The sequence below is a fragment of the Mytilus galloprovincialis genome, chromosome 10 (assembly GCF_965363235.1).
Source record: "Mytilus galloprovincialis chromosome 10, xbMytGall1.hap1.1, whole genome shotgun sequence".
NCBI classification, from domain to species: domain Eukaryota; kingdom Metazoa; phylum Mollusca; class Bivalvia; order Mytilida; family Mytilidae; genus Mytilus; species Mytilus galloprovincialis.
This window is the reverse complement of record NC_134847.1, coordinates 80,727,299-80,799,387: the sequence shown is the minus strand read 5'-3', so window position 1 is coordinate 80,799,387 and position 72,089 is coordinate 80,727,299. Positions and strand designations below refer to the sequence as shown.

The following is a 72,089-nucleotide window of genomic DNA, read 5'->3' as shown; positions in this document are numbered from 1 at the left end:
TAAACATTTAATAACTTAATTTCACACCGTATATTTAAAAAATCTAAGAGTAATTGCAAATTGCTTTCATTCTGTGCAATCAGTACAATGTCATCTGCATATAACAAAATGCCAATTTTTTCATGTTTTTCACCATCAATATAAATACCAAAATCTGATGCGTTAATATCTGTAACTAAGCTGTCAATAAAAATATTGAACAATTTCCTTCTCAAATAGACATTGTGACAATTCAAACCCGATTTCAACATTAAAAACAAAAACTTTAACATCCGCTTTTTTATTATTCATTTTATATTTCCTGTTCTGTTTGTTAAATTGGAACTGATCATAAAAGTCTACCGCAAATTAATCAAACTACACCAATAAAGAAACCAGAGCATGAGATAATTACAGACTTAAGAATAGGTAAATAATGAAGTAATCGCATATTTATTGCATTAGGAGTCCCATATCTGTCTCATGACAACCAATAATAAAACATGATACTTGACAAAATGTATGTAGGGGAAAACAAATCGATATTCAAGGAAATACTTTAAAGAATCTGACCGTAAAAAAATCGTGCCATGAAAAAATACAAACAACGGATAGCCGATGACAAAATAGACTCATTCTCTTTCTTAACGGTCAGCACTGTGATTTTATCGATATGATACTGTTTACCTCGGACAATGTTTTTCTTTTGACGGGAATAAGAATATAATTGCATATAAGCTTTTCTCCTACAATCTACAAACAAAATTAACTCAATATGTGTATAGTTTACAAGCACAGTACAACGTATCAAGCATATTCCCGTTCCCGTTGTGTGTGTCCTCTTCAAATTGCAGTACCCAAGAAGTGTCAATTACTTTTGCACAATCTCTTGATTAAACGTATTTAATAATTTTTGTTTCCATTAAATCACAATTTGCTTGAATTCCTACAGTGAAAGTACATTAAGATTTATATAAAGTGTACACTATTTCGTTTGTAGATTTATTTCTTACACTTTCTTTATGCAACTATATAAAAAAACACATATGGCCTCAAATTTCAGGTTCATCTGACGAAAGATTTTGGACACTTTTAAACACTTATGTGTCTATTGTTTTAATCAATTAGTTAATGTGAAAGTTTTTAACTGATTTAGTAAATAAAAATGCTCCTATTTAGGCTAAAATATGAAAAATCTATCAAATATGCCAAAATTGGCACTTTTCAGATGTTTTTAGTCAAAAATGAAAGTGGCCGCATCCGTGTTCATCCTCAATCTTCATATATGTTATGTATTATCATCAAATACATCTTACATTTCAATATTAAGAATGAACACAAATGCGGCCACTTTCATTTAAGACGGAAACCGTCTAAAAATTAACTAATAGGATAAAATTGTGAAGATTTCAGTAATTTAGCATGACCTAATGGATGCTAGTACCCGATATATGTGAATTGTATTGTCAAAAACAGCCCACATTTATGTAGTATAAGCATTCCACTTTTCAATAAATAACTAACAGTTTACATTTTAACAATTTTGTAAAACTGCTATTTTATGGGCTAAATATGGGTCTTCCTGAACCTACTCCTTTAGTTTTACAAGGCAAATACTTAACAGATGTACATGTATAGAAATTTTGCTTCATATTAATAGACTATAACAAATCATATGAGAGTGGACCATATGTTTTGATATTGATCCGTAATTTACCAAGCGAGGCATATATGAACTAATTTTATTGTATGAATCTATTGTGGATGAAAGTCGTTGAAAGAACATATATAATCCACATTTTATTTAGAGTTTATAAGATTTTACGAGATTATAAAATGAAATAAACATAAATATGAAATAACAAATGTTGTGATTCATTTTCATTTGACATACGTGAAAAAGTCGATAATAAAGTAAGCCAAACACATATTAAAACCTACACACATTTTTGTTTCAAACATACACTTTACAAAGTACAAGGTACGATAAGGCCCGTTTATGGCCCCCTTATTTTGTCATTTTTCCAATTTTGTTGTGAAAAGCTACTTATCACGCTAAAATATTCGCTAATATTTGAAATTTGTTTAAAGGAATTTTAAAATCCAGCAAACAGTTTTATGTATGTATTGTCGATACGTTTAATAACAGCCACACACAAAAAAGAAAGGTGGAAAAATTTAGTGGTTGTTGGTATTCTTTTTTTTTTCATTTAGTGTACATTATATAACAGATATTAGTGCTGATACATTGTAGACAGAGTTCATGGTTAATCAATAGGCTCATTCTATATCATAGTTATGATAGTCAAACGACCCTATATGTATCTATTGTTGAATTCAGCAATTACAACTCCCATATTTAGTATCATTGCTTATCATATTCTACCAATCACTGTCCCTGTACTATGAACATCTGTAAACTTCATTGAAACCTTAAAATAGAATTTCAGAAAAAAAAACATGGACGGAATACGATTATCCAAGATGACAAGAATCACATGTGCTGGCCTATTAAAAGAAAGTGATGATATATTTCAACAAGACAAACAAGTAAGTTATGTTCGTAGGTTCAGAATCACTAATCTGCAATACATAACATCATAACATTACGTCCAAAACATTTGATAATGGATTCTGTTCTATAATACAAAGTAAAGATGACACATGGCACCGTCTCAACAAGTCCATTTTAGTAGGCTTTCCTAAATTGTATAGAAATTTGTTTAAGGTAAGTATTAAGTATTTGAGGGTTCGGAGCAATGGCAATAAATTGTATCAAAATACACACTCTCGTCAATAACCGGAGAGGATCACTAAAGTTTACTTCAGTTTTGAAACGTGGTCTATTGGACTATAATTTGAGCGACAAATAGTTTCACACATATCATACCTTTTCATAAACAAACATTATGTGTTCATCCGCTACTCCTTTAGGACATTTAGTTTCACAGCTCTGTCCTGGAATCAATGAAAATCCGCTCGAATTAAATGACGTGGATACCCAACACTCTCCCCAGAATTCTATTCCGAAATATTTGTAGTTTGAGTTATGGGCAAGATTTGCACATGCATCAATAGTGAGACGTAAATTGTACCAATCTATAGTAGACCTAAGACTTAACAACAATGTTGGTAAAGGATTTTGATTTCCCACAGCACTGAAGCATCCAACAGGTTGGTAGTCAAATGTAGCCATTGTAACTAAGAAATAAATGCAAACGTATTAGAGTAACATTATAAAAAAATATCAGCACATGGATTGAGCACTCTATCTGTTTGTTTACATTTTTAAAATTTCATTTTGAAATCTCAAGTTTCTTTCATTGACGAATTTGCCTATAACCACTTCATTCGATTTGATTGGTTGTTTGATTGATGTTTAATGCCTCTTTCAACATACTTCATTTGAACTGTGGTGACTAATTGTTGCGTTGCCAATAACACCACATCTCCTAATTTTTATATTGTTAAAATACTGTTATCTAACGAAATATTCAAAGTTAACCTATATACATCAAACCAGAGTTCGAATTAAGAATTTGAGCAAGTATGACAAGTATCCAGTTTTTCTCCTCTTTTTACTGTATTCAACAAGTGAACTAGTCAGTCGGGCTATCCCCTTTGGCACATGCCCTATTTACATTTGTAAAATATTTTGTCTCGTTGATACAAATCAGATCATGTTAGTTTATTATATATACTTTTTAATACTTAAGAATTGAAAGCTTCTTTTTGTAACTTCATTGGGGTGTAAAAGCGTTGACCGAAGTACATTTTGTATAAAGCGCTTCCGGCGTACAAAAAGAAGCATTCAATTCTAATAATTACATTTTTAGCTAGGATCATGAAATACGAATTTTATCATTTTTGTTATTTGATTCACCTGTGCACTTTATTGTGGAACTTCGTGTTATCATGAATGATAAGTTGTATTGTGTAATGCAATTACTTAAGGAATAACACGTGATGTGCAGTTAGCCAATCATAAAAACGTATTATAATGAAATTTACATCAAATGTCATTATAAAAAAAATATTGACCTATTATAATATTGTAATTTTTAAAACAATATCGACTAACCCCTAATCAATGCTTCATCTTATGAATAGGAGTGAAGGTATTGTTATTTTGTAAGGTGTTATTACGACTGGCGAAGTAACACACTTTTAGAGTTATGTGGTGTTTACCTTTTATAAAATACCATGTATTTTTCTATTTATTTTTCTATAAACTATAGACCAATACTGATTGAAACGATGGTTTGAAATTTAAACTAGTGCATTTTATTATAATAACATAAACGGTACCTATTTTTCTGCATCAGATGCAAATTTTGACAATCAATGTATCTGCAATGTCTCATGTTGTATTGTATGTAATTTGTACTTCATCTGCAAATTTGACAGCAGACAGTTTTTTATATCATTAAGATGTGAATACATCTGTACAGATTGTCAACCCGATGAATATTTTGTTAATATGATTGGATTTAATTCATGTATTTCAACAAACAACTTACATTTTGACTGCATGCAGTTGGTACACCCATCAGTTGGTACACACACTACGGAAACTACACATTGGTACGGTGCACTAAGTCCGTACGGATTTGGTTCACACACTAGATCATCTGCACATGTATGTCCAGCACACCTACCCAATATTTTCTATAATACATACAATACCTGATGGAAAAGGCTGTTAAACTTTAAACAATAGCTAGTGGTTACACAACAAAATATAATGAAAGGAACAGTTATATAAAGTTGAAACTATCATGAACAAAGTTTAACTATGACAGCTTACAACCCCATGTTTCTGTGTAATTGGTTTTGTCAAGTGCATGTAGTGATTCAGTGTCATATTCCTTTTTTGTTCATAGTACTGTAGATGGAAGATACTTCATGTCAATTTTAAAGTTTGTTGTACCTCACAATAACTTAAAAACGTCAATTAAACAAATAATATGGTAAAACGAAAACAATTGCATTTTTCCTAATTCATATGTACTGCAATTCGGTCTGACACTATTCATCAAATGTGATTTTGCTGCCGCCAAATTGGTTCAATGTTGTTATAATACGCAAATAAACATATTCACTTGCAAACATTCAGCATTTTCAACATAACAAAATGCCTTTACAAAGACAGGAATATGAAAGTTGTTATCCACTCGTTTGATGTTTGACTTTGTGTGCTTTTGATTTTCCCGTTTTGGATTTTCCTCGGATTTCGGAATTTTTGTTATTTTTATTTTTTTTTTTGCAATTTAACAAATTGACCTCATTGAACCCGTTTTCATGTTACATCAATTTAACACATTATGTAAAGATTCGTTGCGTATGCTTTTGTCGTGTTCAGCCTTTAACAGGGAAAACATGTCAACATTAGAAGTGAAACAAAGGGCAACTATTTTATTTACTAATTCGATACACACACGAAATCATTCTTGTACAGGTTTAAACGACAGTTATTTTCTAACCAATAACAAACATAGAGTAATCCAATTGTACAAGGTCACATATCGATTTATATTTATGTTATTGCCTATATCGTGTAAAATGACCGTCGGCAGTCTTCGGAGGCCATATCGATAGTTAATTGGATGTCGTCTAGACTAAAATGCGATTGAAATACACACGAAATTATGATATATATAGTATCGAGTACTTCCATTGTTAACTATTTATTTCAGACTAACTATAATTTGGATACACGTTTAAGTATGTTAAAAATCCAATAAAAGTACTAGAATTTGAGTCAAATCGGTAAATATAACTTTTACAGTTTTGCCCCTTTATATCACATGTATCTTTACCACGCCTCTACAATTTAATGACAACGTAATAAATTATCTTTGTTTTCTTTTGTAAATTAACCAACAGCGTCAAGAACCACTATAAACCAACATATTTTCGCGGACACCTTATTTCGCGTTTAACCGTTTCTTTTCGATTTTGCGGCTATTTATATTCGCGATGTTCTCATGCTATTGATGGGATGGATTTATATAATAAAAGATAGAAGTTTCACATATTAGCGACGATTTATATTCGCGTTCTATTTCTACTCGCAGAAAGTCGCAAAAATAAAATGCTCGCGAAAATAAGTTGGTTTAACACTATGTTTACCCTACCTCGTCAATGCCATCAATACTATAATACTGTGTGGAATCTTTTGATGCTATCAGGGAATCTGGTTGTGTATTGTGGTCCTCACTATTTAGTTGACAATCAGACGTGTCTGTGTTGTAGTTTACAGATTTACATTTCCGTTGTTCGAGACATCTTATTAAACAAAAAGTTTTGTCAGGTTGAATATTGGTTTCATATACACAGTTTTGCAAAATTGTATCTCTTAATGACAGTTGCAGTAATGGTAAATATACGATTTCACAGTTTGCTGCAAATTCAGCAGTACTTATTGAATCTAGAAAGAGAAAACAATACAGAATTATATTCATGTTTGAATTGAACTGCTTATAATCCATTTTACGTTACTTTTAACAGTTTTGAATTCTGTAATGTTCGGTTTGGTACTATATATCTCACAGTAAGACGTATCATTCTCCGATGAGTGAGTGTTTAAACTTGTAAAAACTCCTAATACTATTCCTAAAAATAACTTGCATTGTACGTTACAAGCTCCTAACCAGTGATTGTCTAATAGTTATACTTATACGTTATTTTATCATCTATGGACTATTTTTAAATAGTTTTATTTTAATTGCAATATTTAGCTAATGCATTAAGGGAAGAGATAGATCAATTTTATCATTGTCAAAGTACAGCCTTTGGCATTAAATTTCCATTAGGAAATCAAACATTATGCTCTCAGCAAGATATTTTAATATTTGTATTATTGAATTGAATAGCAAGTAGACAAAAGTGTATTGTTTTTGAAGCACTAGATGCAGCATGCCAAGTTGATAAATCACAAAAAGAGTGATCTAGTATTCGACTTTTCAACTGTAACCAACTATTCAATAAGTTATGTATTGTCTATGAAAAATAATCGAAATAGTACAGTGAAATAATGTTTCCGACTAAGAGTTCAGAACATAATTACACGTTCATCAATTTATATTACACAGCCTCTTGGGACAACCCACATCAGACAATATAAGATTCAAAATATTATGAGACCACTTTATGATTAAAGCGTTTACATCATTCTAAATGTAAAATCACTCAAATCAAGTTAACCTACATAATTTATTAACCGATATATTGTGCTGCATTCAAGTCATTTAGCTGATGTTACCCTTGTGAACTTGAACTCCATTAGCAGTGGTCTTGACGCAATGTTAGTAATATATAATTAAAGCAAGATACATATATGTATCATTTGTAAAGCTCTAGTTCACTGTGAAGCTATATATAGTTAGACATGTTGTCCATGAATCCAACAAATATGAGGTAAAGGACATGTGTTAATTACATGTAAGTAAATGAGACAATAACACAATTAAAAATTAAGACAGAGACATATAGAGCACATCTGACAGTTTCATCAAAACACTAGTGTTCCTGCAGTCTGCATCAAATAAAAATATATTTATAGAAACATTCAAAGATTTGCCCTCGAAATGTGACGTTAGCGTCTTTCTTTTTGTTTTAATTTACACATTTCACATGTAATGCAGATCTAAAGCAAAATTTAGATATTAATGTTTGTAATAACAAATCTATGTATTGTGAAAATCCCTAACTCAACGTATTAATACCAGTATATCAAGTATGATTTGTTGGGTGTCATAATGGATGACCACAACTGTATGAATAGGTTTTAGTATATGCAACAATTATATATATTGAGCTGACAATTGTATGCCAACAATGTCGTATATATCTTCTTATTAAGTCATCGTAGAGCCGCAGAATATACAAATGGATAGAGAAGAAATACATTTAACCTTAAACGGGATTCTTCTTTTAGTGGATTCATTATTTTGCGTTTAGCACTTTCTAGCCCATTTCACGGCGATTTAATTTTGCGATTCTCAAATTTACTTGATGTAGTTTAGTTATGACAAATCCAAGTTTTACATATTCGCGAAGATTTCTATTCGGGTATTCTTTCTATTCGCGTAAGTTGCGGAAATAAATCGGTAGCGAATATAAGTTGGTTTACAGTAATGATCTGTACTCATTATGAAGCTCTAAACCAACTGAAAATAACATTATCAATCTTAAAGTAAATCAGATGCTGATTTGATAATCCGTGTGATAACAATGCAGTTGCGGTATTCTTTGTAGTCAATTCAGTACAGTTGCTTGAGTTTAGATATGTCATGCAGTTAGTTAAATACATTTTAGAATTTCTATACGGTCATTGCAATACTATATTTAGATATTCCGTGAGTCGATGAGGTATAGTTTGGAAGATATTCCTTCCACTTAATTCAACTAGGTTGAATAATTCTTATAATCAGTAATATTCCATTGCAACATTTCTTGCATTTTGCTGTCAAATCTTTATTGTTGAACCATTTGTTGCAGTCATTTCAGTACTGTTCAATAGTCCTTGCAGTTCATTTAGTACTGCTCTATAGTGATTTAATAAACTAGTTATCAAAGATAACAGGATTATAGTTTTATACGCAAGATGCGCATTTCAACTATATAAGACTCGTCAGTGACGCTAATATCAAAACAGTGAAAAAGCCAAAAACGGATCCTAATTTACTGCAGGTGAATGGTCTGCATAGTACTATTATAACCCACTGGAGATAGAATTGTTAAACAGTTTTTTTTTAAATTTAAAAATACATTTTGTTTAAATAAAATTCATTAAATCATTCATTCATAATTATTCTATTGTCTTAAGCATAAAAATATATGTATTTTAATTTAATAATTACATTAGATGTATGTTTCATTATAATACTTTATTCTGATTGGCTAACTGCACATCACGTGTTATTCCGTAAGCAGTTGCATTGCTCAATACAACTTTTCATTCATGATAACACGTGGTCCAACAATAAAGTGCACAGGTGAATTAAATAAAAAGTATATATAAAATTCGTGTTTTCATGATCATAGCTAAAAAATGTAATTATAAGTATTGAATGCTTCTTTTTGTAACTTTATAGGGTTGTAAAAGCGTTGACCGTGCGCACATTTTTAGAATGAAGCGCTACAGTGCTTCATACAAAATGTACTTCGATCAACGCTTTTACACCCCAATAAATTTACAAAAAGAAGCATTCAATTCTTAAATAGAAGAAAGCAATTACATTGATCTTTTTAGTTTATATATAATTTATTACTTCGTTACTTGTATACCGTTTGTCGTTTTTAGTTTTATTAGCTCTTGAACATCAATGTTTAGTTTTTTGACTTTCTGATGATTTGGCATTGAGCATCACCATTATCACTGAAGAGACATTGATTTTGGAAATATACACTTGGTATATTATAATTGATGTCTTTGATGTTAATACCGGATCAATAGTAGTACTACAGCTGTATCATAACACTTAATGACCGTCAATCAAATTTCACAGATTTTTTTTTCTTTAATTCCATTATCCTAAGCTTACGATAGTAAATTAAACAATTAAAATTTCCGGGCCCAGTATGCTGAACGTTAATAAACAACCAAAATTAAACTGCTTCCGGCAACCAAAATATAACTTTATGCGGTGTACCAATTCACGGTTACCGCAGTAGTAGGCCATCACAGATCGCTATTCAAAAACGTTTTAAGCTTTATTGTATGCTTTGTCTGAAGATCTTGTTAAATGTTTACATTCTAATCTTATACTTTGGCATTTGATGGTTGTCTCATTGGCAATCATAAAACATATCCTAATTTTAAGACCCCGTTCCATGTTTACTAATACAATAGTTTTTCAGTAGCATTATTCATTTGTATAAATCATAACACTTGCTGTTCTTTATATTAAAACACACACATAAAGATTTGTTGATTAAATATCTTACTGATGGGAAAAACATAGTGTCTACACAAATTGTCAATACAGTAAAATTGATAATGATAGTTAAACTCAATCTTTGAAAAATCGTAATAAAATTTTTAAACTGAAATGTATATAAACTTTTATTCGTCAAATATTTGACTTACTTTTTCAGGATTTAACATGGGGATGAAGAAAGGCAATCACAATTTAGAATAACAATTATTTGTATGTGATTTCCTCCTAACAATCTAGATTATTGTATACACTAGTTTTATGGGCTATTTACTGATTGACTGTTTCGTATGTTCATTACCTGAAATTGTTGTAATGTTTACAAAGACTTCCATACAAACTTTTAGACTTATTTTTTCAAAAATATGATACGACAGAAAACGATTTTTATTTCGTTTCTGAAAAGGTATCAATCAAACATCAAATGGATTCAAATATTAATATTTGCCAAATTGTGGTCAAATATGTCACATGTTTACCTCCCTTTGTGCAATATTTGATTTGGCCACAAATATCTTTTTAAATTAATCATTTTAACTCCTGGATTTCAAAAACTACGATACTAATTATATACATTTGTACATATATGACACAAACATTAAGATAAATTTGTATGACAGCAAGGACAAAGGGATGGTAAAATTCATGAGGTTGAACATTATTTTGTTCTCTCCTAACTGTTATACATTGCTAATATAACTCTTAATTTTGGTTATTGAAATATGGTGGACAATTATTTGTAATGTCTGTCTTAAGGTTGCTTTTTTATTCCCACAAACATTTGTATTTATAATGTTTTTAAAACAAACAGTTTTTAAAACCAATCGTAAACTGTTAGTCCAAAAAGGAGGTTTTGGAAAAGATAAATCGACAAACAGTTTAAAACCAACCAGATATAAAAATTGTACCACCACATTCCGGGGGTAAGCTTGTCAACATATAAAGTTAAATATAAAGCGCATTAAAGATATTAGAATGATAAAAAAATAGTGAGCAATTCTTATCTCAGACATATATTACCAGCCTTGTCCACTGGTATGTTTGTCAATCTGATGAGTTAAGCCTTTTTACACTGATTTTCATATTTCGTTCTTATGTTTTACTGTTATACCACTGTCCTAGGTTAGGGGAATGGTTGGGATCCCGCTAACAAGTTTCACTCCGCCCCATTATTTATGTAAGTGCCTGTCCCATGTCAGGAGCATGTAATTCAGTGGTTGTCGTTTGTTTATGTGTTACATATTTGTTTTTCGTTCATTTTTTTTTTATACAAATAAGGCCTTCAGTTTTCTCTTTTAAATTGTTTTACATTGTCATATCGGGGCCTTTTATAGCTGACTATGTGGTATGGGCTTTGCTCATTGTTGAAGGCCGTACGGTGACCTATAGTTGTTAATTTCTGTGTCATTTTGGTCTCTTGTGGACAGTTGTCTCATTGACAATCATACCACATCTTCTTTTTATATTAGCCATATTTGGCACAATTTTTGGAATTTTGGGTTATCAATGCTCGTCAACTTTGCACTTGACATTATAATCATTTTGATCTGAGCGTCTCTGATGAGTTTTATGTAGAGGAAACGCGCGTAAGGCGTATTGAATATAAGCATAGTACCTTTGATAACTAGTATAAACAATACTATAATACATGTTTCTATTATGTATTCTTTATTCTGCCGTCTTAGAACAATTGCACACTTTTGTAGCTGTGCATCTGTAAAGATACATAGCATTCCATCTCATACTTTGGAAAGTTTAATATTGAAATTAATGATAAACTCTTCTTTCTGACTTGCGAAACTAATCAAAAATAATGTAACTTTCATCATATATTGGAGGGAAAAGGAATGCAGAATAGAATTAGATTATTCCTTTTAAGTCTTAATCATTGATACAAACAGAATTCACTTTCAAGCTAGACCAATCCTGTCAATACTAAATACTTCCTGGAATTATTGATGGAAACAAGATGTTTAATCTGTAAAAAGCGCATCATTTTTTTGTTATGATTAAAGACGACTTGTTCCATAATTAAACCTAGTCTGGAAAAAGTAATCAATAATTAAATAAAATTAAACCTTTTGAACAAGCATAACTAGTAAAATATTTTAAAAAATAAGGAAGATTCAATGCAGCATAAGTTTATAATCTAATGGGGAAAAAACGTAATTATACTTTTGCATGTTTTCATTATGTCGCTTTTTTTTATTCATATTTATGAGAAGTAACCGAATATTCAAATTAAGGGTAAAACAATTGATACACATGGCACAATACTGACTAAAAAATAAATAGTCCGTCCGAGTAAGATATTTTCTTGTCTATATGTGAAGAAAATGCTAATAAAAATGATTCTATGTTTCATGTCAAAAAATTGGTGTGTATCCGTAATATATATCTTGGTTTTTACATCATTTTGAAAAAGAAGACTAATTTCAATTTTGTCATTTCGGGGACCAAATAATGAAATCGATATATCTTATTAACAATTATAAATTTTGATAGAAAGCAAAAACCAAAAAGGTATAAGTAAGCCCGACATAAACTACAATTAAGATTAAAACACAAATGAATTGATAGTCTTTTGTAGAAAAGTACTCAACAGTAATAGTCCACCATGTGTAAGGACAAACCTTTGATGTCGCAATTTGCAATCGCAATATGGAAAGTTTATTTGAGGCAGTTCTTGATATAATGATTAATTATAAACTCTTCTTACTGACTAACAAAACTAATTTAAAATAATGCTTATTTAAGAAACTAAATAACTTCCATATAGTGGAAACAAATAGAGCTTTATCTGAAGACAGAACCATCATTAAAAATAAATACGTCCTCAATGTATCCATAGAGGCATGCTTTTGAATCTTGGAAGACGTGTTGATTTTTTGGATTTGAGTTTTTGTTTTATCATTATTTATGCACAGTAGCCATACATTCTATTTTACGGTAGAAAACTATGTAAAAGTAAAGACTGTTTCAAACCCAGCAACGAAATCAATTGCTACACCAATAAAATTGAATTTGTTTTGAAACGTATACACATTAATTTCTTGATATTAATAAGATATCATGTTCATAACAATTGTCCTAACAAATAGATAATTTTACATAAACACGGAAAACAGAAATGTCCATAAAATCTCAGATCTTTAAACCAGTCATTTTCTTTCCTAATTGGAGTCGTACCAGCTCTTACGTTAGACTTCGAACTTCTCTGTTAACATGGCATAGTATAACACAAATAGTGTTTAATTGAAGTCTGGAGCTGGCATGTCCGTTAACTGCTAGTAGTCTGATGTTATTTATGTATTATTTTCATTTTGTTTATTTTCTTTTTGGTTACATCTTCTGACATCAGACTCGGACTTCTCTTGAACTGAATTTTAATGTGCGTGTTATTATGCGTTTACTTTTCTGCATTGGCTAGAGAAAGGGGAAGGGTTGAGATCTCATAAACATGTTTAACCCTACCGCATTTTTGCGACTGTCCCAAGTCAGGAGCCTCTGACTTTTGTTAGTCTTGTATTATTTTTAATTTTAGTTTATTGTGTACAATTTGGAGTTTAGTATGGCGGTCATTATCACTGAACTAGTATATATTTGTTTCGGAGCCAGCTGAAGGACGCCTCCGGGTACAAGAATTTCTCGCTGCATTGAAGACCTGTTGGTGACCTTGTCTTCTGTATGGTCGGGTTGTTTCTCTTTGACACATTCCCCATTTCCATTTTAAATTTTATTCTGTACAATAATTTGATTTGCCGTAACGTACTCTTGTTATGAAATAACAGATTTAACGCAATCTTTTCTGATATAAAGTAAAAGCGCTTACTATAAATATCTAAATATAAAAAGACTGATTTGGATCAAGATTTTACGCTAAAGTTCTTAACCTGACAGCTTAAAAATTAATTATATACCTATACAGAACAATGTTCATACAACGTCTTCAATAAGTCATCTAAGAAAAACATGACATATTTTTTTAAAACTTCACTGTGCCAAACATGCAAACTATTTGTTTAACTATATATCGCTACCAATCCGTATCGTCGTGCAATTCTTTAGGTACAGCTACTACCATTGTTTGATACCCCATTGGGAATAACAATCTACCAGAAGATATGTCGACTCCAATGCTGTAATAAAGCGCTAATAAACCAAAACTTTCAAATCAAAACGGACGAGAGCTGATAAAACCAAACAAAAGCCAACATCAGAGCAAATTTAGGACAAGAATTCATAGGATTATAACATGAAAATGTTAATAAAAAAACGTCCGTCTGTTCTTCTAGTACCAATGTACTGAAATTCATTGATTATGAATTTATTTCTTGGTAATGCTAAGACTGTTAAACAAAACTTGTAATTAAAAAATCCAAACAGTAAGGCGATTATATCTGAAATGACGTGCATAATGATGAAAATGTTTCAGGTTTGGTTATATTAAATCATTGCTTTAGTATGTCATACACAAGGCAATGAAATAGGATATAATCGCACCATTATTTGATTTAAATATAAACTCAATACAATAGGATGACATTCGTATCTAATAACATTTTTGCTCATGTTTTGCATTATGTATGCGTTATATTACAAAGTAACCTGACTAATTGAAGCTAAAACCTTTTTTTTTAATATTAAGGATTTTCTACATCAGGAATAGATTGCCTTAGCTGTATTTGGCAAAACTTTTTGGTCCTCGATGCTCTTCAACTTCATACCTAATTTGGCCTTTTTTTATTCGAGCGTCACTGATGAGTCTTTTGTAGACGAAACGCGCGTCTGGCGCAAATACAAAATTTCAACCCTGCTATCTATGATGAGTCTATTTACTACCACTGTGTCGATGCCACTGCTGGTGGAGTTTTATTCCTCGAGGATATCACCAGCCAAGTCGTCAGCACTTCTGTGTTGACATGAATTATCATTGATATGGTCATGATAAAAATTAACCGTTTAAAAAACTTTTTTTAAATACTAAGGCTTTTCTACCTCAGGAATAGATTACCTTAGCTGTATTTGGCAAAACTTTTTGGAATTATTGGTCCTCAATTCTCGTCAGCTTCTTACAGATGGGTGCAGTCCTAACCTGTACAGCTAGTTATCTCAATAAGCAGACTTAATGAATGGTTAAAGTTAACTAAGGGTAGGTTTTATGACTGCTGTGACCGTTCCTAGGACAGTATGTACGTTAATTTGAAAAGCAGACTTGGTCCTAGGACTGTTTATTGATTGCCCGACATGCTAACTTCAGGACAGGTCCATGGGCAGTATGGAAGTTAACTTTGGTCGAAATTAAATTTGTCGCAAGCAGTCCTACAAACAAAACCTTTAAACAGACTAAGGGCGATAGTTACGGTAGTGGTGTCAAGTCATTAAAGATGGCATATTATTGAAATGTTATTGATTCACTCGTAGGTATTTTTTGCATTGGTAATAAACATTTCCAAACCAGTTGTTGGCATGATGCTGGTTATATTATTCTCATATTTTATAATGGTATGTTACTTAATCCCTAAAAGAAGGTATAGTGCTTGATTTGCATATGGTGACAATGTATCTTTCAACAAGTTAAATTGAAATCTGGAGCTTGCATGTCAGTAACTGCCAGTAGTTCTTTGTAAATTTTAGTATCAGTTTCGTATGTTGCCTGTTCTGATATCGGACTCGGACTTCGTTTAAACTGTCTTTTATGTTGGTATTGCTGTTTGTGTGTTTGTTTTAAAGGTATAAGGGAGGATAGAGATCATGTTAGATATGTTAAACCTTGCTGCATTTGTACGCCCCTGTCCAGGTCAGGAGCCTCTGGTATTTGTTAGTCTTGTATTTTTTTTTTTAATTTTAATTCCTTTATATGGTCCGGAGTTTAATGTGACGTCCATTATCACTGCACTAGTATACATTTACGTTTGGGGTAAAGGTGGACCACGCCCCTGGGTGCGGAGTTTTCTGGCTGTGTTGAAGACCCATTTGTTGCCTTGGACTTTTTCTGCTCGTTGGTCGGGTGTTGTCCGTTTTACACATTCCCAATTTCAATTCTCAATTTTATGAAATATCTCGCACTTTACCCTAGGCAAACACTACCTAATCAATCAATAGTCTAGTATTTGATGAGCACAACATCAATCACCTGAATCACGACAATGTGCTTCTGTGCAAATGGATGACGTATCAGCTATACAGCATATTCTTTGATGTAAAATATAACTGAAGCAGGTAAAATTTTTATTACATATTATGCGTAATGGTGTACTGAAAGTTAATTGGGAATATTTTTTCTTTTTTTTATTTCTTATACATTGTGTTGGTGATTCGGTAGAAGGTCGATAAGAACTATTAACATTGCGTTTTAAATGTTTATTACTAGTCGGTATTGCTGATCAAGAGAGGCGAAAGTTATCAAAAAGGGATCAGGTTTTATGGGCTCAAATTTCTTTCAACAATTTGTTTTAATTGACAAAAACTTAATATATTTAGGTGTACACGTGCACAAAGTAATTTGTTGGCATACACGCACTGAATACAGATCATGAATTTAATAATACGACAGGACGTCCACAAAATACAACATCTGATAGAGAGACGCCCGTACAGGAAATCAATAAAATACCTTCATCTTCTCTACAAAACTTTGCATGCTATGTCGCTTCTACTTTTAAAACAAAGTCGGTGATCCTATTATTTTTATTACATCATCGGATTCCGTAGAAAATGAGAAATGAAATATTAATTTAAAAACTCTGTTAAAAGATTTATATACGGAAGAAGAAGATGTGATGGTACAAATTGTCTCTCTCTATATATTTAAACCGTCGGTATAGATTTTAATCTAGCTAATATCTCGTAACACAATGTCGGTGATATTTAGTATTTCAACATTTGACAACGAATATTTACAATATCAATTGTGCAAAACTTAAAGGAATGATAAGGACGGGGCAACTTATAGTCATCAAATATAAAATGGTACCATGGTATCTTTTTATGAATTGAGATGTCTTAAAAGAGGGAAGAAAGATACCAGAGGGACAGTCAAACTCTTAGATCGACAATAAACTGACAACGCCATGGCTAAAACTAAAAAGACAAACAGGCAAATAATCGTACAGGAGACACAACATAGAAAACAAAAGACTAAGCAAAACGAACCACATCAAAAACTGAGGGTGATCTCAAGTGGTCCAGGAGGGTAAGCAGATCCTGCTGCACATGTGGCACCAATCGTGTTTCCTATGCTATTACAAATCCGGTAAATAGACTTATTCGGTAAGTCACATTCATGAAAAGGAAAGAGTATCGTAGTTACGACATAAGGAACATATCCAAAACCATCTGTGAAACGATGATTCCGTAACGGTCAACCAACTCGTGATGGCGTCCGTCAAATGTACGAAGGGACGATTTCAACTTCATTATTTGGAATTCTTGGTTTAATAGCTTCCTTGTGAGCAGCAATCCTCTATCAAAGAAATCAAGATAGGAAATACAAGCCCTGGAATATCGTGTCAATTTTTACATATATACTCCGTATGCAGGCTTTGCTGTAAAGTTGCTACAGAGAAATGGAATGTTCACAATTGGGAAGCTGAAATCATCTCTTTTGTCGTAAAAGTTTGTTTTCAACCGACCCTCATTGTCACTTTCTAGATGTAAGTCAAGATATGATGCAGACTTTACAGCATCTGTAGTATCCTTTATCTCCAGTTCGATGGGATAGATTCGTTCAACATAGTCACCAAATTGTGTATTAATTAGTGAAAGAACTTCATGTATGTAGTGGAACGTAAAGATACAAAGTATTGCTAACTTCTTATCTTCTTTCCCACGAAGTTCCTGTATGAAATCAGCCTCATAATAATAAAGAAACAAGTCCGCAAGAAGAGAGGCACAATTGGTTCCCATTGGAAATCCGACAGTCTGTCGAAAGACACGTCCTCCAAACTTAACAAATATTTTGTCAATCAAGGAATCAAGCCTCTTGATAATGTCAGTTTCAGATAACTGTCTGTTTGAATCGGATACAAATCTTTACAAAGTAGATTTTATCCCTCCCCAAAACAAGATACTTGTATCTACATTCGCCATTCTTTTGAATGAAACAAAGTAATACCAACTATTTCAATTCATCTTTTAGTTTGGAATAGGGAATACTTGTGCATAGTGTAGAAAAGTCAAATGTTTTAATACTATGGCACAATGAGAGAGTCATAGATTTATGTACTCTAAAAGTTTTAGTATCTACATCTGATTCACGTCATTTCTAGAATAGGCAGTTTCACAATAACTTTGAAGCCCGACTATGATTGCTGATAAAATAGATGTTAATAATTTAGAAAGATGTTGGTTTAAATGTCATACTTTCAGCATATGTAAAACATAACCATAATATGTAACCCGAATTTGTCAGTCGTTGCAGTCCGTTGCAAAATTATTCAATAGCGAAGTGGAATGAACTATTTGTGAATTCTTATAAATTCTATATAACTTTTGGACTATTTTAAATCTCGGTCTATTTCTAAAATTAAGTCTTACATACTTTTTATTTTTTAACCCTGTATGCTAACATTGCCTATGTGAAATTTTAAAATTGTTCGTATATATATTAAACGACAAATATATGTGACGTATAAAATGTTCTGACGTCAGACACGCGAATCAATGAATGTGTTTGTAGATAGATGTTTTTGTGTTCTGTTAAATTGTTCCTTTTAAAAATTCTTACACGATGATGACTGATGTACCCATATTTTGACTATTTTATTTAGTATGTCTGTTTAGTTCACGCATCATTGTAAATATACGAAATTTTATGAGATTTTCATCAAAGTGAGAGGGTTAGCGCTATAAAACCAGGTTTAATCCGCCATTTTCTACATTCGAAAATGCTTGTACCAAGTCAGAGATATGACAGTTCTTGTCCATTCGTTTTTTATGTGTTTTGTTATTTGATTTTGCCATGTGATTATGGACTGTCCGATTAGATTTTCCTCTGAGTTCAGTATTTTTATGATTTTACTTTTTCATTCTATGCTTAGTCTGTAGATATATTCTTATTCAATATTTAGTTTTTCCAACTTAATTTTGAATCATTCCTGAATCACAGCAAAAGTCTCTTAAAATACCGACGATTCTGTAGAAAATTCAACCTATCTCAAAGTGTATTCGAATTTTTAACCGTCAAGGAGTTAAAATTCAAACCTCCAGAATGTTCGTGTTTATCTGACCTATTCAAACTATTGCTGCTGCTGTTATGTTGTAACCGATAGATTTGACATAAAAAGCAATGGATGTTTCACAAGATATAAGCCAAACGCCTTAACTGTAACATTCGCCATGTTGTTCGACGGAAAATCCATACCAGAAGACGTTCAGTTAGCAACAATGCAAGCACATTGTTGAAGCACACACTACGCAAACATAAACTACATACTTTATCTGAACGGATCATATTATTCGGTCTTGCAATAAGGTGCGCTTCGAAAAACTGAGATGCAGTTTTAGTAAACAGTAAAATCTGCCATGCAGCTAGGTAATAAAGATGAAAGACCAAAATCGACACTACAGACATACTACAATATCAATTGATTAATATGGCCTGCATAATAAAGAGTGTGTATGTATTAGAAGCCACGAGAGATCACAAGAGATATATTGTTGTCACTGATGTGAAGACACCAGAACTGGAATAATCGTCGGATTTGTAGATTTACAGAATTTGTTTGTCACCTATATTTACATTTTGGATCAGTCCGGCATACTTAATGTATGATAAGTAATGCGTGCAAAGCAATGAACATTTATTATGTCCATGAATTATATCACGCAGCATTTGAAATTAATGAAATACCCTCTTTTTGTTTCTTGTTGTTTGTGAATTGATATCATCATGATGTTTACTAAGGTTGTAATGCATACTTGCAATGAGATTCATCAAAATCATGCAGTTTACCTGCTCGTCGTCTAGATCTATAATTACACAAGACTATTTGTTCATGGTTGAAGTCTGATTTTTTTCTAGCGCATTTCAAAGTACGTGTAATTATGTAGTCTTGAGACAGTCTTACAAATAACTTATCATCTTTTTTATTATACAATCGGATATTGGTAGAAAGTAAAATCAAAAATTCAGAAAGGAAAGTCTCTAATCAAATCGCAAAATCAAAAGCTCAAACACGTCTAAGTAATGGACAACCACGTCATATTCCTGACTTGGTACAGGCATTTTCTTTTGTATAAAATGGTGGAAAAAACCTGGTTTTATATTAAGCTGAACCTCTCACTTGTATGACATGATGATGAACATGGTTTTATATTAAGTTCAACCTCTCACTTGTATGACAACCAAATTCCATTATATTGACAACGATGCGTGAACAACAGATGTCAACTCTTCTAAATGCTCATTAATATTACTGTAGTTTGTCTGTGTAGTGGATTTTATCCGGTCGCTGCCTTTTGTGTATTTCTCGTTAATGAGCATCTCATTGAAAAGAAAAATCAACGTTTTGGAAGAATATTACGAAGATAATTGGAATTATTGTACGGAGTTTTCAATTCATTCAAAGAACACTTCATTATTTTCAGTAAAAGCGGTGATATTTGGGTCAGGTTTGTAAGATTTACAAACAGTGTGTGTTCTTTGGATGATCTTATCGGTATAGATGAACTTATTATAAAATTATTTCGCTAAATGATGACAAATCTAATATATAATGTAAGCATCAGCATTCGCCAGATGAAATGCATCACATATTTGTATATAAGAATTTTAAGAGATGTCATTTCTTTGGACTTTCCGTCAAAGAAGAGTCTCCCTTTGTTTTCTGCAGCTTGAACTTTTGATTATATTTTATGTCTATATTCTAACAAATGACTACATAATTCTGATTCTAATGTAGGTACGGGTTCGTTTAGATTTCATTACACAAAATGATATTAGTCGCTATATTTAAAAGCACTTGTACAAAAAAATCAAAATGGAAGATTTTCATATGCTTACTAAATAATATTTTGAATGACCAAATGGCTAAAATAAAAGCAATATAATTGTCTATATTAGTAGTTGCATAAATGAAACAAGGTTTTTTTTCAGCAAGATCCAACGCAAATGACTGAAATCCTAATATAATCAAACTAATATTAAGTATATTTGCAAGCTACTATATCAAATGACAAAATCAAAAACTCAAATATATCGAACAAATTGAAAACAATTGTCTTACTCCTGACTAGGTGCAGACATTTCATTCTGTAGTAAATGGTGGATTAAGCCTGGTTTTATGGGTATATAAACCTCTCACTTGTATGACAGTCAAAAGATTGCAAAGGAACATTCAAACTTATCAGTCGAAAACAAACAGACAAATGCCATCGCGAAAATTGAAAAATTACCAGAAGAAAACCAAAAGTACACAAAAGCAGTATATAGAAAACTAAAGACAAAGCAACAAGAGCCCGACAAAATCAACGCGGTATGCAGTGCTCTAGCAGGATAGGCAGATGCTGTTCGATTTTCGGCAACAGTTGCAAATTGTTTTGCACATGTTGTTACAAACCAAGTGATTAATTTAACTCGGTATATCACATCCGGTAAAAAAGAAAAAGGGTTATGTTTACGATAATTGGAACATATCGGTATCTATTCCGTCTTCATCTGTTAGAGAAATATTCAATACGTCAACCAACTCATGATTGCAATGCTTCATAAAATCAATTGTAACTGATTTTAACTCAGTATGTAATAGTGTTATGCATACATTCCCTTTCATGAATGTGACCTACCGAATTAGACTATTTACCGGATGTGTTATAACATAAGCAACACGACGGGTGCCACATGTGGAGCAGGATCTGCTTACCCTTCCGGAGCACCTGAGATCACCCCTAGTTTTTTGGTGGGGTTCGTGTTGTTTATTTTTTAGTTTTCTATTTTGTGTCATGTGTGCTGTTGTTTGTTTGTCTTTTTCGTTTTTAGCCATGGTGTTGTCAGTTTGTTTATATTTATGAGTTTGACTGTCCCTTTGGTATCTTTCGTCCCTCTTTTATACATATGTTAACTGTTTTATACTTAATACCTTAAAGATTGCCGATGACAAATTTAAACTAAGACAGTTTGGTGTTATGGCCATAATTATGTTTACAAGAAATGTTTACAAGAAATGAATAATGAGTTGCATTATTAAACAAAAATATCAACAGTAGAAAAACAAAACAAAGAAATGTTTTAAATCCCCTAAACAGCCCCGCCGCCTTTTTGCGCCTGTCACAAGTCAGGAGCCTCTGGCCTTTGTTACTCTTGTATGATTTTTAATGTTAGTTTCTTGTGTATATTTCGGAGTTGAGTATGACGTCTATTATCACTGAACTAGTATACATTTTGTTTAGGGGCCAGCTGAAGTACGCCTCCTGGTTGGGGGACCCATCGGTTGTCTTCGGCTGTTGTCTGCTCTGTAGTAGGCTTGTTATCCCTTTTCAGTATCAATTCAATACAAAACTGACAATAAATAGGTTCCACTGGTATTTTTAATATTTGTATATCTAATTGTGTCATTAGTAGTTATGAAGTCATTGATTCACAGTGTGGTTAGTTCAATATCAATATTAGGAACAAGGACAACCCTCCCCTGGTATCACTAGGTGTAACGCATATGGACATCACAAAATAATACAGCACTTCATAAGCTTGGCTATTGAAACACTAAAGAGATTAATGATACACTAGATGAAGTCGAAAATCAAAAATCGTCGAGAATGCAGATACAACAGGTAGTAGCTGTGGTCACACCTTACCGGATAGTTCAAACGGACTCCGAACAGATGAGAGAAACGTTTTTTGTCGACAAAATAAAACGGATGCGTAAAGAATGTCTAACGGACACAGATAGGATATGCAACGATTGCGAAACGGATCTGGAAACGTACCGGACAGAACGGATGTCGAACGTACATCCACCGCAAACGTACCGGATAAAACGGATGAACAAGATAAGCGGAAAATTAAAGGCGGCAATAATAAAGCATCAGAGGCAGCAACGGCCTACTATATCTGCCAAGATTAACTTGTAGTCCAAATTCTACCAGGGCAAAGAAGTAATTCATTCTTTTAGAATAAAAGTGTACTATACTGTAAACCAACTTATCTTTGCGGATACTGTATTTCGAGCTACCCCTTTCTATCGCAATCCGCAGCGACTTAATTTCGCGATTTTAAATGTACTTTATGCAATAAGACAAGGGAAAATCAAAGTTTAAAATATTCGCCACGATTTATATTCGCGTTATTTTTCTTAGATCGCTCGTTTTATTTTAAATCTGTTAATGATATGTACTTCTGTGATGAAAACGGAAATGGTGTCTGCGGAACTGTCAATCTGCACTACAATATTCGCTATTTTGATCAAGAATTTAAATTTAAGTTTTAAAATGTGTGCATTTATTTTTTTAATTAAAACAAAGAAAAAAATGCCTCTCGAAAAGAAATAAAACGAAGAAAGTATTGACAAAACTACCGGTACTCATCTTTGAGAGACTGGGCTGCCAGGCCCAGACCATGTCTGTTATGCCTTCTACGAAATAAGATTAAATTCAGGGCCTAGCCTAGCTGAAGGCATCTCCGGGTGCTGGATTTTTCCTGCGCGGTGTAGACAACCCATTGGTCACCTTGTGCTGTTTCTGCTCTATGGTGTGGTTGTTGTCTTCTTGACGCATTCTCCGTTTCCATTCTCTTTTCTAAATGTTGAGTAACTAATACATAGCAGGAGATATTTATTGTGTCCACGCATTGTGTCTCGCTGTATTGAGGTTAAATTGCAATTATTGCAATTTCCTTTGCTTTTTTTTTATCTAAAAAAAAATCAATGGTTTTTACTGAGATGACAATATACTTGAAATAGAATTCATGCAGGTTTATATGATTATCATTTAGATCCGTGATTATACAACCATAATCGCAGTCTTATTTTTGCTTTCATATTTCCAAAACCGTGTAATTATGTCGTGTTGAGATAGTCTACTGCCTTGTGAGAATTATCCTTTCAATAACGTACTATCAGGTTTATTATACAATCGGATATTGGTATATGTTAGCTCTTTTAAATGCTCGTTAATTTTACTGTAGATTGTCAGTCTAGTGGATTTATCCGGTTGTTGCCTTTTATTTCTCTCACGTTCATGATAATTTCATTGATGAGAGGAATCTGCGATTTAGAAGAATATTACGAAGGCGCCTTCGTTTTACAAATGTCTGTGAGGACTTTGAATTTTAAATTTCTTTCAAGGAATAATACTCTATTTCCATTAAAGCGACTATATTTGAGCGTGGTACTATAACTTGGTTATTCATAAGGTTTTTCGTTCCTCTGTTTCAAATAAATAAGCTTTTGAAAAGACTGTTATAAATTGATAGAATATAAATAAAGGAAAGATAATAACAGAAAAAATTAAGCGTCCGTGCTCTTGTTTTTGAGACATTCGCCATTCAAAATCTGGTTGGGAAATGATTCTCTCCAGATGTTATATACATCTAACATTTGAAACTTGTTTTCTGTCAGAGAACGAAAACAAAACAGGATTTAATTAGATTTTGAAAGATGGCCTTTTAGACTATATGTAATGACATTATGAAAAGAAAAATAGGAGAAAAATAGGAAATGGAAAAATCTGTTTAATGGCATTTGACGGATAAACATAGGCAACAGTAGTTTACTGGTGTTCAAAAGTCATATATCTATAAAAACAAATCCGGGTTACAAACCAAAACTGAGGGAAGCACATCAACTGTAGCAGAAAAAGAACAGGCTGAATAAAAAAAACTCCACTCTGCTTAACAAACTACATTTATAATGAGTATGATCAAATGGCTAAAACAAAAACAATATTATTTTGTATGAAATTTTACATTTTTCATAAACGAAACAATGTCTTTTTCACCACGTCTGAATTCAAATCATTATAAGAAAAATCACAGTTAACAAAAGGAAAGAAATATTTCATAGAATGCTTGCTTTTACATTAATTAGAAATTTATGTAAAATAAGGTAGCATGCTTGGCTGCAAAAAAAAAACAACAAAAAAAAATTCTGCAAACCATACAAAACCTTTAAACGGTGAGATATACTCTGTTTGACCTGAGACTACATAGTCTAAGGTTTGACTGTCCCTCTGGTTTCGATCGTCCCTCTTTTATCATGTATCATGTTTCTGCTCTTTGGTCCGCGGGTTGTTGTCTCTTTGACACATTCCTCATTTCCATTAATAATGGTATCATGATTGTATATGTGCAATTTTTTTATCATAAGGCAACTGTAATTGTCATTTAAGTTTGTTATTTGTTGATGAAATAATTGAACTTAATTAAGTAAATCTTCATATTAATTTGTTTAAAGATGAGACTGTTTCCTAATACAATACAATTAACATAGGCGACAAATAGTATATTTCAAACTGGCTCATTGCTCTATATTATCCTAATACAGTCAGGAAAATAACATGAAAAAAGATAGCTAAAGATACCAAAAGTGATATGCAAACTCATTTGTTAAGTAGAAATCTAACTGACAATACTATGGCGAAAACCTAAATCTGACTAAAGGACAACAGTTCAAAGAACAGAACAAAACATAAAGACTGACCAACATGAACCCCAACACAGACTAGAGTATCCTCGGGTGTTCCAGATTAATAAGCAGATTCTGATAGATTTGTGGTACCAGTGGCGTTGATCGAGTAAGTACACATCCATGAGAGGTAAATCAAATTCGAGGAAATGAGGACGAAATTTAAGTTACAATGATTGAAACATATCTGTCGTCGTCTATAAAACAGATATTCAAAACGGTCAACCAGATCATGACTGAAATACTGCAAAACTAATTAATTTCAATTATAACTGATAATCGCTCAGTACGTCATAACATAAATTTACACGTTATTATGATTATACGTGTATAATAAATGAATTATTTTTCTATATTTGCAGTTGGGAAAATCGTTTGTCCATATAAAAGTAAGGAGGTGTAGTGGTATTATTGTTAATTAGAGACAATTAACTGGATGATGTGATAATAGCTTTTTGGCAACTAAATATTTATAGTGGGAGTCACTGTCCGTGAAACAAAAGTGTGCATGTAAATGGTTGACTGTCCCTCATGTATCTTTCCCCTCTCTGATTTTTACATCATAAGAACTAACATTATAAATCAGACGAAAAGATTTTAATCATCATATCCGAACGAATCACCAAAAAGGCTAACATAAGCCAAGAAAATGTCTAATCGTATGATAAAACAGGATGTAGGACAAACAAACGTTTATAAATGTATGTCTTATTCATAATATGAGATATTCGTATCTAAATTTACGGGCTGTATAAACAACGCTACTCCAACTTTGGCATTTTACATCCAGTTTGTGATAAGATTTCTTCCGATGAAGCCAAACTTCCAAATCCAATAATGCGGATGAATTTAAGTACAATTGTATCTTATAAGTGGTAACAAATAAAGGCAACAGTAGTATACCACTGTTCAAAACTCATAAATCCATGGACAAAAAAACAAAATCGGGGTAACAAACTTAAACTGAGGGAAATGCATTAAATATAAGAGTAGAACAACGACACAACATTAAAATGTAACACACACATACACACACACACAGAAACGAACTAAGCATTAGACAAAATCCTAGGAGAATAACAAATATAACATCAAAACTAAATACATGAATTTAGGATAGATAAGTACCGTGACACGTCAGATAGTAATGTGAATTCACACTCCAAAATAAGAGAAAACCAACGACACAACGGAAACACAACGTTAAAATGTTACACACACAAAAACGAACTATATAACAATGGTCATATTCCTGACTAGGTACAAGATATTTGTAAAGGAAAAATGGTGGGTTGAACCTGGTTTTTTGGCATGCCAAACCTCCCTCTTTTATGGCCAGACAAATCCTCGTCTGAAAGATACACCAGTTATAGAAAGGTAACATTAATTGAAATCTGAATGCCACTAAAGCATAGCAAACATTCTGTATATAGACAAAACCTAGAACATTTAAACACCATTATGCCATTTAATTGGAAACCCTTATGTTATCTATGGTAGTATGGATGTCTTCCGCAATCTTGGATAAACAATGGCTAAGTATTAACTTAAATTTTGAAGCAGCAATGTCATTCATTTAAAAAAAAAAGACTCAATTTATTTTATTGTATTGTAATACACTCATATCATCATCGTTTATCTGAGTAGTTATCCTCTGAACAAATGTAGGATGATACTATAAATGCGCTACAAAATTTACACCAAACGCACGAAACCCCCCAAAAGTGTGCTAATCTTGGCTTGATATTAGTGTTTTACGACTAATCTTTCTTAGGCATAGATTACCTTAGCTGTATTTGGCAAAACTTTTAGGAATTTTGGTCCTCAATGCTCTTCAGCTTCGTACTTTATTTGGCCTTTTTAACTTTTTTGGATTTGAGCGTCACTGATGAGTCTTTTGTAGACGAAATTCGCGTCTGGCGTATATACTAAATTTAGTCCTGGTATCTATGACGAGTTTATCTACTCCTTTAGTGACTAGTTTCGTGACTTTTATTGAAGAATGTATTATATTCTGCAATAAAGCATATGAAAATAGAAGAATTCATTATTTTGCAGGATTAAAAGCTGTTTTAGTTTGTTACCCCGATTTTGTTTTTTTCCATAGATTTACGAGTTTTGAACAGCGGTATACTACTGTTGCCTTTATTTAATTGTCGTTTCCTATTGGATGACAGTTATGACTTTTCGAATCTCTACATTACACATTCAAACAATCCTAAAATAAAGCGATGTGTTATTATTTATCAAATGTTCCTTCGAAACATCCAAATGTATTTGCTGTCATTCATACAACGCCTTCTTATGTAATGGCAAAAGGCAACAAATACTGTGATATGATTGCTACGATACTGACATAATCTATAATATATCTTTTTTAAATTGTACTTTTATAATTTTCGATTTGATTTAGAAACGAAAATGTCAACTCCCAAGACATAGTTTGTTTATCTTTAAGTCGCATTTGGTCTTACAGTTTACTTGTTTTCGTACTTATACATTATACATTAAGACTTGGTTTTACGGTTCCTGAAAGAACAGTTTCGGACGCATCATGTATAATGTGTTACCTTTATCTTTTTTTCCTTTATATATATCTTTACCGGTACTAACACCGATGTTTGATAAATGCATATTAACATAACGTGTATACCAATACTTATTAGTACTTTTAGTAAATTCTACATTTTGTCAATATTTATATTTAGCAATGCATAAATGTCTCTCTTTTTCCAGACTGTTAATGACAGGGTTAGTCTAGATCGCTCAAAGGTTTTCTGATCAACATTCCTGTTTGGTTTATAAGATCTTTTTTTTTTTTTTTAATTTCTTGGGTTTTCAAATATTTTTGCATCGAACACCACTGAAGAGACATTGATTGTCAAACTGTGCATCTGGTCAATAATATTGTTACAGATGATCGATTGTTTGGAAATATTAGTTGTAATTGGGATTTGAACTAGCTTTCAATTAAGACGAATACTCTTACATTCTGTTCTATGTCTGTTTTCTTATGTTTTTTATTTTTTTATTTTTCTTATAAATTATAAGGTTTTGTTCAAATAAAATTGAGAATAGAAATGTGAAATGTGTCAAAGAGACAACAACCCGACTCATTAAGTGATAATGGACGTCATACTAACTCCGAATTATATAAAAGAAACTTAAATTAAAAATCATACAAGACTAACAAAGGACAGAGGCTCCTGACTTTGGGACAGGCGCAAAAATCAACGTGGTAAAACATTTTTCATAAACGAAACAATGTCTTTTTCACCACGTCTGAATTCAAATCATTATAAGAAAAATCACAGTTAACAAAAGGAAAGAAATATTTCATAGAATGCTTGCTTTTACATTAATTAGAAATTTATGTAAAATAAGGTAGCATGCTTGGCTGCAAAAAAAAAACAACAAAAAAAAATTCTGCAAACCATACAAAACCTTTAAACGGTGAGATATACTCTGTTTGACCTGAGACTACATAGTCTAAGGTTTGACTGTCCCTCTGGTTTCGATCGTCCCTCTTTTATCATGTATCATGTTTCTGCTCTTTGGTCCGCGGGTTGTTGTCTCTTTGACACATTCCTCATTTCCATTAATAATGGTATCATGATTGTATATGTGCAATTTTTTTATCATAAGGCAACTGTAATTGTCATTTAAGTTTGTTATTTGTTGATGAAATAATTGAACTTAATTAAGTAAATCTTCATATTAATTTGTTTAAAGATGAGACTGTTTCCTAATACAATACAATTAACATAGGCGACAAATAGTATATTTCAAACTGGCTCATTGCTCTATATTATCCTAATACAGTCAGGAAAATAACATGAAAAAAGATAGCTAAAGATACCAAAAGTGATATGCAAACTCATTTGTTAAGTAGAAATCTAACTGACAATACTATGGCGAAAACCTAAATCTGACTAAAGGACAACAGTTCAAAGAACAGAACAAAACATAAAGACTGACCAACATGAACCCCAACACAGACTAGAGTATCCTCGGGTGTTCCAGATTAATAAGCAGATTCTGATAGATTTGTGGTACCAGTGGCGTTGATCGAGTAAGTACACATCCATGAGAGGTAAATCAAATTCGAGGAAATGAGGACGAAATTTAAGTTACAATGATTGAAACATATCTGTCGTCGTCTATAAAACAGATATTCAAAACGGTCAACCAGATCATGACTGAAATACTGCAAAACTAATTAATTTCAATTATAACTGATAATCGCTCAGTACGTCATAACATAAATTTACACGTTATTATGATTATACGTGTATAATAAATGAATTATTTTTCTATATTTGCAGTTGGGAAAATCGTTTGTCCATATAAAAGTAAGGAGGTGTAGTGGTATTATTGTTAATTAGAGACAATTAACTGGATGATGTGATAATAGCTTTTTGGCAACTAAATATTTATAGTGGGAGTCACTGTCCGTGAAACAAAAGTGTGCATGTAAATGGTTGACTGTCCCTCATGTATCTTTCCCCTCTCTGATTTTTACATCATAAGAACTAACATTATAAATCAGACGAAAAGATTTTAATCATCATATCCGAACGAATCACCAAAAAGGCTAACATAAGCCAAGAAAATGTCTAATCGTATGATAAAACAGGATGTAGGACAAACAAACGTTTATAAATGTATGTCTTATTCATAATATGAGATATTCGTATCTAAATTTACGGGCTGTATAAACAACGCTACTCCAACTTTGGCATTTTACATCCAGTTTGTGATAAGATTTCTTCCGATGAAGCCAAACTTCCAAATCCAATAATGCGGATGAATTTAAGTACAATTGTATCTTATAAGTGGTAACAAATAAAGGCAACAGTAGTATACCACTGTTCAAAACTCATAAATCCATGGACAAAAAAACAAAATCGGGGTAACAAACTTAAACTGAGGGAAATGCATTAAATATAAGAGTAGAACAACGACACAACATTAAAATGTAACACACACATACACACACACACAGAAACGAACTAAGCATTAGACAAAATCCTAGGAGAATAACAAATATAACATCAAAACTAAATACATGAATTTAGGATAGATAAGTACCGTGACACGTCAGATAGTAATGTGAATTCACACTCCAAAATAAGAGAAAACCAACGACACAACGGAAACACAACGTTAAAATGTTACACACACAAAAACGAACTATATAACAATGGTCATATTCCTGACTAGGTACAAGATATTTGTAAAGGAAAAATGGTGGGTTGAACCTGGTTTTTTGGCATGCCAAACCTCCCTCTTTTATGGCCAGACAAATCCTCGTCTGAAAGATACACCAGTTATAGAAAGGTAACATTAATTGAAATCTGAATGCCACTAAAGCATAGCAAACATTCTGTATATAGACAAAACCTAGAACATTTAAACACCATTATGCCATTTAATTGGAAACCCTTATGTTATCTATGGTAGTATGGATGTCTTCCGCAATCTTGGATAAACAATGGCTAAGTATTAACTTAAATTTTGAAGCAGCAATGTCATTCATTTAAAAAAAAAAGACTCAATTTATTTTATTGTATTGTAATACACTCATATCATCATCGTTTATCTGAGTAGTTATCCTCTGAACAAATGTAGGATGATACTATAAATGCGCTACAAAATTTACACCAAACGCACGAAACCCCCCAAAAGTGTGCTAATCTTGGCTTGATATTAGTGTTTTACGACTAATCTTTCTTAGGCATAGATTACCTTAGCTGTATTTGGCAAAACTTTTAGGAATTTTGGTCCTCAATGCTCTTCAGCTTCGTACTTTATTTGGCCTTTTTAACTTTTTTGGATTTGAGCGTCACTGATGAGTCTTTTGTAGACGAAATTCGCGTCTGGCGTATATACTAAATTTAGTCCTGGTATCTATGACGAGTTTATCTACTCCTTTAGTGACTAGTTTCGTGACTTTTATTGAAGAATGTATTATATTCTGCAATAAAGCATATGAAAATAGAAGAATTCATTATTTTGCAGGATTAAAAGCTGTTTTAGTTTGTTACCCCGATTTTGTTTTTTTCCATAGATTTACGAGTTTTGAACAGCGGTATACTACTGTTGCCTTTATTTAATTGTCGTTTCCTATTGGATGACAGTTATGACTTTTCGAATCTCTACATTACACATTCAAACAATCCTAAAATAAAGCGATGTGTTATTATTTATCAAATGTTCCTTCGAAACATCCAAATGTATTTGCTGTCATTCATACAACGCCTTCTTATGTAATGGCAAAAGGCAACAAATACTGTGATATGATTGCTACGATACTGACATAATCTATAATATATCTTTTTTAAATTGTACTTTTATAATTTTCGATTTGATTTAGAAACGAAAATGTCAACTCCCAAGACATAGTTTGTTTATCTTTAAGTCGCATTTGGTCTTACAGTTTACTTGTTTTCGTACTTATACATTATACATTAAGACTTGGTTTTACGGTTCCTGAAAGAACAGTTTCGGACGCATCATGTATAATGTGTTACCTTTATCTTTTTTTCCTTTATATATATCTTTACCGGTACTAACACCGATGTTTGATAAATGCATATTAACATAACGTGTATACCAATACTTATTAGTACTTTTAGTAAATTCTACATTTTGTCAATATTTATATTTAGCAATGCATAAATGTCTCTCTTTTTCCAGACTGTTAATGACAGGGTTAGTCTAGATCGCTCAAAGGTTTTCTGATCAACATTCCTGTTTGGTTTATAAGATCTTTTTTTTTTTTTTTAATTTCTTGGGTTTTCAAATATTTTTGCATCGAACACCACTGAAGAGACATTGATTGTCAAACTGTGCATCTGGTCAATAATATTGTTACAGATGATCGATTGTTTGGAAATATTAGTTGTAATTGGGATTTGAACTAGCTTTCAATTAAGACGAATACTCTTACATTCTGTTCTATGTCTGTTTTCTTATGTTTTTTATTTTTTTATTTTTCTTATAAATTATAAGGTTTTGTTCAAATAAAATTGAGAATAGAAATGTGAAATGTGTCAAAGAGACAACAACCCGACTCATTAAGTGATAATGGACGTCATACTAACTCCGAATTATATAAAAGAAACTTAAATTAAAAATCATACAAGACTAACAAAGGACAGAGGCTCCTGACTTTGGGACAGGCGCAAAAATCAACGTGGTAAAACAAGTTTTTGAGATCTCAACCCTCCCCCTATACCTCTAATGTAGAATGCAATACGCATAGTACAAATCAGTCCGACGTCAAAATAGGTAACAACGGAAACTGAACAAAATGACAATGATACATTAATTAACAAAGGTCTCCTGACAGTTAATGACATGCCAGCTCCAGACCTCAATTACATTGATTGAAAGATTATGTCTTCGTCATATGAATATCAAGCACAATCCCTCCCGTTAGGGGTTTAGTATCATATCATCATAAAATATATGAGAAGAACATAACCCGTATCATGTCAACAACAGGTTTTAGAATAAATGTATTTATTTCGGATGCAGATACCCTATTAGTGAACTTATATTATAGCTAAATTATGTCATTTTAAATGACCCGACAACAGTATCGTAACTATATCCCTTATAAAATTATCAATTGTCACGATTTCGATTATCGTTCTTCATAAACTTACATATTGCACTTCTACTGTTACCAAATATTTCACTTGTTCAGCATTCCCTTTGCGTTAATATCAAAAATTCTGGTTGTTTTCTGTTAATCTCCATTACTCTGTATATTAAATGTTAGTTAAAATTACAGCTAAATTATGTCATTATCAACAATGAAACAAGCAAAATATATATCTACTAGGCAAAAAAAGAAACTTTACATTGGTTTTTTATTTGAAAATATCACATATATTAATTTCAAATATTTTCATGATTAAAACTAGTAACCTGAATGATTTATCTCTATCAAATTTACTAATTTATGAAAATATCGGAAATGACGTGACGTCATTTTCTGATTTCAAACAAATAACCATTTTTTCAAAAAAAATACCTGTATAGAGTTGAAATCAAGTTGTCCTTTTTGTGTTATATTGTGTCGAACACGATTGTTAACAAAAGGTCGCATAAAAAAATTGAAAAAGTTACACGTAAAACAATGCCCCATCTACGCCAAAATGAGAGAGAACGAGCTATTGGGATGTTGGCAGCAGGAATGACTCAAGTGCAGGTTGCAAATCATTTTAATGTCTCTAAAATGACTATTGCAAGGCTTAAGACTCGTCTTAGAGATACTGGCACAACAAATGATCGCCCCCGTAGTGGCATGCCACGTGAAACGACGTTTCGTCAAGACAGACACATCCGCATCATTCATCTCCGGAATCGATTTGTAAACGCGTCACAAACTGCACAACAAGCCCACGGAAGACATAACAAAAGAATATCTGTTCAAGCAGTTCGTAACCCATTTCGTCAAGTTGGTCTAAGAGCTCGTCGTTCATTGAAGGGACCTATCCTTACGCAGCGTCACAGGATGCCGCGACTTCAATGGACACGGAAACGGATTCGATGGAATAGGCCAACATGGAGACAGGTTCTTTTTACCCATGAATCTAAATTCAACTTGAAATTTAGCGACGACATAGCCAGGGTCTACCGGAGACGCAATGAACGATTTTCTGACGTATACGTGCAGGAAACAGATCGGTTTGGTGGTGGAGGAATCATGGTATGGGGCGGAATTACCTACCAGGAACGCACCGAGCTCAAAATCATCATTGGTAACCTAAATGCAACAAGGTATATGGACGAAATTCTGGCTCCAGTTGCTCTCCCGTTTCTCCGAAGACATCGTTTTAACCACGTTTTTCAGCAGGACAACGCCCGTTGTCACGTGGCATACATTTCGATGACCTTTTTGGAGAATAACCATATTCGTGTGTTGCCTTGGCAAGCAATGTCTCAAGATTTATCACCAATTGAACATCTTTGGGACGAACTTGGACGACGTATCAGAAATAGCCAAAATCCAGCGGAAACGCTAGCCCAGCTCCGAACAGCACTTTTCAGGGAATGGAACAACATCCCTCAAGATTTTAATCGACGTCTTATTAATTCCATGCGACAGAGGTGTCAGGCGGTCATAAATGCAAGAGGTGGTCATACAATGTATTGACATGTTAACCCAAATTCTGTATTCTGTACTCGTCCTGTTAAAATTGTCCGAAAAGGTGCAGTATTGTTTTCAATAAAAAAAACTTGTTATTATTCACTTCAAAATCATGTTAGCTAAATATTCCATTAAATTATTGTTATTAAATTTTTGTTATAAAAAAATTAAATGATCTTATAAGCATGTAACGTTTCTTTTTTTTTTTTTTTTTTTTTTTTTGCCTAGTATATAAATAATTATTGAATTAGCATTTTACTACATATCATCAAGCAATTATTGTAAATTTTGTTTCTGGATTTTTTGTATCTATCTTAAGTAAACTTTTTTTGTTTGTTTGTTTGTTTGTTTGGTTTTTTTTGTTTTTTGTTGGGGGGGGGGGTTGCTGTAAACAAAATCTGTTTTGAAACAGAAATTTTGCATTTGATGTTGGTTTATATGGATCTGATGTCATATTACAGTTTGTTTTTATGTTGTGTTGTTACTGTCCCGGCCAAGTTAGAGGGTTTGAGCCTACACACACAATTTGACCTCGCAACATTCTTAATGTTAGGAGCATGTATTCCAGGATTGCCATTGCTTGCGTATTTCATGTGTTTTTTCTCCGTTTTTTTTAATCTTTTTTTATTATTATTCGGCATCCTGTGGTATTTTATAGCTTACTTTACTTTCTCTGTACGTTTACTATACGTTCCTTGTATACGTTCCTAAGTGAGGAACATGATATTCAATGATTTTCGTTTGCTGATGTGGTTCATTAGTGTTTTGCGTTTCCCGGTTTTTATATAGATTAGACCGTTGTTTTTCATGTTTTAATGGTTTTACATTAGTCATGTTTAGGATCTTGTATATCTTGCTGTTCGATGTGAGACAAGGGTCCGTGTTGAAGAACGTACCTTGACCTATAATGGTTTACTTTTACAGATTATGAATTGAATGAAGAGTTGTCTCATTGGACTCATACCACATCTTCCTGTATCTATGAGAGATTCGCTCATTGCTGAATCACATGCGCTAGCCTGTAACTGTTCACTTCTTTGGCCTTTAGTCTCTGGTGTAGGCAATGATAATACATCCCTCTTTTAATCGTATTTATTTTGAAATGTACACATGTATATGAAAAACTAATAACATTAGTTGAAATAATATCCATACATGAACTGTCGCCGTGTTGTTCTTCTATTTGTCTTGAAAAGGGTGTGTACAAATGTCACTGGTATTAATGACATTGTTCTTAAATGTTTCCCTTGATATTGTTCCCATACTTCTCTAGTAATTATTCCTATAAATCAGATGTGAATCTTGGAATCAATTTAAACGTCATTTAGAACACTTGAATTTCTCAGCAGTCAATCATTATGAAATACTATATATTCTATATCAATATAACATAGAATATCTAATATTCCCATCGATCGTGGAATTTTCCAATAATGGCGAAATGAAAAATTAGAATGATTTAGGCTTTTTTGTTTGCGATGTTCCGCTACCATTAACTCAATCAGCAACACAAACTGCTAAATGTAAAGTGTGTGGCTATATTGACAATTTTGTTTACTGATTATTGTTTAGGTTCCAACGTCCATTACTGAAACTGTCCTTTGTTAATTTACGTCACAGAGTGTCCAAAGTGTCATGCGCATTCGTAGGTGTTTTGATCGATAGTGTAAATCTCGGTATAGCTGATTCCTTTGAGAAGCGACAGATGAAACCTACAAGACTGTGACACACAGAGAGAGCATAACATCTGTATTAAAAGGGTAAGATTTTAACAATTTACTCATTATAGACTAACTGATGTTTTTCCGATATTTTTCTCTCACTAGAATATTTTACTTCAAGCACATCTATAATATATTGTTCCTTGTAATTGGAAAAAAGTCGCATGCCATATTAATCAAGTAAATGTAATTATTCGTATTTTTTCGTAAAATAATCTCTGCATCTTGCACGTTTTGGTAGCTTGCTTAGTGCAATAACAATGAAATAATATAGTAATCAAAGAATAAACAGGAATAACAAAGCAAGCCAACAGTCCACATTACATCTAAATCTCACCATACGGACATTTCTTAGATTCTACTGTATCAACCACTTATAAGTTATAGCTCCTGACAAGAATCCATTAACAAAATGTATCTAAGTTCTGTTTATGGACTCTTCTCGTAAAAGTCAATTCTGTATGATTTATAAAAAAGGATTACCTATCAGTTTAATTAAATGACAAATAGAAGATCGGTAATGCAAAATTAAATATGTCGCTTTTGTTGCTTAGAATATTAAAAATGGCAGCAAAGAATGATACATCAGACTGTTTTGTTGTAATTGAAGCTGCCAAATCTTTCCTATGTTGTTTGCTTTTTAAGATAAGTAAATACAGCCACACCAACTGAATTAAATTAAAATCAATAAATAATCTAAATAAATCTTCAATCTCATACTTACAACATTCCGACCAAATCATTAGCATCAACTGATGTGAAGACAATTAACACCTTAGTCCTACATAAAAATAAAATGGGACTCATTCCATGTGCCCAATAAACGGATTGCGTTTCAAATCTGAGGGTTCTGGACTACCATTCACTATTGGACCAAAAGAGGGTTCGGGACTACCATTCACTATTGGACCAAAAGAGGGTTCTGGACCATTCACTATTGGACCAAAAGAGGGTTCTGGACTACCATTCACTATTGGACCAAAAGAAAGTTCAACACACAAAATAAAAACCTGATGAAGTGGGAGTCAAAGAGAAAATAAAACATGTTGAAAATAATTCTTGTGATAAACTTGACTTCCATGGCGTATAAGGCATAATTAAGATTATATAAACCTAATTGAAGAAATCAATGGTGTTCCGTTTACATTGTGTTATCTTGTAAATGAATGTACAATTGATGATAATGCAGCTTCCCTTAGTCACATTGAAGGATAGAGAAACGTGTATATTGTTAAAGATGTTAAAATCAATATTTATTTATACCTTTTATAGAATATAAAGAGATTCCAATTGAGAATGTTTTGGAAAGACGATCTAGAATAAAAGAGAAAACTGATAAACAAGATAAATTTGTAAATCGTGGCATGTTCTGCTTGAGTCAGCATGAAAATTACTTAATCGATATTTATGTGTTAGAGATGATATTAGATTATTATTTCATAAAACAAAAAACAAGTTATGAATTTTAAAGTGAATGCTTATATTATATCTAAAAACCTTTATAAAGAATAGTTCTCGAGAGAATATTATCGCTGTCGAGAAACCGTATAAGAAAGAATCAGCACCTATAACTACATGTAGCTAGGAATCGACATTCAGTATATAGATCAGGGAAAATAGGTTAAAAAAATTAAGATTTATTATTTTATATTGTTTTTTTACATACTAGTAGTTGAACATTTCAGTATTGATTGGTCATGGCTTTACGCCGCATCAGCACCAAAAAAAAGCTATCGTTGTGATAAAAGTATCATTAATATCTATATATCGCGGCCAGATGTAATTGTATCATCAACCCCAAAATAACATATATCACACAAAAGGATATTTATTTTTATATTAACTTCCTCTGCGTATATTAACATCACAGTTTAGCCTTGCTGTTACTGTATCCTCTATAGATATACATCGACATCGTGCAGATGTATAAAAGATAATTATTCAATAATGGGTCATTATAGGTCTGCAATTGATAATCGAATCGATTTAGTATTGTTCGATATGATGGTCTATATACCTGTCCAACACATCCGATAATTACTAACCTATGCTATTGAAAACCATTCATCGATCTACAATAACTGAATAAATAGAACAAAAGGTAGGGTAGATTCCGGATGTCCTTTCAAATACAGATCGCCGGGACGAACAGTGTTTTCTGACATTTTGTATTGATTATGAGTGTTTACTAGATCATGGTATTTAAAATTGATGCTAATAATAAGGAAGAGTAGGAAGGGGGGACTACGACGACGATGCGACGACAATGACGAGAATTTGTAATTATAGAATGGTTTTGGAAATTAAACGAAAGAAAAACCACTACTGTTAACCGAACGAACGAAAAACACCTACTGAAGTCTGTTAAGCCACTCTCTCAAATTCTGAACGACATACCGTGTTTCTGTTTTAATCGAACGCGATATTTATTCCTTAACATAATGATGATCCTGATGGCTAAAAAACTGCCCTCAAAAGAGGACACCAGATAAGTTTTTTTTTCCAGAAAAGGGCATACTTGAATAACATGACATTAGTTATAAGAAATAATAATCAAGTCTTGAAATCGTCATTTTATACGTCTATTAAATGTACTTCCACAACATGTTCCAGAGCACCGAACGACTATTATGCCTGAAACCAATATAAAAGAATTATATGTTGTTGTTTCCAAATGCAAATAACATAATCTGATAAATCTGCAATGAAAAGGATCTGTCAATAAACCAATTAGGATAAATGGCTTACTTTCTATGACCTCCAAATAAGCTTCATCTATATATTAGTTGTAAAAAGATGAGACCATCAGTTATCGTTATGAAAAACTTAATATCCTAATACAAATTAGACTGTTGTGATAGTTTTTATCTAGTTAACGTCAAGTGGCAAATTACACATGCATATTCAGGACGATGCTAATTTCAAAAGTTATTCATGTTGAGAACATATTTTATTAAATAAAATCTCAGTTTTTAAAACAAATAAAACGGTTAATGTGTGTTTAAGATGAAGGTTAGTTACTATAGATACGAAGCATATCTGCTATACATCTTAACTAACTTTAATTTTAGACATCTATGTTGATTAACATAATATCCTACAATAAAAGAAATGCTTTTAATTTTCCTCATAGTGAACTTTCAATTTTTATATCTACCAACTTTCCAACGTCAAATGAATATGGAGTATACATCTGCCTTCATAGTTTAATTGACTGCAATTGAATATCTATGCTTAAGATTTTGATAGTGATAGTAGTATTGAAGACCCATTGGTGGCGTTCGGCTGTTGTCTGCTCTATGGTCGGGTTGTTGTCTCTTTGACACATTCCCCATTTCCATTCTCAATTTTATTACAATGAACTAAATAAATTTGAATTTCCAATTATCATGAACTTTCAGTCACTGTATAGGAACAATTATGTAGTGCCTGCAAAATGCTGATTGTTTTCCAAGTTGAAACGATATATGCCAAAGATTTACCTTCTGGCATGATTTCCACGATAGAAAGCTAGATTACAATGTCGCAGCTGACACGGAAGCCAATAAACTAACGTGTCCCAAACAGTAAGTTTGAAGTCATTCATTTGAATAGTTCATAAACCCCAACTTGATGATCGTTATAGAAGTTCTAAGAAACAAAAAGCTTACGTGTTGAACCATGATATTTAAATACCACTGGCGTTCATTAAATAAACGAGGATATCAAATGACAGCGACTTGTAATGTAGATGTCCTCAAATAATTATCCTCCTCCTCATACGACTGTATAGATGAATGTCATCAAAGTTGAAATTAAAACAAGATATACAATATCTGTTAATGTTTTATAAATTAATGTAATGGTTCTAAATCTACCATAAAAGCACGTATCTTTCTTCGGTGAATAATTTAATGCATCACGAAATGTGTTTACCTTGTTCTATGTTTTTATAGATCAAAGTGCTTTTTCTGGAAGGTATTGAAATATAAATTCAATTAAAGCAATGTTGCGTTGCTGAAATAACTTATCCGTTTCATACCTGTTACAATGTAAAGTTCTGAAAGGCTTTGTATTCTCAAGCACAACAACGTACTATACTTCAACCGGATTTGTTCTGATCTGAAATATTTCCTAATTGAAATACATCTCTAACGTGTTAATTTTAATCCAACAAAACAACATAACTTCGACCTTCAAATGATCTCAAGAAGATATTTTTTTCCGGAAGTCGTAATTTATTTTGAAATAATATTTTTACATATTCTATGCAATTTGATTCCAAATAAAATGAAAATCCATCATCAGCTATGCTTGTTATTTATCAATGTGTTTCATATGGTATTAGGCATTGCTGGTTATTCAGACCGATACATTGTACCCTAGGGAGAATGTAAGAGTAATGGAATCTGTAAACTTTACGTGTATTATTCCCCCTTCTGTCAACTGAGGGGTAATAAAATGTTATCATTGAAGGACAAGAGGGTGTATACATTAGTTTTTTTCATTTAACGAGAGATCTTTTCTGGTAACTACGTTTTATCTTACAAGAATATATAGTCCACAGAGACAACAAATTCAAATTAATTGATAGGGTATAATATTGGTTTTCAAGCATTCGGTTTTCTAAAAAAACAAATACCTTGCCTTTTTAGCTCGCCTGGCCCAAAGGGCCAAGTGAGCTTTTCTCATCACTTGGCGGCCGTCGTCCGTCTGTCGTTAACTTTTACAAAAATCTTCTCCTCTGAAACTACTGGGCCAAATTTAACCAAACTTGGCCACATTCATCATTGGGGTATCTAGTTTTAAAAATGTGTCCAGTGACCGCCCAACCAACGAAGATGGCTAAAAATAGAACTTAGGGGTAAAATGTAGATTTTGGCTTATAACTCTGAAACCAATTGCAAAGCATTTAGAGCAAATCTGGCATGGAGTAAAATTGTTTATCAAGGCAAGATCTATCCGCCCTGAAATTATCAGATGAATTGAACAACCGGATGTTGTATTGCTGCCCCTGAATTGGTAATTTTAAGGATTTTTTGCCGTTTTTGGTTATTATCTTGAATATTATAATTATTATAGATAGAGATAAACTGTAATCAGCAATAATGTCCAGCAAAGTAAGATCTACAAATAATTCAACATGACCAAAATGATCAGTTGACCCCTTAAGGAGTTATTGCCCTTTATAGTCATTTTTTACTTATTTTTCGTAAATTTTTGTAATCGTCTACAAAAATCTTCTCCTCTGACACTACTGAGCCAAACTTAATCAAACTTGGCCACAATCATTATTAGGGTATCTAGATTACAAAATGTGTGCGGTGAACCGGCCAACCAACCCAGATGGCCGCCATGGCTAAAAATAGAACATAGGGGTAAAATGTAGATTTTGGCTGATAACTTTGAAACCAAAGCATTTAGAGCAAATCTGACAAGCGGTTATATTGTTTATCAAGTTAATATCTATCTGCCCTGAAATTTTCAGATGAATTGGACAACTGGTTGTTGGGTTGCTGTACCCCAATTGGTAATTTTTAAAGAAATTTTGCCATTTTTGGTTATTATCTTGAATACTATTATAGATAGAGATAAACTGTAAACACCAAAAATGTTTAGCAAAGTAAGATCTACAAATAAGTCAATATGACCAAAATAGTCAGTTGACCCCTTAAGGAGTTAATGTCCTTTATAGTCAATTTTTAACAATTTGCATTAATTTGGTAAATTTTTGTAAATTTTTACAAAATATTTTCCTCTGTAACATAGGGCCAAGTTTATTATAGATAGAGAAAATTGTAAGTAGCAAGAATGTTCAGTAAATTAAGATCTACAAACACATCACCATCACCAAAACAAAATTTTGTCATAAATCCATCTGTGTAATTTGTTTAATATGCACAAAGACCAAGGTGTCAGAGCGACACAGGCTCTTAAGAGCCTCTGGTTTAGATTTTATTCTAGATCTAACCTGGGAGATTTTTCCACAGTCACGTAATATATATAAGAAGATGAGGTATGAGTGAGAATGAGACAATTCTGTAAATTCGTCTACGTTTAAGAATCCCAAATAAGCAATAGTAGTCAAATTTCGGAAAAGACATCAGTTACATCAGATGTAAGTCTAGTATATATATTTATGTGTATATGTCAGACTCTTTGGTAATTTCTATACTGTATGGATTTTGTTGTAGAAAATATGCAGACCTGTAACTTGTTACACCGTTGATTGGTAAAGTTCTCTTGGTGAATATTCCACCACTTCTTCTTATTTAAAGTTAGACTGCGATTTTATATTCATTCTACAATCTAATTAAAATTAAATCTCCGCACTCGCTCATTTGTTTATGCTTGGTCGCTGCGTGGGGCTCCCATGAGCAATTCATATCGGTTTTCTTTTAAATTTGTTTTTGGGAGGGGGCGGGAGGAAATTGAGGGGTGAGACGAGAACTTCAATGAAGCACACATTAAATCACGTTTTTCTTTAGTTTTTTTTAAATCGTTCTCTGTTGTTTAGAATGAAGGAAACTTTAACTCAGTTTTTATCTTATATAAAGGTGTGTCCTAACTAATTGTTTTAACCCATTATATGATAATGGGTTGACTGATTCTGAAGGCGTTATGTTAAATAACTGTCTTTGTTCATTGATACAATATCTCCCACCAGGGATGTCGTATGTGTATTGTATTGATTATCTATCGTAAACGTTTTCCAAAGACCAAGTTACATCCTTTGTAGAATTATTAATCATTAATGTTTTTACAAATCCGGAGTTATCTTTTACAAGGTACACGTACGTGGTATATATAGAGCCACGTCTCATTGTGGTGTTAGTGTCTTTTTACGATACTAATGCCGTATGGAATAACTAATAACCAAATGATAGTTTAAGGCATGTACATAAATGAACACGATGAAAGACAGAACATATAGAATCTATTATAAGAATTTAATTTGTTTTGTACATATGGAGATAAGACAGTAAACATACACTGTAAGCAGTATCATTTATAAAACATTTATTTTAACATAGTAGCCTTATCAAGAAAAGAGAGAAAGCTGTTAAAGGAAGTTGCTGAATATTTGTATCAGTAAAATAGTAACCATTATACAGAATAGTTATGTTCATTGCATTTTCTTCTCAAACCGGTCTTATGACATTTGTATTATCTTGTTCATGACAATCAGTTCTAATAGCTTTTGGATTATATATCTTTTTCCCGACAATCCAGTCTTATGGCCTTTGATTCATCTTGTTTACGACCATTCGACCGTATGACCTTTGAGTCAACTTGTTCACGGAAATTCGCCCTACATGTAATAGCCTTTGAATCATCTTGTGTTTTCGTTAATCTGTTTTTTCTTGGCATTTGGATCATCATGTTTTCGACAATTCGGCCGTATGAAATTTGTATCATCTTGTTCACGACTATCAAACGACATTTGTATCATTTTGTTCACGAAAATCCGGTCGTATGACCTGCGGATCATCTTGTTCACACCAATCAGGTCGTATAACCTGTGGATCATCTTGTTCACACAATTCAGGCAGTATAAACTGCGGATCATCTTGTTCATACCAATCAGGCAGTATAACCTGCGGATCATCTTGTTCATACCAATTAGGCAGTGTAACCTGCGGATAATCTTGTTCGATCTAATCAGGCAGTATAATTCCCTTCGGATCATCTTGTTCACACCAATCAGGCAGTATGACCTGCGGATCATCTTGTTCACACCAATCAGGCAGTATAATTACCTGCGGATCATCTTGTTCACACCAATCATGCAGTATAACCTGCGGATCATCTTGTTCACACCAATCAGGCAGTATAACCTGCGGATCATGTTGTTCACATCAATCCGGCAGTATAACCTGTAGATAATCTTGTTCACACCAATCAGGCAGTATAACCTGTGGATAATCTTGTTCACACAAATCAGGCAGCATAACCTGCGGATCATCTTGTTCACACCAATCAGGCAGTATAACCTGCGGATCATCTTGTTCATACCAATCAGGCAGTATAACATGCGGGATCATCTTGTACACACCAATCAGACAGTATAATCACCTGCGGATCATCTTGTTCGCACCAATCAGGCAGTATAATTACCTTCGGATCATCTTGTTCACACCAATCAGGCAGTATAATTACCTTCGGATCATCTTGTTCACACCAATCAGGCAGTATAACCTGCGGATAATCTTGTTCACACCAATCAGGCAGTATAACCTGCGGGTCATCTTGTTCACACCAATCAGGCAGTATAACCTGCGGATAATCTTGTTCACACCAATCAGGTAGTATAACCTGCGGATAATCTTGTTCACACCAATCAGGCAGTGTAACCTGCGGGTCATCTTGTTCACACCAATCAGGCAGTATAACATGCGGTTCATCTTGTTCACACCAATCAGGCAGTATAAAATGCGGGTCATCTTGTTCACACCAATCAGGCAGTAAAACCTGAGGATCATCTTGTTCACACCAATCAGGCAGTATAACCTGCGGATAATTTTTTTCAGTACAATCCTTTTGGTTTTCTGTTACCAAATGTAGCAATGTCTAATCTGTTTTTAGATTAAATTGTATGGTTTCTACTTCAGTTAAACGTTGCTAAAATGACTTTGCTACTTAGCCGCATATGTATAAATATAAAAATGCCAAGCTTACAGTGCGTACGAAACCAATACAAAGTTTCATGCAATATATCGCTTCATTTCATAAACTTGTCTAATTTTTTTAATTGTTTCCTTCTATTAAAACATATTGCGCCTTTTTTCCTGGTCTACGTGAATTATCCGCATCACACTTCCTTATAGGACAAAAGCACTGTTATATCAGAGTAGAAGTCAACATTTATGTGTCTTCAGTATTCTAATAATGTACAACATATTTATTGATTTCATCATGCTGAATGCTGAGATGCCTTAAGATATCTTGCATCAATTTAATTTGGTCAATCGTAAAACAGAATAGAAAATTACCAATAACCAACATACAATATTCATTTTATTTGTCAATAATTGTATACTGTTAATTCTTGTAAACAACATTAAATACATGTTTAGGAAATGTTTGAAAAGTTGTTATAAAAGTATAATTCATTGATAGATAAGTTTTCTAAAAAGTCTTATATCGGCAAATACTTTATGGCATTTTCTGGATCATAAAGTCTTTAAAGTAAATATAAGAAGAATCAGTATGCTGGTGACATATAAGTAAATTAATTAAAGATAATAACGTTTTCAATTTATTACATTGCTACCGTTTTCTTTGTTTTCACAGATCTTCAGAATCATTGTGACTTGTATACAGAAGTATTAACAATCGATTGAATTATTTTTTCTTGAATATATTAAGAACTCTTGTTACATTCGTTTATGCATCTTATACGAAAATATAGTTAAAAATTTGTGATAGATCATTGTGGCACGAAACAAAATATACCATAATGCTATTTGTTCAATATTGTGTTACTCGATAGCACAAAGTGATATAGGGCTCAAATTCCCGTCGGTGCTTTATGTCGTCTGGGAAGTTAGGTGAAGGGGATATAGGGCACTGTTAAGTAAAATGAGCCAATTTTACTGTTTCGTCTGACGGTAACTATACGAGTATAGCCAAGCATTTACACATTTCAAAACTTTGAAGAAAAAGACCATTTATTGAATATGCATTACTTATGGTCTGAATTTCTGGGTTTTTTTTTGTTGAGATTCTGGCACACGGTAGTCGCTTAGTCATGGTTCATGTTCTTACTGACGGTCGAACTAGGAATAGTTTAAAGAACTGTATTCGAACACCGCTCGTGGCAGGTGCGTTTGATTTGGGTTATGTATGACTATGAATGTCAGTTGATCTACCAAAGGTCAATTGGACTCTCCCGGCACTTTGGCTTCCACCACCAATAAAATCCGGCCTCCACGGTATAGCCAAGTGTATTGAAAGTGGCGTTTAACACCATAAATTACCCAATCAATCAATGACTAAAACATATAGGCCAACAATATATTCGGTTTACATAATAATTGCGAAACATTTTAACCAGTTCAATATATTGTGGTGTGAGTTCGCTCTCACCCACACCACACAATATTTTGTTACACAAATGTTTGCAGTTTGTAATTCATAAACGTCCAGATGCATTCAGATCTACGTACATGTAGTTTTTACAAACACAATACATGAAGGGTAGGAATATTATACTCAAAATCTAAGAATCTGCTCCGAAAAGCTAGATTACTTATTTTTACAAACATATGGAATGATAGAACACCACAATACTAATTTTTGTCTTTGTGGCGTTTCAACACCGTTTTGGTTAATTTCTAGACATTGCTGTAGTTTTAACAATTGAGATATTTTAAAGACAACTGTGTTTATTTTATACTTCTGAAAGAACTCTGTTCGCTCTAACTCGGTAATGCATTGTTCATTACATGTTCTGTTGAAACTATATTAACAGTGTTGAATATAAATGAATTATCGATGGCTTCGAGATAGAATAAGTTCTAAAACAGTTTATTGAATATTTTCTTGGTTCGGCTTTACCATTTAAATAACTTGTTTTGTATATAATTTATTCGAAGATAAACGAAAATAAATATTAAATAGATAACTTCAATCATTGGTTAATTTAATTTGTATATTTCTTTCTATCCATAAATAGAGAATCATGACAGATATATTTTACAAATCCATTTCATTGATCATTCTTTGGTTATTTTTAAATGTAAACTATCATGTTATATTAGAAATTTGTCTCCCCAGATGGGGGATTAAGTATCTACAAACAATTATATTGGAAGATGCTGACATTACTGTGTTTAAAATTTTACTAACACCTTCGCATTCTGGCGAATTTTTAGTAACTTAAGTAAACTAAGATAATATATAATCCATATGCTTTTGATGCAAATAAATGTTACGACACAGGGATAATACAATCAGTTGCGATAGTTCTATCGAATATTTATTATTTATGTGATTTTTAACGGTCACTGTCTGCCAATGGTCCAGTGATAAGCAATGATAACTTGACCTTTAAGTAGCAGTTATCAATCTTATATGTTTTAAAAAGGTCGTAACGGAAAAGCTAGTGTTTTTTAACATCCCTCGACAGTTAGATCGATGCTCTTACGGATGATGAAATTTCTCTTGGTTTGATAATGAATTATTAATAGTTTTGTAATAAGGTTATCTGGGTATCATTACTTTATGGGATGCTTGGTATTCTTTTATAATAAACGCGAGGGCGTAAAGCGCAATATATGGTTTGACTTATGACGTATACAATAAGAAATTATTGATAAGAAATAAAATCAGACTTACATATCATTCGAAAAGAACTACGTGAAAAAGTATAATTTATTATTTACTCTGCAACTTGACTTTATTCTTCTACGGGAATTTACCAGGAATATTTGCTTGAAGTGTCATTGCCAGTTTCACATAAAAGATATGCATAAAAAGACTACGCCAGCCAAAATTTTTTTTTTCTTTTATTCATCATTCACCTCTGGGACATGTATGCTGCTATAATTGATACTTTAAGTCATATCATTCATTTGTAACCTCTACAGATGTAGAGCCTCAACAATTTAAGATCTCTACACAAACAATTCTTCCGTTTTTTAAAACACGATATATGCAGCCTTGTCCGGTAGTAACTGGGGCTTAAAACTAAAGCCTCGTGTAGGAAGACTGTCACGCTATAGAAACGTTATAAACACATTTAGCAACAACTTTGAGAGATTCTGTATTTGGCTTGTTGCAGGGCAATACTTCTCCTCTTTTCCTTTTTTCTTGTGGGGTCAAATATTGCGCTCATCATAAGAAAATGACCCACTTGACAGATTTAAGTTTAGTTTGTATTGTCCTGAACGTATGCACACTCCCCATGACTAGTATGTAGAAAACTACAATCAAGATAATCATCGAGAAAATATCAACACACAAATATACTTTTAAAACACGCAGTGTAATTGTGAGTATTGAGTCGCGTAGTACCCTTTTCATATCGGAATCCACGCTCAGCCCATCAAATTTTACAACGCATACGTGTACTTTTAATCAAAAATTAAATCTACATTTGACATTTCCATTCAGCCGACATTTACATCAAACTGACATTTAAGTAACAACATAGTACATATTTATTACCACCTATGTGTTCAAGCTTGTTCTGGTTAAATACTAGTAGTTGCGAAACTCTCATTAAGTGTTGCTAGTTGTTTGAATTTAAATGTCAAATGAATATTGGATCCTTTAAAAACCAAGAAAAAGATGCGGTCAGTGAGTTCGACTTTGGTTGAAAAAAAACTTCCATCAAAGCCTTAAAATGTCGTGTCTCAATTTTTCGGTATCAAACGTTAATGCCAGGCTAAAAAATAGTGAATTGACCTTTGAAACAAGAAATTGGATATATTGGATATGTATGTATACATGTGATTAATCATTATGATAATTGAAATGAAAATGAACATCTAATGCATCTTTTCTACCAGTCATTACCAATAAAGCCCCAATGAATATTCCGATATTTTTTCCTAAACGAAAAGGCTTAATGTTTGTGTGTAATAAACGAGCGATACAGGCTATCAGAATACATAATAAAAAAAAAACCAATTGAGCGAATTAAAACAGCTCAACTTCTAGGAAAACAGTTTATTCAATAATATATATGTAGTACAATGCTGTATTAACTGCAGTTAACATTTTTCCTGTTTTATTGTAAGGAAAGCCGATCAATATATCAAAAAATATTCTTTAAAAATACCAGAGCACTTATGTTTGAGTAACGTTGATTAACCAACTTTGAAACCTATAAGAACTTAGCTTTAAAGTTCTTGTTCAGTAATTAGATAAAAATTGGGACAAATTGACAGATGTTGTTGACAGTCACTTTTCTTTATTAGCTGACTTTAAATATCAATACTGCATTGAAGCAATTAAGATAAACTGCATTTGCATTTTCATGTAACCCACAGTAGTACTAATAGCTGTCAAATATATCATTCTACAATTTGCAGGTATAGTGACGAGAAAATCATGTTTTGCTTACACAACAAAAACTATTATTGATATACAACTATATGTACATTCTGACACGGTCCTACATTCTATCGACACCTATATTTTTACGATGCATAAACTCACGTTTTCTTGTATTGTTTATGACAATTTTATACTAAATCCATCGGATGTGTACTGATTGATATTCTAGTTTGAGAAACATGGTATTTTTCAGTTCTTATTGGATTTGAACTAGGTTCTATCGATTCTATACATTGTGTTTGCAGTGTTTTTGCTAGTTGATTGTTGTGTGTTGTATTTAATCAACGAGTTAAGCCCATTTCAACTGGATTTTGAGTTGGTTTTTTGATGTTGTGCTGTTTCATGACTGTCTGGCGTTAAGGGACGGTTTAGGAGGCCGCAACACGTGTAACCATGGTACATTGTGTATATTCTGATCACAACACAATAGCCTGTTATCTATTAGTAGTTGTCGTTTGTTAAAGTTTGTTACATTTTTTTTTTCGTTTATTGTTTTATAAATAAATTAGGCCGCTAGTTATCTAGTTTGAGTTGTTATTTCATGTCGGTTTTTTTTATCTTGATATGGGTATGGGTTTTGCTCATTATTGAAGGACGCACGATGACCTATAGCAGATAATTTCTACGTCATTCAGTCTCTGGTGGAGAGTTGTCTCACAACTCTTATTGGCAATCATATCACATCTTCTTATTTTATACTAAATTGAGAGAAAATAAGAAATATCTAGAAGCGCGTTTTTATCTGTGTCGGAAATTACTGCATACTTCATCTGTCGGTGAATAGATTGCTTATACCAAAGATAGAGACCTAAAGTCGAACCTCAGTATTAATAAACAATTTAGTAATAACAGAATGACTAAATGACCTCTTCTAAATTGACAATTTGCATAGTAAAAAAGGTTCCCAACTCACAACACGTTAGTATTTTGCAATATTGCTGCAACTTGGCATTTGAGAGGTAAAAGTTTTAGTTTGACATTTCTTCCAGTAATGAATAGATTGTTTCGTCACAATACAATGTACAAATGAAACCTGGAAAACTCAGTTTAGTTAGACAGTTAATTCATCAATATGTCATGACTACATTTACCTAACAATAAACTTAAATTATCTTAGGCGAAGTAATGGCGTAATGACAACAATAGGCTTTAAGTGCGCAGAATAATGTCTGCGTTGGTGTGGCTAAAATTTCTCTAAGACGTTTAAAGCCATCACAGTATTGTTGACTAGATTTTGAAATATCGTAATGTTTAAGCGCTTTGAACGCGGGACATTTATGAAGTCTTCATTTATAGTACGGTTGCCTATATTTTGAAATATCCTAAAATAAATGTTTAAGCGCTTCGAACTCAATTACATTTATGAAGTCTTCATGCATTTGTTAAAATTTCATAAAAGTTATTTGAATATAAAGTAGTTAACCCCTTCACAATTTCGTTCTGTGCCAAGCTATCAGGTCCGCGTGCTTGTTTTTTTTTTTGTAGTTTCTTTTTTGTTCTAGAGAAATAGAGTGATTTTGATTGACAACTGTTTGATGTGGTCTGCTTTGCGTTATTTTTTACTATTCTCCCATTTTAGGGTTTCTAAGAGAATAACCTGCATGGTGTTGATCAAAAGAATCAATGAAAAAAGCACTTCTCATATAATGCCTTAAAAATAACACAGCAAATATATCTTCAGTAAAAAATGTAAGACTATTCTTCAAACGAATAAATATATATATGATCATGGATGTATCAACATGGGAAACACATATTACTATACAATGTGTGGGTACAGAAACATTAACGCAATGTGTGGGTACAGAAACATTAACACAATGTGTGGGTACAGAAACATTAACGCAATGTGTGGGTACAGAAACATTAACGCAATTAGTGGGTACAGAAACATTAACGCAATGTGTGGGTACAGAAACATTAACGCAATTAGTGGGTACAGAAACATTAACGCAATGTGTGGGTACAGAAACATTAACGCAATTAGTGGGTACAGAAACATTAACGCAATGTGTGGGTACAGAAACATTAACGCAATTAGTGGGTACAGAAACATTAACGCAATGTGTGGGTACAGAAACATTAACGCAATTAGTTGGTACAGAAACATTAACGCAATGCATAGGAACCCATTGGTTGGATTAGTTTTGGGATGTTAATGTTGCAAAGGCATTTTTACTTCCTTAATTTAAAAAAAAATGACGTTGTTTGAAATGCAAATAAGTATTTGTTGGAAGAATAAATTCTCCAGAGAATCTATGCATATATGCAAAAGCAGCAACTGACACATGTAAGCCACGTGTGTGAATTAACTTATATAATATACCACTTAAGGGATTAATGTCGGTTTCATAGGATGGTTCTACTATCTCGAATTGGCGTCATGTTAATATGTGATAAGTGTAAACTAAAATATCTATATAGTCACGATGTGATAATTAAACTTCGTTGTTTATTCCTAAATATGATTATCTGAATTTTCCGAAGCTCGTTTTAACTAATTTGAAGGTTTGTTTTGACCACGCTATTTCTTACGTGTATTTTGGTTGAACACAAAAATAATCAATATAAAAATAAGATGATGTGATATGATTTCCAATGAGATAACTATCCGCCAGAGTCAAATGACGTGCAAATAGGTAACTTTCGGTTACCATGCAACCTTCAACAATGAGAAAACTCCATACAATATTTAGCTATAAAAGGTCTAAAAAGAATGTGAAGTAACTCAAAAGAGAAAACTAATAGCCTTATTTATGACCATTCAATTCAAGAAAAAAATATGTCAAATATGAACCAAAGACAACCACTGAGTTACACGTCTCTGACTTTGAACAGGCACATAAAGAATGTGACGGGGTTAACATAAAATTGAGAATGTGTCAAAGAGACAACAACCCGACCATAGGACAGACAACAGCAGAAGGTCATGTTTGTGAGAGTTTAAATCTGTCACGACTAACCCGGGATAGTTGTTTAGCAGCAGTCTATAATAATATTTTGTTTTAGTATTACAAGTGTATGTACACATGCAGAAGCTTGTATCTGATATCTACCTCCACCAAATACAGAAGCTTGTATCCAATATCTACCTGCACCAAATGCAGAAGCTTGTATCCGATATCTACCCCCAACCAAACACGGAATGAACAAGAGGACTGCGTCAATAGTCTGAATGTTAATCGTTCCATTCTCAATCCAATAAACATGATCCAAATAATTTTTTTTTAAATTACAGATATAGTATTTACCAGTCAATATTATCAAAATAATAAAAGATTTAGATAGACATAGTTGTTAAGGTAAGGGTGAAGGTTGGTACCTATCAAAACGTTCATTTGTTTGCACCTGTCCTCAGTCAGGAACCTGGTGTTTAATGGTTGTCGTTTGTTGATGTGGTTTTTAAGTATTTTTCGTTTCTCGTTTTTTATACAGAATAGACCGTTGGTTTTTCCGTTTGAATGGTTTTACACCAGTCATTTTCGGAGCCTATTATAACTTGCTGTTCGGTGCGACCCAAGTACTTGACCTATAGTGGTTTACTTTTATTAATTGTGACTATGATGGAGAGTTGTCTCATTGGCCTTCTTACCATATTTTCGAATACATATTTATATATTTTTTTTATTTTTTTTTTTTACACAAGTACTTTTTTGGTCCAGATTTTTCAATCTTTTTGATTACATTTTATTCAGCTTTTTTATGACCATATTTTGTTACATTTCACACACACACATGTAAATACATATACATAAAAAATTTCCCTGTTTAGTTTCACAACTGTCATTTTCCTCTATGTGTTCTTGTAATATTTATTGTGTTTTGTAATGTCGATTGCCCAATTATCACTTTTTTCCAGTTTAATTGTTGTAATCGGATCGTTAACAGATGCGAAAATCATAAAGGGAAAATACTATTAGCCTTGAATTAGAGAATAACATTGTAGAAACAAGGCAAAGTTGAACGACTTACTCACACTCTGGTATAGAGAGTCGTATAGCAAACAGTTATTATATCTGAACATAAAAAATGTAGAATAATATGTTTAGCGAGCTGGTAGTTTCCATCCTGAGAGATTTATATAATTATTAAATGGATCGTTATGATTTTCTTTCCAGATTATAGACAATCTTAATATTAGTTTATAGCCATCATTAAAATTGAGAATGGAAATGGGGAATGTGCCAAAGAGACAACAAATCATTACATTCAAGTTCACTATCCTTACAATGAAAGTCCAAACCATGTACAAAAAGTTCATGCTTTATATATATATTATATAGGCTTATCTTCTGGGTTTTTTTAAATTGCTAACTTTATCATTCTTTAAATCTCCGATGATTCTTTTTTATTGGTAAAGTCATTGCATACAAGCCTTCGGACTATTTTAATGTTAAAGGTCATAATAAAACTTGTGTTACATTCAATTCGAGTAATATATAGATAAAGGCAGATGTGGTGTGAGTGCCAATGAGACAACTCTCCATCCAAATAACAATTTAAAAAAGTAAACCATTATAGGTTAAAGTACGGCCTTCAACACGGAGCCACATGTTATATTGTAGAAGGAGTGTATTGCTATATATCATCATATATTATTCCACAACATTGCACTTATGATTATTTCAGGATAAAACATGTATTCCGTGCATACAGAAGTATTGTATCCGTGCAGAAATGTATACCCATTACGTTTTCAAAAGGGTTTTACATTAGAAAACGTTTGTGTTTCATGCCAATCATTTCAGTAGACACAATTGATAAGACTGGTGTTAACAATTATATGAAAATGAGTCATGACAAATTAGCAGACACACATTGTTTGATTACAAATATTTTCTTCTGTCAAACTTTACGATAATTTTAAATATTTAAATATATGCTAACGAGAACCCACCTTTTAATCCATATGTGTAGGTGTCCACGGTGTTGTCAGTGCTTTTATGATAAAACATTGACACTTTAAAGGGAAAAATAACGTGCAATTCCGTTGACATTTAAACAATCTTGTTTAATTCTTTCAGGAATAAATCTATCTTCATTGTTACATTGTAAGCAGGGCAGACAAGTTCTCCAACTGAATAATCAAGCTTTTCTGTTTAAGGACAGAGAATAAATATTCAGTTGTTTTATAATTCAAATAATTATACAATGCATTACATAATAATAGACCAAGATTTGAATTCAGTCGTGAGGTTCGAACTGCCGAAAATATTGCAAAGTCTTCCACTTGTATTTTTGTCCATCTGATGAGTTAAGCCTTTTTCAACTGATTTTTATAGTTCGTTCATTTGTTGTACTGTTATACCACTGTCCCAGGTTAGGGGGAGGGTCGGGATCCCGCTAACATGTTTAACCCCGCCACATTATTTATGTATGTGCCTGTCCCAAGTCAGGAGCCTGTAATTCAGTGGTTGTCGTTTGTTTATGTGTTACATATTTGTTTTTCGTTCATTGTTTTACATAAATAAGGCCGTTAGTTTTCTCGTTTGATTGTTTTACATTGTCTTATCGGGGCCTATTATAGCTGACCATGCGGTATGGGCTTTGCTCATTATTGAAGGCCGTACGGTGACCTAAAGTTGTTAATGTCTGTGTCATTTTGGTCTTTTGTGGATAGTTGTCTCATTGGAAATCATACCACATCTTCTTTTTTATATTCTCACTTTAGTATTGACGGTACAGAAGATAGTAGAAAACGTAAAATCAATGAAAAGCCATTGTGTATATCAGCACTTAGATGTTTCACTTTCCATTAATGTCATGCAAGAAACTATGACATGGAGGGTTCAACACAATGTCATACAAAAGTGCATTCCATCTGTACACTTGTGATGGTACCATACTGATCGCTGACTGTGTCACAGTTTTTTGCATTCAGTAAAATTCTACCGATACTAAAAACAATTCATGTAATTTGTTGGAATTATCTTTTCATATGTGTCTACTTTAAGATAAGAACTAATATGTTATAAGTAGTTTATATACGGAATATTTTAACACTATGTGTCGTTTGGTTTGTGGTAACACTATAATTATCTTTGTTACCTTAGACATTTTGAAATGACATACCTTGCGCAAAGGAAGAACTCCGTGATTCATTTAAACTTGAATCATAGTCACTGTTAATACTTAAATATGTCCCAGCTATTTAGTGACAGTGGAATTAAAAACTCAAAATCAAATAAGCACAACAACATGTATTCGAAATTGAGCATTAATTATATTTTTTTCTATTTTATCTTTCAGGCACCAACATGCAATTGCTCCTTATTGTCCCCCTTATAGGGGTTATAATGGCCGCGCCTATGGCTGAAGAAAGAAACATAAAAGGTTAGAACTAAAATATTCACAATAGCTTAGTTGGTATTGGATAAATTGTTTATTTGCTGTGCAGTCAAATAGTTCATTTTTAAAATAAGCCTGGCTCACAATGTATTCATTTTCAATCTCAAGAATACAAACCAAATATGTCGAATAAAAAGAATAACAATAATACCGAACTCCGAAAAAAGTGAAAAACCATAAAAACTGACAAAGTCAAACTATGTCAAACAACAGAAAGAGTAAAATCAACAGTCATAATCCTGACTTGGGATTTTGGTCACTCAATGCTTAACAACTTCGATCTGTATTCGGTCTTTTAATTTTGTTTACCACCGCCGTGGTGTAGAGGGAATTTATTATTATCCTTGCCCATCAGTTCGTATTTCACAAATTGTTTTCTTTGATTTGTAAAAGAGAAGACATAATTGCCAATGAGACAACCCTCAACATGAGACCAAATGACACAGAAAATAACAGCTATAGGTCACCGTACGCACTTCAATAATATGCAAAGCCCATACTGCGTTTACTTAAGTTTACCTCAAACCAAAGTTATGAAACTTACACACATTTCTTACTACCATAAAACATAGATTAAGTTCGAATTTAAGTTCGATTACTTTCATACCGTTCTTGAGTTATGATTCTTTATAACGTTATATACAATCAGGGATATTATCAGTGATTCATGGGCAGATTCTCCTTCTATTTCATGCAAACCATTTACTTTCTAAAATGAGACATGAGGAATTGAGCGAGAAAACAACGAAAACCATCTGTATACGTGAAGCATATTAAAGTGCAAAATGTGTAAAATATGGAGAAAAACATTAAATACCTTGAATTATAGATGTCTCCAGAATAAAGATTAACACCAGCAATGAATTACTCATGATAATATGAAACAACTTGTATCTTGATCCAAAAAGATAATAAAACTGTTTAGTAATAAATCCTTAAATTCATAGTTGGCAGAAATATGATTGGCAGTTTTAGTATAACGTGGGACACATGTAATTATTTTTTATATTACATTTAAAAAACACATTTCGGTATGATTGCACCCACATAAATACATGATATAATGCCAGTTAATTTTAAAGACATGTGGATTTCATAATAGGTAGAAGTAAATTGATTAAAGACGAGTTTCATTTTTGATGAAATGTACTATATACATGTATGAGGAAGCACGTACTAAATGTAAAGAAGGCCCTTATATTTGAACGTACAGCTAGTTGTTTTCAATTGGTGGATGTGTAATGAGTCTGAAAATGTTGAGGGCATTGTTGTTGTGTTTAGTTGCGCTTGTGTGTTCTGTTATTTCGTTGTTGTCTTGTTATATTTGATGTGTTTCCCTTGGTTGTAGTTTGTAAATCGGATTTATTTTCTCTCAATCGATTTATGACTTTTGAACAGCGGTATACTACTGTTGCCTTTATTGATATCTGATTGTCAACATGTTCTATTTCTTGTTTTTGAATAAGAAAATAAACCATAATAGTCACTAGAGATACAATTAGTTCAGATGTATTATATAAAACTAACAGAGTGTAATATATTCTGTTTATTTTGTATACACCTATATTTATTCATTTTCAAAGTACAATGATGGCCGTACGGTGACCTATAGTTGTTAATGTCGGTGTCATTTTGGTCTTTTGTGGATAGTTGTCTCATTGGCAATCATACCACATCTTCTTTTTTATATATATATACTGTAATCTAACAAATTTTCTAGAGATTTGTATTGTCTGAATTATTCCGTATATATATTATTGTGTAGTTCATAAGTAATTACTTATTCTTCAGTGAAAAGAGCCATGGAGACAATTATGTATGGAAACCAACAGAATTCAAATAAACAAGTGAAAAAGAGTGACCCTAGTATGCCACTCCATGAAGACATTCCAGATGTTAAAGCCGCAGTATTACCGGATGACGGTGGCTCAGTCGAGGCATCGAAGGCCGAAGATATATCCGAGTCAAAATCAGATGAAACTCCAGTAGATGAGTTAGACACAGTTTTAAAAGATGTGGAACTTGGTGACAAAGAAGACAACGTCGGATCTGATTCATTATCAGAAGAAACAAGTAGTCAAACAGAAGAGGAATCGAATATTCCCCCAGCAGATGCAGAAGCTATTGAGGAATTAAAGAATAGTATAGGAGAAGAGAATCAAGTGGAGGATAGTTCTGAAAAACAACCAATAACTGATGTTGCATCTTCCGAGGAACAAAACTATGGTAACTAATAATTCATCTTTTGAGAAAGAGAAGTAGTGTGGGCTTTTTTATCACGTCATAAGGTGTTATACCACCATTGAATTTTCCCTATTAGTCTATGATAAATTTGTACTTTCCACAAAATTCACAGAAGTTATTTGTGTTTCAAATAAAGAAATATTTGGCATGAGTAAAGTTTTATTGCTCAGTACTATTGACAAAATTTGACATACATTTCATTGCATATGCAAATAACTATCACTTGAAGTAAATCAATCAATTTTTCAGCTCTTTTTTACCCGTGTACAAGCTGTAGTTACCATGTAACCTCAAGTTTCCAAACATATTCTACAGAAACACCAAATGAAAAAATTAATGGTTCTTAGAAACACCCAATATGTATGTTTATGACCCAGATTTTTTTCTGCAATGAAATGTAGGATTAATTTCATACAACTTTAAAGGACATTTTTTTTCTACCTTTCATCGTAAGCAACCAGATTTGATGGTGTATATGTTCCAGACCATATGAGTATTTGGACCGTACGCGTACGGTACGGACCGTATAGGTATACTCATACGGTCCGACCATACGCGTACGGTCCAGTACGATCTGACAATACATGTTATTTGATCATATGGGTTAAATTGAAACAATCTTTATTTTTAGTTTTACAAATTGTTATTGATAATTTGTTACAATTAGATAGATAAAATGAACAAACGAACAATTGAAATTAGGTATTTGTTTAATTGTATATATGAATCCTATTTTGGTACTCTCGCCCAAGGTGACACAATTCAAGTAACGTAATATTTTTGGCAATTTCATGTATGCAGTTCATGCATGTTCTTTTGCATTTGTTTTTTTTTTTTTTTTTGGTAAAGTTGCTAAATATTTTAAAACAATTGAACTCCCACTTTATGTTTACTTCCGATATCTTCAATTTCAGCGTTCATAATACAATTAATGTACTACTAATCGACATGCTTAATACAAGAGATTAGCATATTTAATTAGCGTGAATTAAAAACAAGTTAGAATATAAAGTTTTAGTTTCATTTACAATTGAACTTTTTTATATTAATTTGATAGTTAAGTTATGTTGATCTGCTATATGCATTTGTATCTAATAAACTTGACCAACTTTTTAATAATAGTCAGACCGTACGCGTACGGTCCGACCGTATGAGTATTTTGAAAAAGTACGCATACGGTCCAGACCGTACGCGTATGGTCCAAATACTCATACGGTCTGGAACATATACACTATAACATGAAATTTTTCGTGTGGTTTCTTTGTTTCAAATTATATGACTAATTCGTAGCATTCTTTTTCCGACGTAATCGGTATAGTTTCGGTTTGTGCCCTTTGAACTTAAGGACGCTTAACTATGGTAACAGAATACGCATGCTCGAAAATCCTTTCTGTGATTGGACAAAATGCTGTTATGCTGGGTGATTTGGTTGTGTTTGAAAAAACGTCTCGTTAGTTATATCGTGATGGAAAGCAAGTGAAAAACTATAAAAATTTGAACTAGATCTTACAAAGATTTATATTTTTATTGAAATAATTGTTTCTCCAATAGCTCTTTGCATCCGTGACAGCTGTTTATTCGGGACAATTATATAATTTTTAATGTAAACTTTGTTGCACAAACGTACATGACTTTTAGAACGCGTCTACGCAGGTGAGATTTCCGCGGGGTTTTGGTGAATGTAAACGGATAGATACGAGGACCGAGAATACTGAACACAAACAAAGAAAACGTTATTGAAATGGTATATTTGTGCTTCTGAAGGTTATCAAAATGATAGTTTTAAACATATACTCAAATTTAAATACGTCGGATATCTTTTTTAAAGACAGTTCTTGTTTACTTTGATAACTTGGTTACTGCATTACGTGAGGATATTATTTTGAAAACAATGTAAACACGAATATTCTACGTATGATTATTATGTTTTAAAATATGTATTTACTGATAACTCCGATTCGTTTGGTGTGTTTTATCAATTGATGTTGTCATTTGGGTAGGGAATTTTCCGTTTTGAATTTCCTCGAAGTTCAGTATTTTTGTGATTTTATTTTTTCGAAACATAGTGTATCAACAGTAACAAATTTACTGTATTTGCTCATACGTTTGTTAGTATTTTCAGAAATGAAAGTTATTTAAATGAACTATCTAATAGGCTGTATTTCTACCTTTGCCTTTATTTGTATACACTGAAGGTGTCACGGTAGTATTTCCTGACACAAAGGGATAATGATATCCCTTTTATAAGTTTCACCTCTTTCTAACATTGCCCAAAATTCTACATACATAGTTAACTGCCTAATACTATTCAGAAATTGATTTGACGATGTAAGATGACCTTTTAACTTTTTTGCTATCTTTCTAATTAAACCTAAGGCCACTGGTGCTTTACAAAAATTTGAACCAAGATTTTTTTTTTTCAACTGACTGTTAATTCATTTCCTGTTTACTTTTTCTTCACTTGGTTCATTCCTTAGTTTGGGAAAGAATGTTCAGTAGATACCGTATGCTTTTTCCGATCGAAATGTTCAGACGCCTATTTTGAGATTTTAATGTATTACTTGTACGCTAATCATTTAATTTTGATATTTCTTTTCCAGATAATTATGACTTATTCAAACTATATCGTGAATATCAAAATATGATTAGAAATTACAGACCTCTTTATGATGTTAATAACTACAGAAAACGACGAATGGCTATCAGGAAGCGCCGGTTTATGGGCCGATCAAAAGAAAGAGCCGTAAAAAGGGCTCATCGTAGCAAAAGAGATCTGACTTATCCTGAGGAAAGTGAACTCTACGAACAATATTATTATCCAGAGTTGTCTTATCCTAATTCAGAAAATTACGGTTATGGAAACCCGTATGAAACAGAAGATCAGATGGAGCCTTTAGAGGAACTATTAGAAGAAAATGTGCTGCCTTACCCGGTAAATTCATACGACGAACCATCATGGTACGATTACAGACCAACGAATTACGAAGGTGATGAGGGAATGTATTTACCAGTTAAACGACAGAGCATGCTGAGTTTTGTCCCTGGAAATAGAAAAAGGTCATCGCCATACTTTTATCCTGTCAATGAAGAGCCCGAAACACATTTTGGTGCTTTTGTTCCAGAGAAGAGGAACTATTTTGATACATACGGGAGTCTTGTTAGAGCTGCAAGACTTTTAGCAGCTAGACAGGAAGAAAGAGATCCCATGCAGGTCTGTAAGATATTTAAATTGACAAAATATGTATGCAATCAACTGCATGAAATCCTCCCTATTAACTATCAGTTTAAAATGAATCTGCAATTTGATGTTTGGTATTCTGCAAATGGATATTTTTAATCTTTAATGATTACCGGTTTGTGTTTCGTAACGATGGTGAATCCTAAACTGGATGACACCTCTGACTGATCATAAAACTATTTTTAATTGTATTCTTTTTCGTCGAAAGAATGGTAGTATAAATCCTAGAGAGCCTTAGTTAAACATCGTTACGAGCTATTCATATATTATATCGTCCTTCATAAGAATTATTGTAAAGTTTAAGTCGACATTATCAAGAATGTCGTTCATTGTTATATTATAACACACTAAGACGAGATCGGATTTAAAAACTCCTCTGCATTAATGGTGTTGTTGATTGGTGAGATTCAAAATTTATTTGCTGTAAAATAGCAAATTCCAAACGCGATGCTAATAAAAACTAGAATATTGTAACGCTATCGATCGATGCAACAAGGTGAAAAAGTGTCATATTCCTGACTTGGAAACGGTATTTTCCGAAATCTGATTATATAGCTAACCAAACCGCCCTGTATTCCTGCTGTTTAAAGTTTCGTTATATTGACAGCACTAGCTGAGCAACCCAGACAGACAGAAAAGATCCCAATAATCAGGATTTGACCCCAAAAAATGTGTGTAAACATACATCACAACTGAAAAAAAAATCAAACAGAAATCCAAATTAATCCAACAGAAACGCAAACAAAAAGGTGACATTTCACACAGAAATTGATAAAAAAACAAATGTCTTTGATAGTACATACAGTATATAGTATACACTTTCTCAATTAAAACCAAGTGTTCGGCTATTTTGAGCAGACAATCGTCGACTACCTGAAACTCCGTCAAAGGGTTATAAATAATAATGCACTGTAGATTGTAGAGATACACTAACAAACAAAGTTTGCTCCAAAATTATATTTAACTTCGATTTGTTTAGCCCTTAACCTAATTTCTAACATCGCCATCAACTACATTCATATATGTTTCAACTTGTTGCCTTTTGTTGGCTGTTGTTCGTGTGTTTTTTTGTCAGTTGTATTCTACAATTTATTTATATTGTAGTCCTGTGGTGTTGAGTTGTCCTTTCAATGTTATATTTCACATGGCTATAAAAGGGGAGGTTTGGCATGCCACAAAACCAGGTTCAACCCACCATTTTTTCCTTTAAAAATGCCCTGTACCAAGTCAGGAATATGGTCATTGTTATATTATAGTTCGTTTCTGTGTGTATTACATTTTAACGTTGTGTCGTTTGTTTTCTCTTATTTTTGAGTGTAAATTCACATTGCGATAAGACGTGTCACGGTACTTGTCTATCCCAAATTCATGTATTTGGTTTTGATGTTATATATATTATTCTCGTGGGATTTTGTCTATGTGTGTTACATTTTAGTGTTATGTCGTTGTTCTCCTCTTATATTTAATGCGTTTCCCTCGGTTTTAGTTTGTTATCCCGATTTTGTTTTTTGTCCATGGATTTATGAGTTTTGAACAGCGGTATACTACTGTTGCCTTATTTAACCTCATTCATATATGTTAACCTTATCCATATATGTTAACTTCTTTCTCTTTTTCCAGTTCAACGGTTCGGGTTTTGATGTGTTAGGTCTTTGATCAAAATCTTAGGTAGATGTTGTTGCGTAAGAACGGTTATCACATCAAGGTAAATGCCTTTATTTGTATCGAACGATAAACGTTGACAAGAGCAATCGACAAAAGGTTTGACTTTTACATCCTTTATCATGTTTATGGTGAAGGTCTCATCTATTATTATACTTTTGGTATATCTTGCATATGTAAGGGGTTTGGTGAAGGTACAATAAATAACAAGTTGAAGTATTCATCAATTTGTCTGACGCCAGTTTATAGCAGTTCTAACTGTACATTATTTATTCTGAATTTATCTGCAGATTGACCTTAACTTACATTATAACTTTTAAATTATTAACAACGTAGTTTGCAAATAGAATATCATCGTATGATGAAGCCCGTGACTTATACCTATCGATTACGACTGATGTCATTCTTTTAACGGAAATGTATTCTCTTTAAACGTCCAATCGGTCATTTTTGTTAATATGTGCATCGAATTTATGTTTATTGAATTGAATACATTCTCATAAGTATTATAATTATGTTGTTTTGTTTCAAAGGAGTAGGTTCAGTAAGACCCCCTTTTGGCCCCAAAATATAGCAGTTTTAGAAAATTGTGAAAATGTAATCGTTTAGATATTTATTGAAAAGTAGAATGTTTCTGCTACATAAATATGGGCTGTTTTTGACAATACAATGCACATGTATCGGGTACTAGCATTATTAAGTCATGCTAAATTACTGAAATCTTCACAATTGTAGCATTTTAGTTAAATTTTAGACGGTTTCCGTCTTAAATGAAAGTGACCGCATTCGTGTTCATTCATAATATTGAAATGTAAGTTGTATTTGATGATAAAACATAATATATATAAAGTTTGAGGATGAACACGAATGCGGCCACTTTCATTTTTGACAAGAACCATCTGAAAAGTGACGATTTTTGGCATATTTGACAGATTTTTCATATTTAAGCTTGAATTGGAGCGTTTTTAGTGACTTAATAAGTTAAAATCTTTCACATAAACTAATTGAATCAATTGAAATAGACTCTTAAGTGTTTAGAAAGTGTCTAAAATCTTTCGTTAGATGGACTTGAAAATTGAGGCCGAAATCGGCTCTTACCGGCCCTACTCCTTTCTTTATTAGGTATATCATCTGTAAACTCTAATAATAAAGAGTTAGATATTGATTACAATATAGAGAGTCATACTTGATTATATATTTTGTATATTTACCATTGTGAAAGAGGAAAAGAATATTATCAATGTAAATTAATAACAAAATATATAAGTTTGTACAGTATGAATAGTTCGATATGTCTATATAAAAACTACGTTAAGAAAGAAACAACTCTGTCAGGGAAAATAAATGGTTGTTTCGGATCTTCCTAACCTTTTATAATTTTTAATATAAGGCTGTCGCGGTATTGATATAAAAGATGATGAAAATAATTGTATGTATACTTCTAAAGCTTAAGCACAGTTCGTTCCTTTCATTCAGAGATATTGTGTAAAATAAATAAAGGCAACATTAGTATACCGCTGTTCAAACTCATAAATCCATGGACAACAAACAAAATCGGGGCAACAAACTAAAACTGAGGGAAACGCATAAATATAAGAGAACAACGACACAACACTACAATGTAACTAACACACACAGAAACGGACCAAGCATCAGACAAAAACCCACGAGAATAACAAATATAACATCAAAACCAAATACATGAATTTGGGATAGACAAGTACCGTGACACGTCTTATCGCAATGTCAATTTACACTAAAAAATAAGAGAAAACAAACGACGCAACGTTAAATTGTAACACACACAGAAACGAACTGTAATATAACAATGGCCATATTCCTGACTTGGTACAGGACATTTTTAAAGGAAAAAATAGTGGGTTGAACCTGGTTTTGTGGCATGCCAAACCTCGCACTTTAATGGCAATGTTAAATATAACATAGAAATGACAACATAATATTACAGGACTACAATTCAAATAAATAGGAAAACGTATAAAACAAAGAAACACATGATTAATGAATAACAAAAAGCCTCAGGTTTAAAATTTAATACGCCAAAAACGCGCCTCGTCCACACAAGACTCACCAGTGACGCCCAGATATAAAAGATCGAAAGCGAAAAAAAGTACAAAGTTGTACAGCACTGAAGATCAAAAGTTGAAAAAGGTTGTGTCAAATACGGCTAAGTTTTTATGCTTGGGATAAACATAAACGATGATAGCCTTATCCTTTGTACCGTAATTTGTCCTAAAGCTTTGTCTGCATGTACTCTCTAGAATACTCGGAGTATTATTTTTCTATAAGACTCATTTTCTTAGAGACCACCAGTTTTGTAGGTTGTTTGAAGTGATTATAAAGAAAATTGCGTCTGTGGGGACCGTTAATACTAGACAGTTGATCGTTCTGGTGGTCGTTATGGGTTAATCGGATTCCCAGACATAATTCAAATTACAAAGAGAACATTCTTTATTATACACAGTATAGGTATTAGTAAAATGAATATCACCATGGTTATTTTTATTATCGGTTTAAAACAATGTCACTGATTATGAATAAAAAAACAATTTTCCTCAGTTCTTGTGATAACGTGTAGAAATAGAACAAAGGTGTACATTATAATGAATTATTCAGCTGCGAATTAATTTGTTGGTACTAGATACTCTTTGATTAAGGTAAATGTTGTGCTGCCTTCTACTAGAAAAAAAAGCCCGTCCTCTTTCAATCGAATGATACCTACTGATTAAGACCTCTCACCGAGTTTGTACTTATATTAAAAGAACGAAGGATGCAACATGATGAGCAGGATATGCTTACCCGTCCGGAGAATCTAGTTTTACCCTCTTGTTTTTGGTGGGTTTAGTGTTGCTAAGGGTTTTTTTTTTATTCTCTTGTTATATTTGTAAGACTTTTGTTTGTCTTTTGATCTTTTTAAATTTTGTGCAATATCGTTGTCAGTTTTTATTAGACTTATGAGTTTCAATTAATGTCCCTCTGGTATCGGCGCCTCTCTTCTGTAGCCAATTATTATATGCTAAAATAGTGTACCCTGTTCATGAAAGTTCTCATAGAATACAGGTAGTAGGTGATTGGGTAAATATGATTTCTTATTTTACCACACCACATAAGGCTATCGAAAGCAAGGAATTGTTATTTGTTTAGTTTTAGTTTGCCTTTCAAAACGTACTATACGGTTAGGGTTTTGCTCATTGGTAACATTAACGTCCTTTAGACTTTGGTGGATAGATGCCTCATTGGCCATGGTTCTTCGTCCCTCTACTTTTATATTATGGGATGTCGCTTAACATTCAAGTTTAACGACACATTACTTCATTAGTCTTAAACGTTGTGGTCAAACATTGTTAATCTTTAATTTGTGGAAACATTATTTGACCTCATTGAAACACACATACACATATTCTGCTTTAAGGGATGAGGTATTGTAAATGCTATATTATATTTTGATCTGGGTGATTTTTATCGGTTTTCAATGTACAGATAAAAACACGCAATTTCTGATGATATTTTACAAAGACGACAATATACTGGAACCTTGTTCTTCGCTTGATTTTTCGTTTGATACGTATTGAGTCTGAGTTATATAAAATTAAACCAACATATCGTTTAATTAAGTGTAGGATTAATAAAAGAGAAAAATGTCTCTGTGGTTCAGACATACATGTATAAGCCTTAACTATATTAAATAAATTACGACTAATGACATTACTTAGAATGTGACATATAAGGTGTGTCTTGAAGGGAATAACTGTTTCCAAAGTAGAGAAACGTGCCTTTGTATTTAATTTTATTCTCAAAAAGGCTAATTAGCAGTTTGAGTGGTATTAACTTGATGACCAGAATAGTTTTTAGAATGACGAAGAGTTGTGAATTACAGCTCTAATACAATAAACCGATTTCCAATAGGAGATACATTTATTGCTAGTTTGAAATACTAGGGATCGTATTCATTATTAACCATTCCTGTATAAGAGAGATTTCGCAAATAAACGAGAATTTGTTTTTTAATCAGAATATTCATTAATGCATGTTGACTCCAGTTTTCTATTTTATCAGTGATTCCCTGGTTATATCAACACTAATATAACTGGATTTGGAACCATTGTACGACTTCTATTGCGTGATTTTAAGTAATTCTCCCTTATCTCACGTAATGAAATCAAAACGTCATACTCTGACAAATATATCTTATTGATAACATGTTTAGGCCTGAAAATATGAATAACATTGTCAATTTCAGTATCGATGATTAGACTTGTTTTCTGGAATATATTGTATTTTGAACACACGAATCTAAATCGGTGTTCCTGTGTTATAACCAAAGCATTTGGATCACATGTACAGAAACAGTTATGCTAGTCTTTTGTATTTCTTGAATTTTTATTCAATAATTGAATGTGTTCATACACATCCGTTTGATAAATGATCATAATACTGAGATCTTGCAACGCATAACGCCACAGTATCCAAAATATATCGAGTACCCAAATTGCACATATTCAACAACATTAGCTGCGGCAATCTTACAAGTTTTCTTTAAGACTTTAAACTATTTGTAATTCTTTGATTTGACACTATACACATCTTTCAACATAGGTAAGCATGTTTAGATATACAAAAAAACATACACAGTATATATCAACCATTCACTGAAAAAGTAAAATCAACGGAAACGTCGTCATACGACCTTTTACAAAAAGTCATCTGTTGAAAAAGAGCAAACACAATATGTTACAAGCATCCTTTCTAAAGAAAGAATATCAAGCATTGGCTTATGTCAAATTGTTCTTTATATTTGAAGAATAACACAAAACATCAGTTATTCGATTTCTAAGAATGTGAATTTAAGCATAGATGTAATTTGGGTTCTCGATATTACAGAGTCATAGATCGTTTGGGGTGAGTTCAAGTCCATTTTTCTATCACTCAATACGGATTCAAAATCATATTGGAATAACTATACAGTTTAAAGGAAGTATAGGTTTACAAAATAAACACCATTTGGATACCATCGCGTTAGTAATGTTACGCATACACGTTTTAGATTTTGATTTTGCCATTTGATAAGTACTTTCTGTTTTGAAATTTCCTTTGAGTTCAGTGTTTTTGTTATCTCACTTTAAACACATATGTCTTTTAGGTTTTATGTATTTGGTTAATCAACAACCACCCACATAACTTTTTATTTATAGGTTGTATATAACATCGATTCGGTTGCTAAGTCATCAAAATGCGACGTTGAATAGTTAACGCCTTTGGATATGGAAGATGTTATAATAACGTTAATGTAATTTAATTCTCATGAAATACTAAATGTTGCTGAGTTTCTTGCAAAGAAACTATCAAAATTAGCGTTTATCACCTTATTTACTTAAAGCTTCCTTGCTTAATGCATTCATAGAAAATTACATGTTACATGTATTATTCGTTTATCGACTAGTTGCAGGCAGTATTAATTGTGCAGTTTTTATCATTTATTTATAACCATTTATATGACTCATTCTGTAAACCTTGTTGCTCCTTAGCTATCTCAGTTTCGTGTTTGAAATAATTGGATTAAAAAGTCCATAGAAAAAGAAAGATACTTCGAAAGTGGTATAAACTTTAAAAAATGTGAATTCTTTGTTTATGTAGAATGCTACAAATATTCCTTTCCGCTTCATATTATCTATAGTAATAATACATATCAATGCTTTGATCTTTCCTCTTAATGAGTTTGTTAGGGTGAATAATAATGGTGAAAACGATCCTGTCTTAAACAAATATATCAAAACCATTACAACTTGAATGATTGGTAAGCTATTTTTGTAATTTTTGTTACATCTTTAATGATTGTTTACCCTTTGATAATTCCAAATTCATCAATTCATGTAAATTTTAATATATTTGCCTTTGATTAATATGATGAACATTGATTCTCAATACTTTGTTTGCTTCTATTTTTTATAAAATGATTAAAAAAGAATTTGATAATTTGCATTTCAATCTCTACATCAAAAGCGACATGAAAATACAATATAAGATTGACACACTGTGGTGGGGAAGACGAGAAACTCCATTGATTTTGCAATTTTACTGTAATTAGTGCCATTACTTTTATAAAATTGTAGTCCTATAAATTAGTTTTAAAGATCAAAATTAGTTCTCAATTAGCACGAAGGGAATTGCAAGCCGTCTCTATATTTTTTTATGACGTCAAGGCTTATTAATGTGCAAAACATCTCGCACTCTTGCGCGCAAATCACTAAATGATTTGCAAGCATAATGTTAAACATTGGTAATTGAATTAATGATTATTTGTTTTATAATAGGTAAGGGTGCCCATATTATAAGATTGATTGAATCAACGACAAAAAAATCATGACGGGAAATTTTAATCTGTTTATACCTCTATTTTAAATTTTCAAACAAAAATAAATGTTTCAACTGTATTGAAATATTGCATGTCCATTGACTTCTAGTATTTGGTTCTGATAGTCATCATTCTACGTGTGCAATCCAGTTATTAAAAGTAAAATGAACATGTATACATCAGAACTGATTCAAACACATAAAGTAAAGAAGCAAACATAATTCCAAGGAAAATTCAAGATGGAAAGTATCATATGGCAAAATAAAAACCTCAAACAGATGAAAAGAATTGAAACAACTGTCATATTCCTGACTTGATACATGCTGACTGTTCATAATTGGTGCAAACTTTATACATCAGAATCCGAGCATATACAAGATAATCCCATAACCTGAGTCGCTTACCTATAACAATTTTGATAGATTGAAATCATTAGTTGTAGTGACAGTAATCTTTCCTAAACTTATAAAGATTTCCCATAAGTTTGAACCAGATCACCTAGGTGATTTTTTTTATATTTATGAACAATAACGGTAACCTTGATAAAGAGTTCTTTAATGATTGCCACCCTTACTGTTTACAGTTATTTTATATCTATCTTATTTTCAACACCTGATTTCACTCCCGGTTTTTAGTGGAGCTCGTGTTGTTTCTTAATTATTATTTATAACTGTTGATGTAAATGTCCTTTGGTTTTGTGAGTCTTTGTTTACTCCTTGGTTTTGATTGTTATTGTCTTTCAAGATTAGTACACAAGGCATGAAATAGTAAACAATAATATTGTTCTCAATGGGCAGTTCTATCTTTCAAAACCTGATTACGAATCTACAGTCACTTCTATTAATATTGGTGATGTTTGTGTTCTTGTTTCTTATTTATAATGAATTTCTTTTTTATTTGCTAATTAATTGATTATTTTAAAAAAGAAATAATAAGTTAATACAGCTTCAATAGTTTGTAGAATATGATTGCAATACACAGGCTGCTTGTATAGTTTGTACATACTTTTAATTTATACAACATATGGTACATTTTGTTCATCATTGTAGGTATGACAACAAATAGTTCAGCGGTCTTCTCTGTATGCTTATTTTTCTGTCTCTCTATTCGAATTTTAAAAAAAAACTCCAAAGACACTTGCGTTCATAAACATTGAATGCCATGGCTAAAATGGCTAAAATTGAAAAGGACAAACAGACAAACAATAGTACACACGACACAACATAGAAAACTAAAGAATAAGCAACACGAACCCCACTAAAAAACTAGGGGTGATCTCAGGTGCTCCGAAAGGGTAACCAGATCCTGCTCCACATTTGGCACCCGTCGTGTTGCTTATGAGATAACAAATCCGGTAAATAGTATATTTCGGTAGGTCACATTTATGAAAGGGAAGGGGATTGTAGTTACGAAGTTAGAAACATATCCGATGTCATTTGTGAAACGGTTATTCTATAACGGTCAACCAACTCGTGATGGCGTCCGTAAAATTTACGAAGAGATGATTTCAACTTCACTATTTGGAACTCTTGATTTAATAGCTTCCTTTTGAGCAACAACCCTCTGTCAAGGAAATCATGATAGGAAATACAGTGCGGGAATATCGTATTAATTGGGAGATATATACACCGTATGCAGGCGTTGCTGGAATGTTGCTACTTAGAAATGGAAAGTTCACAATTCGAAAGCTGAAATCATCTCTTTTGTCGTAAAGTTTTGTTTTCAATCGACCCTCATTGTCAATTTCTAGATGTAAGTCAAGATATGAGGCCGACTTAACTGTATATGCTGTATCCTTTATCTCTAGTTCAATGGGATAGATGCGTTCGACATAGTCACCAAATTTTGAATTATTTAGGGAAAGAACATCATCTATATAGCGGAAAGTAGAGTTAAAGGATATTGCTTACTTCTTAAATGATGGTTATGTTGAGTTATTTATTTGAAGAACTTATTTGATTCAATCTATGGTTGCAAAGTCATTTTTTAAAATGAATTGTTCTTTTTTTACAGGGCTATGAAGAATGGTATTGAGAAGAAACAGTAATTGCGTCAAGCACCTGTTAAACTTGTGATATGGATTTTTACAGTTAAATTGTTTATAATTCATAGAGAGGATCTAAAACTTGATATCTATGTTGTTTTCATCTGAAATATGAATCACACATTAACTTGATCATTGAATATTTTATTTCTTACCTCAGATAAAATGGCATGGGATTGTACTACTGTAACAGATGAAAGTCAAAAAGTATATTGAATTTATTTTTGTCCTGTTTTACCAATAAATCATTATTTTTCACGACTGTATAGTAAATATGTCAACTTCTGGATTGTTACTGGATTTTGAATAAAAGCCGCTTTTTCAAAATGTTAAAACATAACTTACTGTATATTTTCCTTGGTGTCAGACATATTAGACTAATGCAATTTTACATCGTTAGTCAGCGTCAGATTATATTAATAAAACAAAGTAATGGTCTAAATCTGGAGATGCAAAATAACCTTTGTCAAAGTAAAGATAAAAGTACAGATATTTTGAAAAATGCCTTTTTTTTTTTAGTATTTGGCGTTCTAAAGTCAATAATATAATTGACAAATGATATAGTTGATAAATATTCCGTATCAATAAAATTTAGAAAGGAAATGGGGAATGTGTCAAAGCGACAACAACCCGACCATCGAGCTGACAACAGCCGAAGGCCACCCATTGGGTCTTCAATATAGCGAGAAACTCAACTTCACAAATAATACATGAT

General features: G+C 32.5%; 2 protein-coding genes across 2 annotated transcripts; one reads left to right on the top strand and one right to left on the bottom strand.

Annotated features, from left to right (window-relative positions):
* Window positions 1–2,172: 2,172 nt before the first annotated feature.
* LOC143049372 (uncharacterized) lies at window positions 2,173–6,610 on the bottom strand. The gene is made up of 3 exons (XM_076223033.1): window positions 6,117–6,610; window positions 4,500–4,647; window positions 2,173–3,180 (listed from the first exon to the last, which is right to left on the bottom strand). The coding sequence occupies exons 1-3, from the start codon at window positions 6,468–6,470 to the stop codon at window positions 2,864–2,866; spliced, it is 819 nt and encodes a 272-aa protein (XP_076079148.1). The 5' UTR covers window positions 6,471–6,610; the 3' UTR covers window positions 2,173–2,863.
* A 29,720-nt stretch (window positions 6,611–36,330) lies between these two features.
* Window positions 36,331–71,632, top strand: LOC143048538 (uncharacterized). The gene is made up of 5 exons (XM_076222258.1): window positions 36,331–36,463; window positions 55,718–55,801; window positions 57,608–58,042; window positions 60,661–61,271; window positions 71,344–71,632. Exons 2-5 carry the CDS (start codon window positions 55,726–55,728, stop codon window positions 71,362–71,364), a joined length of 1,143 nt encoding a protein of 380 aa, XP_076078373.1. The 5' UTR covers window positions 36,331–36,463; window positions 55,718–55,725; the 3' UTR covers window positions 71,365–71,632.
* Window positions 71,633–72,089: the final 457 nt, after the last annotated feature.

Excerpts from the sequence above, each read along its gene's own strand:
- LOC143049372 (XM_076223033.1), bottom strand. The coding sequence starts at position 6,470 with ATGGATTATAAGCAGTTCAATTCAAACATGAATATAATTCTGTATTGT. Across the intron at positions 4,648-6,116 it reads GTATTGATGGCATTGACGAG|AAAATATTGGGTAGGTGTGC; the intron begins GTAGGGTAAACA and ends TATGTATTATAG. Across the intron at positions 3,181-4,499 it reads CAACTGCATGCAGTCAAAAT|TTACAATGGCTACATTTGAC; the intron begins GTAAGTTGTTTG and ends TTTATTTCTTAG.
- LOC143048538 (XM_076222258.1), top strand. The coding sequence starts at position 55,726 with ATGCAATTGCTCCTTATTGTCCCCCTTATAGGGGTTATAATGGCCGCG. Across the intron at positions 58,043-60,660 it reads TTCCGAGGAACAAAACTATG|ATAATTATGACTTATTCAAA; the intron begins GTAACTAATAAT and ends TTTCTTTTCCAG. Across the intron at positions 61,272-71,343 it reads AAGAAAGAGATCCCATGCAG|GGCTATGAAGAATGGTATTG; the intron begins GTCTGTAAGATA and ends CTTTTTTTACAG.